The sequence below is a fragment of the Passer domesticus genome, unplaced genomic scaffold, assembly GCF_036417665.1.
Source record: "Passer domesticus isolate bPasDom1 unplaced genomic scaffold, bPasDom1.hap1 HAP1_SCAFFOLD_85, whole genome shotgun sequence".
NCBI classification, from domain to species: Eukaryota; Metazoa; Chordata; class Aves; order Passeriformes; family Passeridae; genus Passer; species Passer domesticus.
In genome coordinates this window covers 270581-325027 of record NW_026990182.1, presented here as the reverse complement: position 1 = coordinate 325027, position 54447 = coordinate 270581, and the positions used below count along the sequence as shown (strand labels likewise).

General features: G+C 49.0%; 2 protein-coding genes and 1 long non-coding RNA gene across 8 annotated transcripts; 2 read left to right on the top strand and 1 right to left on the bottom strand.

The window, feature by feature from the left end:
* The first annotated feature begins 1597 nt into the window (after positions 1 to 1597).
* LOC135293192 (serine/threonine-protein kinase PAK 3-like) lies at positions 1598 to 12565 on the top strand. Of its 4 annotated transcripts, none has more exons than XM_064407177.1 (8): positions 1598 to 2208; positions 4309 to 4418; positions 5246 to 5363; positions 6198 to 6297; positions 6718 to 6914; positions 7241 to 7375; positions 8899 to 9747; positions 12417 to 12565. In XM_064407177.1, exons 1-7 carry the CDS (start codon positions 1852 to 1854, stop codon positions 8941 to 8943), a joined length of 1062 nt encoding a protein of 353 aa, XP_064263247.1. In that variant the 5' UTR covers positions 1598 to 1851; the 3' UTR covers positions 8944 to 9747; positions 12417 to 12565. The 4 variants fall into 4 exon arrangements, with proteins under 4 accessions (XP_064263247.1, XP_064263250.1, XP_064263249.1 ...); XM_064407180.1 differs by having other exon boundaries at positions 1598 to 3071; XM_064407179.1 differs by lacking the exon at positions 7241 to 7375.
* A 6646-nt stretch (positions 12566 to 19211) lies between these two features.
* Positions 19212 to 41229, top strand: LOC135293190 (serine/threonine-protein kinase PAK 3-like). 3 transcript variants are annotated; one of them, XM_064407174.1, is made up of 19 exons: positions 19212 to 19448; positions 20392 to 20429; positions 21221 to 21352; positions 24149 to 24283; positions 24561 to 24896; positions 25182 to 25313; positions 26955 to 27086; positions 29896 to 30030; positions 30501 to 30644; positions 31088 to 31252; positions 31561 to 31738; positions 33346 to 33409; positions 33700 to 33748; positions 34513 to 34625; positions 35290 to 35407; positions 36222 to 36321; positions 37395 to 37591; positions 39289 to 39426; positions 40783 to 41229. In XM_064407174.1, the coding sequence occupies exons 1-19, from the start codon at positions 19370 to 19372 to the stop codon at positions 40882 to 40884; spliced, it is 2487 nt and encodes an 828-aa protein (XP_064263244.1). In that variant the 5' UTR covers positions 19212 to 19369; the 3' UTR covers positions 40885 to 41229. The 3 variants fall into 3 exon arrangements, with proteins under 3 accessions (XP_064263244.1, XP_064263246.1, XP_064263245.1); XM_064407176.1 differs by lacking the exon at positions 25182 to 25313; XM_064407175.1 differs by lacking the exon at positions 26955 to 27086.
* On the bottom strand, positions 36155 to 41665 carry LOC135293193 (uncharacterized). Its single transcript, XR_010355307.1, has 2 exons — positions 40593 to 41665; positions 36155 to 39617 (listed from the first exon to the last, which is right to left on the bottom strand). It is a non-coding gene; the product is annotated as an uncharacterized LOC135293193 (long non-coding RNA).
* Between the last annotated feature and the right edge of the window lie 12782 nt (positions 41666 to 54447).

The window sequence follows — 54447 nt, the reverse complement described above, 5'->3', positions numbered from 1 at the left end:
TTGTGTGACCGAGCAGTGTTTTATAGTGTGTGAGCCTCAGCATGGGCTGGAGCACATGTTCCTCCTGCCTTTGGTGTCAGAAAGATATTGTGGATCTCTACAGAAGACAGTGTTGTGCTTGGGGGCAGCCAGGCAGCACTTTGAGGCATTCCTTTTGCCTTTGAGGGCAGCTGGGAGTGGGGGGGCTTTGCCTGAGCTTCCCTGTGCAGTGAAGACAAGAGCAGGGATTGTTTTGCAAGCAGCAGAAGGCTGCAACCCAGCCAATGACTCCGTGAAGGTGTGTGTGCTAGTCTGGCCAAACTGATGAGAACACTTGGCTTCCTGGATTCCCTTTAGACTCCTGACCTGTCACCAGTCATTGGAGACAAAATACTTCCCAGAACTTGATTGTCTGTGGGGCTGGTTTAATGCTGGTGTTGTTTTTATGACTGTTAGTACTTCTACTGTTCCTTCTACAGTTTGGGTTTGATAAGAATTCTACATTTGGGTTAGCCTGACCTTCTGGATGAGAACATCAGTTGATAGCACAAAGAAGAGAGGAAGAGGTCTTTTCAATGTGCCCTAAAAGCTAAAATGTTACATTCTTAGAACAATCCTGAGAGAGGAAGAGTTGTTTTCAAAGTGCCCCAAAAGACGAAAACCACCACACTTTTTTTGACAATCCCTGTTGGATATTTTTGTTGTATGCCTAGGAAGATGCATCAAAGAGACACATCCATGTGGCATTTCCAGATAGAACTGCCCTGCAGGCAATTCTCAGGAGGAAGCCTGCAGCCCCTCTGCTGCGTGTTCCTCCAGTACCAGGCACTTTGTCACTGCTAATGCCCAGCTGGTAAACACTCTTGGAATACTAAGCATTGGCCTCAATCCCTGCACAGATTCCTGCACTCGAGGAAAGCACACCAAGGCCTTGGTGACTCTGCAGTACAGCTGAGTTGCTTCTTACAACTAGTAAGAGCTGCCAGTGCAGTGCTGTCAGAGACTAACGGGTCAGGCACAGAGCAGAGCCCAGTTTACTCAGTGTCTGCCATCAGCTGTTGGGACAAAAGGTGGATTGATTGACTCCTCCGTGGGTCTGAAGAGAAAGACAACCATGTTCTGCCTTGAGTGGGGTCAACAGCTTGTAACAGAGCTGGGTGTGCCTCTGGCTTCTTGACAGTGGCTGTCAGTGGCCGTTCGTGGGCTTTGCCAAGCTTTTTGTCATCCTGCCCTGCCACTGACAGCTGCTGTGCCTGCAGGGGCTGGAGCCTTCCTCAGCTGTGGGGTTGCAGCTGCCGCCCCGTTGCTGCAGCTTTGCCTGGGCTGGTGAGAGGATCAGCATCTCCTTTGTGCAGGTGTCTGTGTCACGGCAGCGCCTGAGGAGCGGCGCTGTCCTTGTGACCCGTCTGGGCTGTGCTCTTTGGGAAGATGGTGCACGTGGGTGCTGTTCAAGGGGCCAAGTCCAGTGCCTGTGGCTGCTGCAGCCCAGGATGAAGACCAGCACTTGTAGTTCTTCACTAAATGAGGAATGGGCAAAGTGGTCTTCAGAACTTAGCCTGCCCCTAAATAAAAGGGTTCTAATTCTTAGAGGCATTGTTCTTGGATGTAGCATGAGCTGCTGTTCTCTGAAAATGTCAAGGCATTCTTTAGGCAAACTGCTGAGAGGAAGGGAACATCCCCTCCTCTCCTGGAATTCACTTTGCAAGATTCTTTCTGCTCTGCAAAAAGCAGATGTTGATAAAAATTCATCCCAGATCCCAGGGTGCATTGAATCTTTGGAAGTATGTAATCTTGTGCTGAATCTCCCAAGAGAGTGTTTCTTCCCAAGAAAATGAAGGCTCCTGATTTTTCAGCCCTCCTTCCCATTTGTAGATGACAGCCGCTGGCCTTGGTGCCTGTTCTCTTCTGTTCTCTGTCTGCTCTGATGGCTTTTCCATGGACTTAGTTTCCCCTCAAGGCAACCCTGCAAAGGAGTGTGGGAGAATCAGACTCTGTGCAGAGCTGCCTGTTTTGCTGGGGCTGCTGTTGTTGTTCTTGTTGATGTTATCATTAGCTAAAAGACCACAAATTGCTCAGAGCCCCAGAGAGTGGAGCTGGGTTTCAGATCTCCTGCAAGCTCAATCTCTCTGTTTTGAACTTTGCTTCTTGCATTTTGTTTCTTTCAGGGTGTGTGGTGAGTGTGGAAGATCCAGAAAAGAAGTACACTGGATGGGAACATCTTGGCAGTGGGTGAGTGCAGCCACACTTATTTCTACAGAACCACAGGCCAGGAGTTTTGGTGGTGCAATAGCATGTGGGGAGTCAGGCAAGCTGCAAGCATCTTCAGAGCCTGGCTCCAGATTGTCCCTGTCTCACTACTGAGGCAGTACAAGGCATCATCAAAGATAACTGGATGCTGACAATGTCTTGGCTGCCTCAAGGAGCAGGACCTGGAAGCCCTCCTGTCCCTCCAAGATGGGGCAGCAGTTTGCCTATTTTCCCAGGAGACATGGTTTTGTATGATTCAAAGTAATATGGCCACACTCATGAAGGAAGGAAAACCTGAGAGAGCAGGTTTTGTCTGTTGTTTCCCACCAGACAGCTGTCAGATAACAGCTCTCAGTTGCATTTCTTAGTATTTTTCTGGAAACAATATTCAGTGGTCAGGAAAATAAGAAAGGCTGTGTGGCATTGCCTGAGTTTGGCAGGTAGGATGAAAAGAGAGCAGTGAGAAGGCCCAGCAGCACTGTGTGTTTCATTGCCTGGAAAGGCACGTCACAGGCACAGACACAAGAAGAAAAAGGCAGAGAAAACCCCTCCACATGCATAAGCTAGTGTGTACATTGGAGATTTCTAGCAGCCCTTTTTCTTCCTGTGGGAGCCAGCTTTTCTCTTGGACACTCTGCATGGCAGAGGGCTGCTGGGCTGCTGTGCCCTTGGCTGAAGAGTAGACAAAGCCCAGTGTTTTAGAGCCACTGCAGGCAGTACAGAGCTCCTGCCTGGGCTGCCTTTTGCTCCTCAGCACTGAACAACTTCTCTGCTCTTGCCACTGTTCTGATTCTAGGGGCTTTGGAGCTGTTTATAAGGCCTTCAACACTGCCACAGGACAAGCGGTGAGTGCCCGTGCAGATCTTGGAGCTCTTGAGTGCTTTCCCTGTGATGTGATCTGTGGCCAGAGCTTTGGCCTGCCTGTCTTTGCTGCAGAGGCTGTTCTGCAGAAGCAGTCTGTCTAGAGGCAGGCTGCAAAATGCATTTGAGACAGACTTTGTCCTTCCTACCTACCTCAATGAATGCAAGGATGGCCGTGGTGTCTTCCAGAGGACACGCTAGCTTGGACTTACTGGATAAATGTGCATAGATTAGCTGATGGCAAGAGCCATCATTCCAGCCCAATTCCTCTTAAGCCCAGGATCAGACACAGATATTTTGTTTTCTATCACGTGATTCAGTTGGAAAATACAATGCAAGCCCTTCAAAAAGAGAGATCTTGTCTGGAGCACAGTTTTGCCTTTGAGTCCTAGGGAACCTAGTTCACATACACACACACCTACACACACAGAGACAGAGACACGTGCACAGATGAATGAGAAGAAGTTGATGAAGAGCCTTAAATAATACAACCTTGTGTTGATCCTGTGTTCCACTAGAGAGATGCTCTCTGTTCTGACCGGGCATGGTGGTGTCTTGGAGAGTCTTGCTGCTCTTTGGGGCTAGAAGTTCCAAGTCCTGAATTCTCCTTTTTGACTCTCAGGAAATACATTCCATCTTCCTTGATAGTAAGGAATTAGAGAAGGTAGTTCCTTATCCAGCTGCAGAGCTGTGCTCAGGAACTGCACTTGGAGGGAGGTCTTGGAGGCGTCCGAAAGCCCTGAGCCCTGTACTTAGAACTTGGGGCACATCCATAGTGTACCACAGAAAGGGGTATTCATTTTTAAACCCATTCAATAATTTCAAGTCTAAAGATTGTTCTTCAAAGTTGCAAAAGCCAAACTGAAGAAGTGTGGATGTGCTGGGATTGTAACTTTACTTTGAGTCGCTTTGCAGTTCTTTTTTGGCAGCATTTTCCCCATCGTGTTTGTATGTGTTTACTCTGGCACACAATTGAATTGGCAGCCATCTCTTCACAGGAGAAAAATTACTTTTGGCTTCCAAAGTGTGTGTAAATGATAATAGTAGTGCTAAACAAAGTCTGTTTGAGAAGTCTGTGGGTGCAGAGGGTGGTGTTAGCGCTTTGTGGTTGATGGTTTAGAGTCCCTTTTTTCCGAGGTGACAAGGCATCCGGGCCCGTGAGTGCCCGGAGAAAAAGGCTCTGGTCATGTCTGTCCCTAAGAGCTTTTGATGTCATTGTAGGTGGCTGTAAAGGAACTTTATCTCCAGCACCAGGGCTGTGAGGGAATATTAAAAGAAATCCTGCTCATGAGAGAAAATAAGAACGCCAATATTGTCAGCTACTTAGAAAGGTAAGTAGTTCTGGTGATTTTCTGGGAATGTTCATTTCCATACTTGCAAGGCAAAGATTTAAAAGCTCTTTAGCCACTGGCAGAAAATGGATCTTTCAATGAACATCAATCCACTCCTGCACCAGGCATGGGAGGAGTTTGCATTCTGTCCCCATGAATGCTTCCTGACATAAACAGCTTGAAGATTGATCTCAGAAACCTGGCTCTCTTACTAAGCCAGCAGCCTGTATGTTCACTTGCTGCATGTGGTTTTGCTGGTTTGGGGCGTGATTTTTTCCAAGTGTTGGAGGAGAAAGCATGCCAGAGATTATGTACCTTGTGCTGTTCCCACTATTTTCCATAGCCTTGCATGCCAAAAGACTAGGCTAGGAGACACATAATTTGCCAGGTCTGAAATTATTTTCCTGTTTGTGACTGTCCTTTCTGCAAGGTTTTCCAAAGGGTGTTGGCAGTGCTGCACACCCACTTGCCTTTAGTAAAAGCTGTGAAAACTGTGTCTCCTTGCTGCTGGAGGGAATGGTGCAATTTGTGTCTGAAGATGATGAAGCAGCTGCTGGGATGTGTCCACTTCCAGATTTCTCTTTTTCCTCACTAAACCTCCTTTTTCCCCTGCTTGCCACCTAAGCCGTCTCCTTTTCCATGGATGTGCCTTCCTCCTTTAGGTGGCACAGATGGCAGGCACTGGCTAGCCTAGGTGGAGTGTGTCTTCATTTGATTCCATCTTCATTTACCAGTGACCTGGAAACAAAACTCAGCTGTAGTCTTTTCTTCCCCACGGCAATTCAGCTGTGCACGTTCAGCTCCACGCTGTTGCTTTCCTCTTGCAGCTACCTTGTGGATGAGGCTGTCCTGCTGGTGTTGGAATATATGGATGGAGGCTCCTTAGCTGATGTGGTCACCGTGAGAAGGATGGCTGTAGGACACATAGCAACAGTGTGTCGGGAGGTAAGGGATCCTGCTTGTGCTTGGCATGGCTTGGACAAGGCTAGTCCTTTGAAAGCACTGCAAAGTGAGTGATTCCATGTTCAGAGCTTTCTTTCTGTGTTGCTCTTCTGCTTCAGAGAAGAAAGAGCATCTGGACTGAACTGCCTGCCAGTGTCCCTGCCCTTACTGTACTCTGTTCTTCACTCTTATCCACCATCATTGAACTCTCTATCTCTTTTTCCTTTTTATTTCCTGTTCTGCACTTTGCCTCCCCAAGCCTTTGCCCAGAGCCTTTCTGCACTGCCTTCTTTGCCTGTAAGTGCAAAGGTGCTGCTGTGAGAGTTTTAAACCAGAGGCCAAGCCAAAGAGAGACTCATCTGTCACAGGTCTCCACTCCAAAGGATGGCATGGCACCCAGCATGGTGCTTGCTGCTGCAAACTGACAAAAGAGCTACTTCCAAGTCTGCTGTTGAGGCAGCCATAGAACCCTTGTCCTCCAGTCTCCCGCCCGACAGTGATCCCCTTGGTATCCAAGGCAGGGACGTTTTCCTCTTTTGGCAAACCATTGTTTGTCATCCGGACGGGGAGAGCGCATCCGCTGCAGCAGCACTCATTCTGACTGGCTTTGCAGGGGACAGTCTGGAGCAACGACTGACTGATGCTTCCCCCTCCAAAGCTATTATGCCTTCCCTTGGAAAGATCCTGCTCTCCTAGTGCTGCAGCAGCAAGCTCTTCCTCCTGCCAGCACTCACTGCTCCTTGGAGATCTGTGAATCTTCAGGAGCAGCCTCCTTTTGCATGTGATGAAATCAGATCAGGCTAACTTTTGGCCTCCTGTTTCTTTTTCCCCTGGCAGTGCCTGCAAGGCCTGGCTTTCCTTCATGCCAAGCAGGTGATCCACAGAGACATCAAAAGCGACAACATCCTTCTGGGCCGGGACGGCTCCGTCAAGCTGGGTGGGTATTCCTGCTGAGGCGCAGCGCTGCGGGGAGGCGGTGTGGGGCTGCTTTGGAGAGGCTGCCGGGTGCCAGCAGTGGCTGCTGAGAGTGCAGGGAGCGCTGCGCAAGCCCAGACCACAGCTGGAAGGTGCTGAGTGGTCTAGAGAGCAACCAGGTATCCAGAGTAACTTTGGTTTGTGGGTGTTCCTTCCAAAGGGAGACAGTGTAAACGTTCAGGGCAATGAGGAAAAGCCAAGGTTTTGTGGGAATCCTGGGCGGGTTGTTACCTGTACAATTGCCCATGTCCTTGGCTGCAGCCCTGAGGAAGGAGAGCCCAGCTGCTTTTCCAGCTGGATTCAGCACTGCGTTCTGGGACTGAGAGTGAGAAGCCCTTTTCCTTGGTTTCCTACTTGAAGCAGTGTTTGTTTTCCTCCTCAGCTGATTTTGGCCTCTGTGCTGTGCTCAGCCCTGAGCACAGGAAACGGAGGTCGATGGTCGGGACCACTTACTGGATGGCACCCGAGGTGGTGAGAAGAGAGCCTTACGGCCCCAAAGTGGACACCTGGTCCCTTGGGATTGTGGGAATAGAAATGGCCACAGGAGAGGCTCCTTATATGCAGGAGACCAGTGTCAAGGTAAGGTGCAAATGTGCTCAGATAGCCGTGTCCTTCTGCTCCATGTCCATTAGAGAAAATCCCATTCCCACAGCTTGAAGTGCTTCCAGCAAGGGCCACTTCAAAAAAGGTCTCTGGGGCTCACATCAGCTGTCAAGGCAAGACCTGGTGCTGGAATAGCTGGGGCTGCACTGGGGCCTTTTTTCCTTTGGGAGAGAAGGCTCATCTCTAAGCATCTGCTGGGCAAGAAATTGCCACTGCAGACTGGAGTTTTAAAGATGGGGTCAGGGTGAGCCCTGAAGGATATGGAAGAATCACATAGAGTCTCATGTTTCCTTTTGCTTCAGGCCAGCTACCTGATAGGCAAGCAAGGGGTTCCAAATCTGCACCAGCTCAGGCTACCCCCTGGCTTGTGTGAATTTCTGGGCTGCTGCCTGCAGATGGATGTGGACAGGCGAGGCTCTGCCAAGGAACTTCTGCAGGTACAAGGCAAAGCGGCTGCAGGCCAAACAGCTGTTCCCTGCCAGGGTTTGCTCCTTGGCCAAACTCCAGGGAATCAGATGGGCCCCCCACAGAGTAATCTCTGCTCTGGGTGCTTTTCAAATGAAAACCAAGTAGGATCTTGACTGCTTGAGGTTAGAAGGGCCCAGTGAAGGTCATCTAGCCCAGAACTCCAGCCACTGGCAAGGGCATCTTCAAGTAGATCAGGTTGTTCAGAGGGCCATCCAAGCAGAGCTTGAATGTTGCTGGGCTTGGGGCTCCTCCCAGCTCTCTGGGCAGCCTGTGCCAGTGTTCCAGCACTCTCCTCACAAACAGTTTCTTCCTCAGAGCCAATCTGAATTGAGTGTCTTTTAGCTTAAAGCCGTTCCCCCTTGTCCTCTTGCAATTGGCCCTGCTAAAAGATATGTCCCCAACTTTCCTAGAAGCCCCTGAAAATATTGAAAAGTCTCCTTGGGGCTTGCTCTTCTCCAGGATAAACAGGCACAAGGCTCCCAGCCCTTCCTCAGAGGAGAGCTCCCACCTTCTGGTCATTTCTGTGTCCCTCTTTTGCTCTCAGGTGCTGTATTCAGTTTTGCCTGGTAGCAAAGGAACTGAAGTATTGCAATGCTGGGGATGGGGGCTTGAGGAACACAATGAAAGCAGTCCCTGCCAAGCGGTTTTCGATTGGTCTGTGGGAATGGGGGAGCTGGGGTGGAGCTCACTGTGAGCATCTGAGAGCACCCAGCTTGTCCCTCCTGGCCCACCCTTGGAAGTTTCTGCCAGCCAAACAGGCACAGCTGTGCAGGATTTGTGCCAGCCCCATGTGCTGCCTGGCCCAGGCAAGTAGATGAGAATGGCTGTGGCTTTGCTGCCAGGTTTGGTGGCAGACAAGGAGCTGGTGACCGGGCCACTTCCTTGGCTGTGCCTGCTGTGAAGGAAGATGCTAGCCAGCACAGGAAGGAGTGGGGTGTGCTGAGGCAGACACTGCTCTTCCTGCAAGCAGAACTGAGCACATCTGCACCCTGCTGCTTGTGTCCTTGCTCCTGGCTTGCTGCTGAAAACCTGAATGTCCAGCTTTCCTGAGATCAACACGTGGAATCAACATTTTTCAGAGCTCTTGGGAGTCTCTTGAGAAATGCCTTATACCCCACATCTCTCTTGGACACTCAAAGAGCCCATGTCTGTAGAAAAGAGGAGCTTGAATAAGTCTGTTGACTTTCCTGAAAGGAAAAAATCCTTAGGACAGCAAGCAGCAATCCCACAGTGATAGCAGGACAAAAATCCCAGCAAGTGACGACACCATGAGGAATGGACTAGTGCAGTTCTGGGCCGTGTTTGTCTGTGACAGCAGCATGCTGGACATGAAGGCAGACGTGCTGCTGGTGCCCTCAGTCCCATGTCTGTGTATTTCTGGGTGCTGGAGGAATCCAGCTCAACCCTGTTAGGAACTCAGTTTGGAAAAATGGTTCCTTTTTCCTTTGTCACTTTAATTTGGTTTGATTTGTTTCTTTTTCCCTTTGGGCAGCATCCATTTCTGCAATCAGCGGAGCCTCTCTTAAGCCTCTTCTGACAGCCTGATTGCTGCCATCCCTGCAGCAAGGGAATGCAAGAAGCAAAGGAGATGACAAGGTGTGAGAGTCTGTCCAAAACTTCCCTCATTTTTTGCCTCTCGATCGTCATGAAAGCCAAGACCACCGGGGAAAGGGAAAGATCCTGTTCTGAAAATCCAGGTCTGTCTGGTCCACCAAGCCAGATTATTGCCTACGTGTGTGTTTGCTCAACTCATGGAACAACACTGCACCCAAGAAGGGGCAGTGTGCTCTCCTTCGCCTGCATCACCTAGCAACGCTAGTGCTGGAATTTCTCCACCCTTCTGACTTGGCTGGACTTTCTCTCTGGAATGACCTTTCTGGAGGTCACCACAAAAGGACCCTCCATTCACCGTACATCAACCACCGTGACAGATGGACTGAGATGGGAGAAGGTTCTCCCCTCAAGGACTGAGACGTGCGACCCCTACATGGAAAAGCTCCCCTCTTTTCCCAAAAGGACTAAGACTGAAATCCCCACCGTAGGGTGAGGGAAGGTATGCGTGGGGCCCGGAGCAAGTTTTGCAAGCGACCACTGGACCGAGAAGACAATGGTTCCTGCCTACGACATCTGCTGCTGACGACGCCTGTTCCTGATGGACTACTGATGGACTCCTTGTACCCTTTATCAATAGACTATTTTGAAATGGGTCCCCTTCCCCCATTTCAAAAGGACTATAAAAAAGGTTAGACCTGACTGATACCTTTCGAGATCTCCCCTGACGTGAAGACGACAGGCCTCTTCGTCGATCGGACTTCGAGGGACTTTGTCATCTGCACGTCTGGTAGCTATATACCTCCTTGCCCTCCCTCTCTTCTTTTTCTTTTCCTTATTCTTTTCCCTTTCTTCATTCCCCTCTCTCTAACGCATCTTCTCTATGGCTATTTAATAAAAGTACATGTATTTTGATTTTACTGCAAATCCCCTTGTCATGTCAGTTTTTGCACCCTGAGATCAGTGAAAAAGAACCTCCATGAATCACGTCCTTAGGATGGATTGTGTCACCTCCTGAACCCCCATTCTAAAACCCCCAAACTTCTACCCTTTCACCCTGAGACAAATTATTATTCTGCTTAAACTGTCGTGACTTGTAGCTCTTCACGTAACATTGGTAATTTTCTCCATGGGTCAAAATCAAAGACACCTCAAAGGCACAGGTGTCTTTGCCTTCGTGCCAGGGTCTGTGAGCCCCCTGCCAGGGGCTCGAGCCACCCAGAGCTGCCAGAGGGATGTCCTGGGCTCTGACAAGGGGGGACTTTCCATCTTTAAGAACGAATGGCCAATTCAGAAGAGAACGTAGAGCCTTATTCCCTGACTGGCAAGGAAGGGAATTATCGCCCGCCAGGGGCTGTGTACAAATCAGGAACAGGACAGGACTGCTGAGGAACGCTCCATCCTTTTAATGACCTAATTTTCGGCAAAAGATCTTCCCATATATATCAATTTAAAAACTTTGGTTTTGATTTTAATTAAAATTTCACCTTTGAAAGTCCAATAGAGGGGATCTGTAAAATAAGAAAACAAAACCCATGATTTTTCAAAAAAGCTCTACGAAACCAACAACTGGCACATTTATAAATAGCATAAAATCAGAGTTTGCAGGTTCCACTGATGAACAAGGAACGTCAGGTGTGACCTGTGATCCTTCAGTTTGGCTCACGTCTGCGTACTTGAATGAATTGTCATAATTGCTTTTAATAAGGGAGAGTACATTGGCTATTTTAGGCTTGGAAATTTTCCTTTGGTTTGAAGAGGAAAGTAATAAAGCCTCTTTGGCCACCATTGATTTCACTGCCACTAGCACAGAGTTATTATTATCGTGGTGGGCGTTTTTATCAAGACTCCAAGGCCTCTTGCCATTATGATTGTGGTCTATTTTAGATGGATTCTGCAAGCTGAGGTTTGAGTAGTTCCAAATCTGTGTCTCATGTTTCTAACTGACATCTTTCAAAAGCAGAATGAGCTCTCTCCCTCTGGCTTGTCAGCGTTAGAGCTTGGTTCCGCATCAACCACATTGGATAATGTTCATCTGCTGTCTGGCCAAATTCCACTGTAATTCCTTGGCCTGAGGAATATCAGGAAGACCTGCTGAGCTCCATGAACACTGTCAGCTGCATGGAAGTGAACGTCCTTGGCTTTACTGAAGAAACTGGAGCTCAGCTTAGGTTAGATGCTCTTGAGCAGGAGAAAGGCTGGAATCGTTTTCTCGAGGCCTGTGTGCCCAGAGGGACTGAGTTCTGGGGAGCAGCTGGCTGTTTCTGCACATGGATGTCAGGGGATTGCCAGGCAGCTCAAGCCTTAACACAGGCAAACACTCCCCAACTTTTCTCAGGCAACACTTTGCTTTGGGTTTCAAATTGTTCCCACTTGTCTGTCTGTGAAGATGCCCCTAAAACCACAAGGCAAGCCTCTCAGAACTGGTGTTACATTTCCAGCAATGAAGAAAAGAAACCCAAAGCCAACAAAGTTTCTAAAACAATGATTTTTAGAGAGGAACTTAATTCCCTGTGCAGTGTCTTCTCACTGGGAAACATGCTGGAAGCCTGGGCATGAGGGTGTAAATGGCTCAGAGGCTCTTCTGCTTCTTTTCCAGTGCTGCTGAAACACCTAGTGACCGTGTTTTTTCTCTTAGCCCAAGCCACGTTCTCCACGCCACCAAGCCAGAGCCTGGTGATGTGGAGAGCCTGCCAAAACCCCCTGTTTGTTTCCTGGCACTTTCTGGGATGGGCCTACCATTAATGCATTGACTTGAGTAGCCAAATGAGCAGAGTGTGACCATAGGGATGGCACCTCTCCTTCTTCTGACAATGGAAAGTTTTTCTTTTGCTGCATAAGGGAAGCTGAAATTTTCCGACTGCTGAGAGACAGAGCTGCAGGTGTTTCCTGTGTGCCCAAGCAGGCATTTTCATCCCAACACATTTCTGCAGGCATCTTAATGTGTCTGTGTGGAATTTGAGATTTAAATGTTTGTTTCCTTACCTGAGGAATACCTGGTGGATTTCCTTTCTTTCCTTCCAATTACCATTGTTTTCAAGAACAAAGGAGAGAACTTGATGGGTTTTGTTTTATGGCAGCTGTGCTTAAGGGACCAAGAAGCATGGCAGAGATGCCTTTCTTGTACTAATCCTTGGAAATAGCAGAGTTAGTATAGCAAAGTCCCTCTTCCAAAAAGCCTATCAAGCTGGTGTGAGTTCTCAGAGAATCAAACATGCTTTGCTGATGTAGTTCCCACTTGTTAGGTCAGTCAATGAAATCAGCTGCCAAGGCAAGATCTGCAGGATGTTGGAAAAGCTATGGGGTTTGGGTTTTTTGTAGGTGAAGGAAAGTCATCTCTGGGTCTCTGCCAGGGCAGAAACTGCCACTGCAGAGTGGAGCTTAAACAATGGGCTCAGGGAGAGCAGTTACAGATGGGGAAAGCAGCAGGTGGAACCTCCCTGTTTCCTTTTTCCCCAGCCTCGACTCCTGATAGGCACAGGAGGGAAAGAAAAGCTGCAGGAGCCCAACCTGTTTTCACCTTGCCTGTGTGACTTCCTGAGCTGCTGCCTGCAGATGGACGAGGCGCGGCGCCGGTCTGCCAAGGAGCTCCTGCAGGTAAAATGCAAAGGGGCTGCAGGTGAAACAGGGTACAAGGGATGGGCTCCTCCTCCATGGAAGTCCAAGGCATCAGATGAGCCCCCTTCCTCCTCACCTCCACTCTTGGTGCTCTTCAAATGAAAACGGTGAGGAGTCCTAGACTGGGCTGGGCTGGCAGGGCCCTGTAAAGGTCATCTGGTGCAAGTGTCCTGCAATGTGCAGGGACATCTTTAAAGAGATCAGATTGCTCAGAGCCATTTTCCACCTGACCTGGAATGGTTCCAGGGATGAGGCACCTACAAGCTCTTGGGGACCCGTGTGCCGGTGTTGCAGAATGCTCTAAGTAAACAAGTTCTACCTAAGATCTACTCTGATTGCATCCCCTTTGTGTTTAGAAATATTTTCCCACATTCTGTTGTAACTGGCACTGTTCAAAAAAGGTGTCCCCCACTTTCTTCAAAGCCACACTGAATTTTGGAAAATGGCTGTAAAATCTCCTTGGGCCTATTCTTCACACAACTAAATAACTCCACCTCTCTCTTCTCTGTTTTTCCTGAGAGGAGAGGTGCTCTGTCCTCTGACTGTTTTCTGTTGCCCTGTTTTGTAATTTGGTGGTATGCCCCATTTTATCCAATGGCAAAAGAATTGAAGTAGAGCAATGCAGAGTACAGAGACATGAAAAGGTGGTGCAGGAACCCAAGGAAGCCAGGCTGGCTGAGTGGTCAGAGATTTGGCTGTGGGCAGGAGGGGCTGTGGGGGGTTCACTGTCAGCCTCTGAGGGGCCCTGGTTTGTGCCCCCACCCCACCCTTGGAGGTTTCTGGCACGCAAACAGGGAGAGCTGAGAGGGAATTGTCCCAGCCCCATCTGCTGCCTGGCACGCTCAAGCAGACAGGAACTGCCCCAGGGTTACTGCCAGGTTGTGTGGCAGAGAGGGAAGTGCAGCAGCCAGTGCCACTGGGCTGTCCCTGCTGGGAAGGAAGGTGCCATCCAGCACAGGAGGGGCAGGGCATGGAAAGGTAGACACTGCTCTGTCTCCCTGTGGGAATCAGCACAGTGCCTGTCTTTCAAAGACAGGGACCTATGTGATTCATTGGAGTTTCCTGAAAGGAAGAAGCCTCAGGGCAGAAACACCATTTCTAGAGCACTGGCAGGGCAAAAATCCCAGCAAGATGAAGACATCACAATAAACAGATGAGTGGGATTCTGGGCCAGGTTTGCCTGTGGTGGCAAGGTCCTGCACATAAAGATGGAGGTGCAGATGGTCCCATTGTTCTACTTTGTGGGACTTTGTAGGAACTAGAGGAATCCTCATGGAGCCAGTGAAGCACTGAGCTTGGAAAGTCATGCTTCACCACTCTTCTTTGTTGTTTTTTCTTTTTTCTTTTTCCTGTGTACAGCATCCATTTGTAACATCCTCCAAATCAGCCTCCATCCTGGCACCACTCATCATTTCATCAAAGAAGAACAAAAAGAAGTATTAGGAGACGAGAATTTAGCAATAATTTCAAGATGTTATCTTCATAAGAAATTTAGAGTACAATTGTAGAGTAGGATTGTAGAGTAGGATTGTTGAAGAGTTTTGTAGAATAGGATTATAGATTAGGATTGGATTTAAATAAAGTTTCTGGAACATCAACTCATTTAGAAGACTGAGATTTAGGCTTAGGCTTAGGCTTAGGTTTAGGCTTAGGTTTAGGCTTAGTCTTAGGCTTAGGCTTAGTACTAGGTTTAGGAGTAGGTTTAGGAGTAGGGTTACAGTTAGAGTTAGTGTTATGACTAGGTTTGGGTTTGGGTTAGGGTTACAACTAGTCTTAGGGGGTTAGCGTTAGGGTATGATTGCCTAATAGGTCTGCTGAGTAGGATTTGAAATTAGTAAAATTTTTAAAACCATAACTCTCCTTGTAATTTCCTTCCTTTGTACTCTGTGAATAAGCTCATGATTTCCTTGTAAATTGTCTGTTGTTTCTTAAAGGTGGAAGTCACCCCTACAGTGTCTTTGGCATATTGTGAAATTGGGGAATGCTCATCTTCATTTATCCTCTCCAGACCACTCTGCTTTTGGAATATGACCCACTTGTCTGGTTTTGGTCAGCTGTAGTACCTCTATTTGAGGTAGAAAGGGCAATGGCATTTGCATGAAAAAGCAGTGGAGGAATGGGGCAGCCCAAATACTCTATGCGGATACAGGCTCTCTGCTGTGACTCAGGAGCATTCGAGTTCCTGCCACTTGGATTTGTATCCCCAAGTGCAATCTCTTTGGCGGAAGGAGAGCCTTCCTCAAGTGAGAAAGCAGAAGGATCAGAGAGGGGGCTCTGAAAGGTCTCCTCTGGTGCAGAGCTGGCAGCGCCTGTGAGGTGAGAGCGGGCCCGGCCTTGGCCGGGGTGCAGCCCCAGCAGAGGCCTGGCAGAGCCCGGAGCAGCCTGAGCCTGGGCAGAGGCAGGCTGGAAGGAGGCCCTTTTGGAGCTGCAGGAGGCAGCAGCCGGGCCCTGGGTGCCTCTTCCTGGCAGCGGGCGAATCCTCCGCTCTCAGAGCCCAGGTGGCAGCTGGCAGCTCCCGAGGGGAAGCGTAGCCGTGCTGGGCACAGCCCAGACTGGAGGCATTGGCCGTCTGGAGTCTGCCCAGGAGCAGAGAAAGGCCAGGGGCAGCCCAGGGCCGCTGGCCTGGCTGAGGATTCCTACTCTTGTGCCGGCTGCCCTGTGACTCCTGGCAAAGGGCAGCAGTGTGTGCAGCACTCTGGGCAGCGGCGCAGGGAGCCGGGCTGCTGGGCAGGCTGGAGCACAGGGCAGCGTCCTTCCGGCACGGCACTTCTGCCAGGGCAACCCAGGCCAGCCTGAGGCACTGACAGCTTGGCAGCTCACATCTGCAGGGGCCAGTGCCTCCCACAGCTCTGCCAGGAAGCGCCTGCAGGCCTGCAGTTCTGCCCTGAGCCACAGCAAAGGTGTGAAATGCAGAGTGTTTTGCAGAAATATTCAGGCCCACCAAGCCAGCCTGCTTTGTGCTCTCTGGAGCACAGCAAGCACTGTGCAATGCTGCTCTGAGCTGCTGGGAGAGAGGGAACTGGGGATGTGCCTGAGGTTGCTCTTGAGTAGTGAACTGATTTGGAAAAGAGCAGAATAATTTCAGCAGGCAATCTGTGTTTTCCTGATTAATTTCTGAAAGAAAGTCACCATGTGTTGCACACAGGTAGGGGTATTAGAAAAGAAAGGCCTTATAAAATCAGGCCTTGCTCTGCTCAATTACCAGCTGGCCTGTTATGTCTTCTATGTGCAGCTAGCTAACTTCCCATGTGAAAAATCATAAGAATGAGTGCAGTTAACACAGCAAGCTGTTGTGGTTAGAAAACAGTTTGCATCTGTAATAAACAAGAAATATGTCTCATGAGAGTCCACAGAGGAAAAATGTAAACACCTGAGTAACAGAGAAAGTCTTAGCATGTACACACAAAAACACCTTCTAAGCAATGAATGGTGTAGCAAGGAAACTACCAGACAGTTGGAATTGAACATGAGGGCTGTGAAAACCGCATAAAAATGTGTTATATTAATAAAGAATTGGCTTTCCCTGCATGAAGAAACTGAGTCCCAGCTGCTTTATTGACACAGCAATGTGGCAATGTGGCTCTTCACTCAGCAAGAGCATTTATAGGGTGTATTGATGAAACGCTTGTGTTTGATTCCCAGAAAAGGAAGGAGAGGCATTAATTTTAACAAATAGGGCTTAGTCTTGTGAATTCCTTTAGTTTTAACAGGCAATGCTGAACCCTGTATTCCCCCATTGCAGTGATCAATGTGTGCAAGTGACTATCTTAGCCTTGAGAATAAAGAGAGAGGTCCTGCTAAGAAGGCAGCTGGAATGCATTGAAAGGGAAGAGTGTTTTAGGAGTCTCTTGACTAGCAGAGGCAAATTTGAAGATTGAAATATTTCCTAAATGACTGTGTCAGGAGCAGGAGTCGTGTTGGAGTGTCAGAACCCAGAACATCCCTCTGGGTGCTCTGGATGGCTTAAGCCTTGGCAGGGGACTCGGAGATCCTGTCAGGAAGCCAAAGACACTTGGGATTTTGATCTTAAGCCATGGAGCAAATTAACAACCTTGTATGAAGAATCCCAAGTCACAGAAGTTGAAGTAGCATAATAGTAGTTGTCACAGGGTGAAAAGTAGAATTTTGGGATTTTTAGAAGAGGGGTTTGGATTCCCAAGATGGAGGAATTTGGGCGTTCCCTGTCCTTCCTCTTTCTCCTTCCTAACGTCCATGTTCTGGGTGATGCTGGTCCTTTTGGATTGGTTTAGAGTAGAAGTAGACAGTCTAATATAGGTGATAGGTATTGGAAAATAACTGTGAATAAAATACATGTAGATTTTAGTATCAAGAGATAGCACTGCCTCAGGGCAGGGCAGCATGCCCTTGACAGACATGCAGATCAGACCTCTGTGAATCTGAGAAGAAATATTTTAGACATTAGATAATGAACAATCTTGTGAATCAGAGCCAAAGAATTCCAACTCTTTCTTCAACCATCAGGCTGGGAAAAAGGGACACTCGGGTCATCCTGACAGCAGGAAACCCGAGATCTGAGGCCCTGCCATATTTGATCCATGTTTGAGCAGGTTGACAAGACAATAAAGAAAAGTGTATTGTTTAAAGGGGAGAACTTGGCCCTTGAAAGAGAAAGAATGTATTGGTGAGTGGGTGGGCAGTTCAGCCTTGAAAGGGGAACAATGCATCATGGAGCCCTTGTTGGCAGGGAGTCATGGAGTATGGTGAGCCATGGTGGCCTCATCTCACACGCCGGCCGTGTGTGAGCTGATGCTGTAACTGGGAAAATCCCACTCCTGAGCAGGAGATAGAAGGCCTGGGTCTGGGGTGGAGAGGTGAGAAGGATGAGATGCACACCGTTTTGATCCAGGGGATGTCCTGGAAGTGCACTGCCTACCTGCCCCTGCCACTGAGCACCACGCTCCAGCTCCTTCTCCTGCTCAGCGGATGTTTGGGAATCCAGGGGTTGGTATGTATTATTTGCTACTGCAGCTAATGGAATGAATTTGCTTTGCAAGCCCAGTTGTCTTTTAGTTATTTTCTGCATGGGTCTCCTCCTGAACCTGTGGCAATGACCACCAGGGACCTACAGGACACTCCTACTCTGATGTCAATAAATTCTGAGAAGAGGTTTAAATATGTCAAATAAAGTGGAGTAATGTTTAGCCTGTGAGTTTCAGCAAAGTATTGACTATTTCTTAGTTCCATGGATACAAACTAGTAAGTCAGATTGCTGGGTGTGCATGTGTTAGGGAAGTGATTCCCTACACACCCAGCACTGAAATACAGTATTGCTTTCTTTCTAACCCTGAGCGGGGAGCAGGGATCAGGCCCTGCTTGGTAACCTTTCATTTGGGCAACTTCTGTTAGCAGGTAAGAAAGGTCCCAATGAAACCTTTTCCAGCTCTTTCCCTCTGGTTTCTCTTTTTAGGCTCCAGAGCTCTTTGCTGCAGGTGTCCTGGGTGTGTGCAGAGCAGAGGAGCCCCACAGAGCCCTTGGTTCCCCACAAGTTGTCCTGCCTTGTTCCCAGGTGTGCCCAGCTGTGGCAGGAGGAAGAGCCCGCAGCGCAGAGGGCACCGTGCCCTGCCCAGCCGGGGCTCCCTGGCACAGAGCAGCAGCAGCGCCAGTGCCGTTCAACCCGCTCCTGCCTTGCCTTCCCCTGGCACACAGAAGCCTCTGGAAATCAGCACCTCCAGTCACGTTCCCAGCTTGGAGCAGCTGCTGCTGCTGGGCAGATGCTGCCAGTGTGACTGCTTCCAAAGGGGACTAAAGGCAGAGATGTACATGCACAGGAGCACTGGGCATGTCCGATAAACGTGCAAATATATGGGGAGATTTGTTAGCAATTATTTCAGCTGTTCTGCCAACAGTGGCTTCTCTCCTGGCTCTGTGTGTTACAGATGAGTAATGTAATGGTTGGCTCTCACAATTAAGAGATAGATATTATATGGATATAAAAATATAAAGTGATGTTAACGTAATATATCCTCCCATTGTCCTCTTTCCCCTCCCCTTGTAATAACCTTTGTATTCAAGGCATTTGGGGAGGGCTGGCTTGTGACCAGGAGGTGGGGTCTAAAACATCTGACCTCCAATCAAGATGTAAGAAAGTAATCTCCAGCAATGGATAGCAGAGAAAGAGTTGACTGACCAAACTTTTGGAGGGGCTAAAGCTATCAAAGGCAGAGTATCTCTTTTGTAGATGAGGATGTGGCTGCAAGTCACAGAGACTGTCAGTGCTGAACATTTTTCCTTGTTCAGTCCTTTGTTAAGGTTTAATAAACCTTTAAAATGTTCAAAGTGAGAGTCGTTTCTCACATGTGCAATGCTGTGGGCCATTTTCTCGATCTGGTTTCCTTTGCTTGGGTCCCATCTCAGTGCTCACTTGGGCTACAGGCTGTAGGTGCTTGGGACACTCTTGGAGTTGCTCTTGGATCCCTTGAACAACGGGGTTTGGCCCAAGAGGGCAATTTGTGCTGCTGTGTGACAGAGGAGAACTTCCCAGGCTATTTTGTGTTTGCTGTGGGGAAGGTTGGTTATTGCTTTGCATAAAGTCACAGACCAGCATGGAGCGTTTGCTTTGTGATGTCAGGGCATGGTTGCCACGTCCCAGTGGTGACATGAGAAGGTTGCCTTGGTGCACGGAAGGCCTCAGTGTCAGAGCAGCCCTAGGGCTTGCTCAGAGCAGGAGCACCCTGCGCCTTGAGGCATTTGTCAGTGGGCAGCTGCACACTGACGGGAGCCTTGTTTGTTCTAGTGTTGGAGCACAGCGTGCAAACTTGCACAGCAGTGCTACAATGATTCAGCAGCTTGCTGCTGCAGTGGTTACTGTTTATGGCGTTACTTATTCCGGCTATTTTCTGACTCACCTGGCACGTAAGTAGAGATTTCCCCTCTACTTAGGTTAGGGTGTAACATAACCTAGCTTTTGTATGTCTTCCTGCTCCTTCTTAGTGACTGAGCTGATTTAGAAACAGAAAGAGCATTAGGATGCCACTGGTTTAATAAAGCTCCTGTCAAGAGGTTCAGCTAAAAAGGGGGTGTCTGTAGCCACAGGGGCAGCATTGCCAGGGAACCTGCAGGGGTTCCCTTCCGTCCACGGGAGAGTCTGTGGCAACAGGGTCTGTCATTTCCTCAGTTTGCTGGGACAAGCAAGACAGCTTTGAAAATGTAGACTGGGAGAACTTCTCAGAAGGCCTTCTAAAAATTCAGTTCTTCCCAGTTGCAGTTGTTCCCAGAATTCAGGGAAAGCTTCTTTCTCTCTAAATTTGGTCATGAAAGAATTTGATTGTCTAACTTGACCCTTTACCTAGTGCTAAAAGAGTGATTCCCTTTGCAAAGAAGTGCAAACTCCAAACCAGTGAGTGTCTCCTCCTGAACCCTGCAGCTGCTGCTGTGCTGTTTCACAATAGAACTGCCAAAGCTGAGAAGAATTTTGGGGAAGCTTTACTGGGCAACTGTTTAGAGCAAGTTAATGAGAATTAGTGGATGCAACTGATTTTTTTTAAAAAAAGCACCTGAAGGAGAGGATTTTAGAAGCTATTTTAAGTGTTTACTAGAACAGGAATATTGAGTGTTAAAGAAGAATTTGTATTTTCTTGATCGTGTTTGTATTTTTTTGCTGACTAAAGAGGTTGAAGTGTAGCAACAAGCATGAACATTGTCCTGATCTCTTGGTGGCTGCGTGAATGAAATGTGTCTCCTGGAGAGATGTTGTGAAAGGGAAAATAAGCTCTGTTTGGCTTGACCTCTTGTGTGGGATTCACCAGGCCAGGAACTTTTCTCACAGCATCTGATTCATTTTCCCTGCCCACTACAGGTCACATAAAACATGTATTCAGCGGAGCAGATCGTGAGGTGAGTGAGAAAGGAAGATTTCATGTTCTTCCTATTCAAAAATTTGGGAGCGAGCTGTCACCTTGGCTAGTCACAGAAGAGTATAGAGGGCCAGAAAGGATGGCCAAAAGAAAATCCAGAGAGAAAAGCCCAAAGAAAATAAAAAATAATTCCCATGACTTAAAAAAAAAAAAAAAAAGTGGATATTTCCTAATTTCAACCTCAGAAATCTGAAGAAGGGGAACTGAAGAATTTCCATAGATGCCCATATGACAGTGCTCAGCACAAGGGCTGTTGCCCTGCCAAACCTGCCCTCAGTGCATCCAAGTGCTTTAGACACTGGAGTGGCTCACTTGCATCCTGGGGCTTGTAGGTGTTTTTGGTATGCCAGGAGGAGAAGCCCTGTTCTTTTTGTCTTTCTCCAGCCAACAAGGGGGCTTCTTTACAACATCTCCTCTCCTTTTCCAGCACTGGATGGGGACTGTGATCCAGTTGTAGTTTTCCCTGTCTGCAGCAGCAATAGCAATGGCGTTGCTGGCTCTTTCCTACTTGTCCATTTCTGAGCTTGCAAGAAATATAAGCTCTGTTTTGCAGAGACAACATTGCTTGCTGATAGCAGCCAGGAAGGAATATCAAATTCATAGCCATATAGTGTTGAATTGGCCCATTTTAATGGGGTTGGAGACACTGAGAATGCCATTGCTAACACAGTTGACGAGTTCTCCTTAGAAGCTGTGGTTGTAAATGCCAGGAGAAATGAGGTTAGAAATGGTAGGTAACTGGCTGTCCCTCATGCTTCTCTCTTGCCACAGGTGACAAATGCAACAGCCATCTCCCCCCTGGCTCCCTCTGCTCCTGGAGAAGAAGCCAAAGAGGAGCAAAGGGAGCAAGATGACCACGAGACTCCAGCCGTGGTCACAGCCCAGCCTGATCATCCCAAGAGAGTAAGTGCCAGTTGTGGTTGCTGCTGTCCTTAGTGCAAGGCAGAGGTGCAAGCTGCTGAGCAGCCAGCACTTGCTGTTGCTGGCTGAGGAGGCAGAGTGCTGGAGTCCTGCAGGACGTAGCCAATTCCTGCAGGCAGTGCCAGCTGGAAATTGGCCTTTGCCCTGTCATGTTGAGGCACCGAAGAGCTGGGGGCTCTGGGTGGGCTTTTGGCTGCCTGGCTGAGTGCAGCTCTATGTCTGGGCTTCTGCAGTGCATTGGCCAAGGGCACAGGTGGTTGAGCCGCTGGTCATAGGGTTTTATTTGTTTGTTTGTTTTTCCTGAGTGGAAAGGTGTATTTGGCTTGTGGAAGAGTTCTGCATTTTTCTTGAGGAGTTCTTTACTCGTACAAATTATTTTGGCCCAGCTGCCTTTTGCCTTCTGATAAGCTGCAAGGAGATGATTGTGCTGCCCGTGAAGCTGTGGGGGGCCATTCTTGTCCCCTGTGGCCAAGGAAAAGAAGCACTTAGTTGCGAAGCCTTCTGGTGAGGCAAAAGGCAGAATGGGCGAGTTTCTGTGGGTCCTTTTAGTGGTGAAGTCTGCAGCTTTGGAAAGTGCCTTGGAGCCTGGAGTGGGGGTGAAGCTGCAAGTCCTTGAGTGCTGTCTTGTGTCGCTCAGAACAGGAAGGACATGTTGAAATGTTGGATGCAGTATTTGCAGTCAGATGGGCAGCTTTGTGTCTAGGGAGCTGCATGGGCCAAAAGGAGCCAGGGCTGCTGCCGGTGCAGAGCAGCTGAGCAAGAGCCAGCCTGTGGCCAGGTGGCCAAGAAGGCCAAGGGCATGGTGGGCTGTGTGAGCAGCAGAGGGGCAGCAGGAGCAGGGCAGTGAGCGCCGGCCTGTGCTGGGCAGCGCTGCGGCCGCAGCTGCAGTGAGTGCTGTGTGCAGTTGTGGGCCCTGTGAAGCAGCAAGTCCTTGAGGGGCCAGAGTGTGTGCACAGAAGGAGACGGGAGGTGGGCAAGGGTGTGGAGCATAAGGCCAGGGAGGAGGTGCTGAGGGAGCTTTAGTCTGCACAAAGGGAGGCTGGTGAGGGACATTCAGATTTTGCTCACTCAATCAAAATATTTTAGCCACTTTTGGAATTTACTTTTTTTCCCTTTATTTAAATTGTTAATTTTTCTTTTCTTGGAGGATGAGGCTTGTTCATTTTCTTTTTTTTTCCCTACCACGCTACTTTTCCTCATTATTTTCTGCCCTTTTACAGTACTTGTAGTGGGTCAGCTAGAATTTTAATTTCCAATGTGTCACTTCTGGAGAATTAAGTCGTTTTTCATGAGCTTGGTGCCAATGGATCTGTTGTGGTTCCAGGCCAGCCAGTATGGCATTAGAGATCACTTTCATGTTATCAATGTCTGTTCCTTTTTGCAGCTCAGGGAATCAGAGTGTGTTTTGTTTGGGAATTGAGCAGGATATCAATGGCCTTTCATTCCAACTGGTCCTCAGAGATCAGAGGAGCAGGGAGGGGCTGTGCTTAATTTCTGATTACAGCCAATTTAGCAGTGTCATTGTGGTAGACACCAAGAGAAGAACTTGCTCCAGCACAGATGCACACAGTGCAGTTCCCAGTGCAATCTCTGGGTCAGACAAATTTCCATAAGGACCTACACAGTCCAGGTTCCCCAGGAATGTGGTTTCTTGAAGCAATAGAACACCATTATCAGGATTGTTGCTGACTGGAGGCACTGGCTACCAAGTGTTGATGTGTGTAACAACAGAGAGGACAGTAATAACAGATTATAGTAGTGAGATATCTCTCTTTCTCTCTCTCTCTCTATCTCTATCTCTGTCTATGTAACATTAAATAACTGAATCTTCCCATCTCTAGTCCAAGGATGTCGGAGGTGCAAAGCTCACCTAAAGCATCCCTTTCAGGAGAGGATTAGTGACATATTCTGTTGACCGATTCTGAGCAGGCAGAGAGGTTTCCCCCTCCAAACATGGTGGTTTTTCCCCTCAGATCTGTTTTCCTCCTCTGGTCTTTTCTGCCCTGAAGTCCCCACTTAATTCTTCAAATTTCTGTCTGTCCTAGAGAGGTGGAACAATTCCATGGTTCAGTGGTGTTTGGTGACTCTGCTCATACATGCATTACATGACACACAGTTTCCTTCACTGGCATCCCCAGGGGTGTGTAAGTGCATTTGTTAATGGGGCCTTATGAGAGTCTCTGTTACTGCTGGTCAGAATTCTCAGCTGACAAAAGAGGGAGAAGAAACACCTTGGTCCTCTTCCATATACTGAGGTGGCCATAGAGGCTCTTTGACATCCATCAGAGGATCTTTGCAGGCATCCTTATCTCCTGAATGACAGGATTTCTAACAAGAGTGTAGATGTCAGAAAGGCAGGAATGCTGGTGCAGGCCTGAGGAGAACGTGAACTGCAGAAGTGTCTCTCCCAAGGGCTGAGCTCAGCCAGGAAGCCACCTGCAGAGCCAGGATGGAGCTGTGGGACAGGGCTGGGTGTCAGTCACTACTGAAAGACAAAGAGGACATGGCAGGAGCAGAGGGAGGCCCTCACCAGAGCCTTGAGGAATGCCACACCTTCCCTGTCAGCTGCCTGACAGGCTGTTGGAGCTTCAGTGCCAGATGGCCCCTGATTGTAGTGCCAGGCTCACTTTGGAATCTGTGCCTCCCCTCGGGCAGGGAATGACCCAGGAGAGCAGCAGCACAGAGCTTTGGGAATGTGTGAGCCCATCAGCCTTTGAGTCTTGTCTCACAAATATCATATGGCAAGTCAAAACCCATCTTCTCTTGCTTTCTGTGCAGGTCCTTGTAGAGAAAAAGCAGGAGCAGATTGCTTTATCAGAGATGCCATGCCAGGCTCAGGGAGAGCTGTTCCCAGCCCGAGAGCAGGAAGAGCAGCTCAGGCAGCAGGTGGAAGAGCCACAGCAGAATGGCCAGGTAAGCCTGACTGGCCAGGTCACAGAGGGAAGGGCAGGAAGAGGAACATAAAACAGAGCTCTTGGGCCTAAGGAGGCCAGGAGTCCCACAGGCACTGAAAGCACAGTGCCTTGGAATCTGCAGAGATCAGCACTGGGACAGGAGGGTTGCATTGGAAGCAGAGGTGGGTAGGGAAGCAGAAAGAAGTGGCTGAATAGATGTGCTTTTGAGGCTGCAAGAGGAAAAAGCTGATCCTGATGGCAGCTCCCAGTCACTTGCTGTGCATTTGTGTGTATAGAACATCAAGTCAGAGCCCCAAGCAGAGCTGCCCGAAGCTCAGAGTTCCATCATAGCAGTGAAGAGGAGGAAGAAGGAAGACATGAGAAGAATTCGAGAGGAGATTCATCTCCACCAGCACAGGAGCGATCAACAAAACCAGGTACGTGGAAGAGTGGCAGCCACTCCACTCATTAAACAGCGTGTTTATTCTTGTTTACAGACCATCAAGGAAGATGTGCAGGCAGAGCTGCAGGAATCTGAGGAGAGGGACAAGGCAAGGGAGAAGAGGCTGGAGGAAGAAATGAAAATCATCAGAGAGAAACTTAACCGGCTCCCTCGGGCTCTGAAAAAGCAAGTGAGTAAAGGAGGGACAGCCACTGCAGACACCTCGCAAGAAATAAAAACTCCATTTTGCAGAGACAATGTTGCTTGCTGATAGCAGCCAAGGAGGCAAATCAAATGTGTAGCTATATAGTGTTCTGTTGAATTGGACGACTTTAATGGGGTTGGAGTGACTGAGAATCCCACTGCTAACACAGTTGATGAGTTCTTCTTACAAGATGTGGTTGTAAATGCCAGGAGAAATGAGTTTAGGAATGCAGGGTAATGGCCTGTCCCTCATGCTTCTCTCTTGCCACAGGAGACAAAAACAAAAGCCATCTCTCCCCTGGCTCCCTCTGCTCCTGGAGAAGAAGCCAAAAAGGAGCAAAGGGAGCAAGATGACCACGAGACTCCAGCCGTGGTCACAGCCCAGCCTGATCATCCCAAGAGAGTAAGTGCCAGTTGTGGGTGGCGCTGTCTTTAGTGCAAGGCAGAGGTGCAAGCTGCTGAGCAGCCAGCACTTGCTGTTGCTGGCCGAGGAGGCGGAGTGCTGGAGTCTTGCAGGACGTAGCCATTTTGTGCAGGCAGTGCCAGCTGGAAATTGGCCTTTGCCCTGTCATGTTGAGGCACCGAAGAGCTGGGGGCTCTGGGTGGGCTTTTGGCTGCCTGGCTGAGTGCAGCTCTACGTCTGGGCTTCTGCAGTGCATTGGCCAAGGGCACAGCTGGTGGTGCTGGCAGTCCCAGGGTTTTGTTCCTTTGATTTTCCCTCGTGGAAAGGTGTGTTTGGCTTGTGGAAGTGTTCTGCAGTTTTCTTGAGCAGTTCTTCACTTATACAGCCTCTTTTGGCCCACATCTCTGTTGGCTTTTGCTAAGCTGCAAGGAGATGAGTGTGCTGTGCGTGAAGCTGTGGGGGGCCATTCTTGTGCCGTGTGGCCAAGGAAAGGAAGCGCGTAGTTGCGAAGGCTTCTTGTGAGGCAAAAGGCAGAAGCGGGGAGTTTCTGTGGCTCCCTTTTGCGGTGAAGTCTGCAGCTTTGGCAAGTGCACTGGAGCCTGGAGTGGGGGTGAAGCTGCAAGTCCTTGAGTGCTGTCTTGCGTTGTAGAGAAGAGGAAGGAGATGTTGAAATGGAGGATGCAGTATTTGAAGTCAGATGGGCAAGAGTGTGTCTGGCGAGCTGCATGGGCCAAAAGGAGGCAGGGCTGCTGGTGGTGAAGAGCAGCTGCACGTGAGGCAGCGTGTGGGCAGGCGGCCAAGAAGGCCAAGGGCATGGTGGGCTGTGTCAGCAGCAGAGGGGCAGCAGGAGCAGGGCAGTGAGCGCCGGCCTGTGCTGGGCAGCGCTGCGGCCGCAGCTGCAGTGAGTGCTGTGTGCAGTTGTGGGCCCTGTGAAGCAGCAAGTCCTTGAGGGGCTGGAGCGTGTGCACAGAAGGAGACGGGAGGTGGGCAAGGGTGTGGAGCATAAGGCCAGGGAGGAGGTGCTGAGGGAGCTTTAGCCTGGAAAAGGGGAGTCTGCTGAGGGACCTTCAGGCAGACTTCCATAGATGGCCACGTGACAGCGCTCAGCACAAAGGCTGTTGCCCTGTCAAACATGGCCTCAGTGCATGCCAGGGCTTCGGAGGCTGGAGTAGCTGCCGCTTGCACCCTGTGGCTTGTGCGTTTTTTGGTATGCTAGGAGGAGAAGCCCTGTTTGTTTTCTCTTTCTGCAGCCAGCAACGGGGCTTCCGCACAACATTTCCTGCCCTTTTCCAGCACAAGATGGGATTGTGATCCAGTTGTAGTTTTCTCTGTCTGCAGCAGCAAGAGCAAAGGCCTTGCCGGCTCTTTGCTACTTGTCCATTGCAGAGCTTGCAAGAAATAAAAGCTGCCTTTTGCAGAGACAAGGTTGCTTGCTGATAGCAGGCAAGGAGGAATGTGGAATTCCTAGCCATATAGTGTTGTGTTGAATTGGCCCATTTTAATCTGGTTGGAGTGACTTGGAATGCCATTGCTAACAGAGCTGATGAGTTCTCCTTAGAAGATGTGGTTGTAGATGCCAGGAGAAATGAGTTTAGAAATGCTAGGTAACGGCGTGTCCCTCATGTTTCTCTCTTGCCACAGGTGATGAAAGGAACAGCCGTCTCTCCCGTGGCTCCCTCTGCTCCCGGACAAGAAGGCAAAGAGAAGCAAAGGGAGCGAGAGAAGCAGAAGCAGCCCTCTGTTTTGACAGCCCAGGCTGATCCTTGCAAGAGAGTAAGTGCCAGTTGTGGGTGGCGCTGTCTTTAGGGCAAGGCAGAGGTGCAAGCTGCTGAGCAGCCAGCACTTGCTGTTGCTGGCCGAGGAGGCGGAGTGCTGGAGTCCTGCAGGACGTAGTCATTTCGTGCAGGCAGTGCCAGCTGGCAATTGGCCTTTGCCCTGTCATGTTGAGGCACTGAAGAGATGGGGGCTCTGGGTGAGCTTTTGGCTGCCTGGCTGAGTGCAGCTCTATGTCTGGGCTTCTGCAGTGCATTGGCCAAGGGCACAGCTGGTAGTGCTGGCAGTCCCAGGGCTTTGTTCCTTTGATTTTCCCTCGTGGAAAGGTGTGTTTGGCTTGTGGAAGTGTTCTGCAGTTTTCTTGAGCAGTTCTTCACTTATACAGCCTCTTTTGGCCCAGATCTCTGTTGGCTTTTGCTAAGCCGCAAGGAGATGAGTGTGCTGTGCGTGAAGCTGTGGGGGGCCATTCTTGTGCCGCGTGGCCAAGGAAAGGAAGCGCGTAGTTGCGAAGGCTTCTTGTGAGGCAAAAGGCAGAAGCGGGGAGTTTCTGTGGCTTCCTTCCAAAGTCTGCAGCTTTGGCAAGTGCACTGGAGCCTGGAGTGGGGGTGAAGCTGCAAGTCCTTGAGTGCTGTCTTGCGTTGTAGAGAAGAGGAAGGAGATGTTGAAATGGAGGATGCAGTATTTGAAGTCAGATGGGCAAGAGTGTGTCTGGCGAGCTGCGTGGGCCAAAAGGAAGCAGGGCTGATGGTGGTAAAGAGCAGCTGCACGTGAAGCAGCGTGTGGGCAGGCGCCAAGGGCATGGTGGGCTGTGTGAGCAGCAGAGGGGCAGCAGGAGCAGGGCAGTGAGCGTCGGGCTGTGCTGGGCAGCGCTGCGGCCGCAGCTGCAGTGAGTGCTGTGTGCAGTTGTGGGCCCCTGTGAAACAGCAAGTCCTTGAGGGGCTGGAGCGTGTGCACAGAAGGAGATGGGAGGTAGGCAAGGGTGTGGAGCATAAGGCCAGGGAGGAGGTGCTGAGGGAGCTTTAGCCTGGAAAAGTGGAGTCTCGTGAGGAACCTTCAGCTTTTCCTCAATGCTTCCAAATATTTTAGTAACTTTCAGGTGTGACTTTTTGCCTTTTTTTTATTTTAATTTCTTTTTTTTTTTAATTGCTTGTAGTACGAGTCTTGTCCCATTTTCTTTTTCTCCCATCTAAGGCACTTTTCCTCATTATTTCTTGCTCTTTCATTGTACTGGGACTGTGTCTGCTAGAATTCTGATTTCCTCGGTGTCACTTTTGGAGAATGAAATGTTTTTGCTTGTCACGTCATCCTTCGGTGCAGGCACCTTGGTGCAGAAGAAGCTTTTGTTCTTCCAGGGTAGACAGTATGGCATTACAGACCAGTTTGAGCTTATCAGTGCCTGTTCCTTTTTTCAGCCCAGTGAATCAGTGTGTGTTGTTTTTGGGAATTTAGCATGACATCAATGCCTTTGCATTCCAGTTGGTCCTCAGAAATCAGAGGAGCTGGGAGTGGCTGGGCTTTATGTCTTATTACAGCCACATTAGAATTGTCAGTGTGGTCGTGTCCAAGAGAAGAACTTGCTCCAGCACAGATGCACAGGGAATGCAGCTCCCAGTGCAATGCTGTGGATCAGATCACTTTCCATAAGGACTTACACACTCCAGATTCCCCAAGAATGTGGTTTATTGAAGCAACACAACAGCAATCTCAGGATTGCTGCTGACCAGGGCACTGGCTACCAAGTGTTGATGTGTGCAGCAACAGAGAGGACAGTAAAGAGAGATTATATCAGTGAGATCTATATGTCTATGTTTCTGTCTGTCTATCTCTATCTATGTAACATTTACATAACTGAATTTTCCCAGCTCTGGCACAAAGGATTTGGAGGTGCAAAGCTCACCTAAAGCATCCCTTTCAGGAGAGGGCTAGAGACATGTTCTCTTGACCAATTCCGAGCAGGCAGAGATGTTTCGCCCTCCGAATACGGTGGTTTTTTTCCCCTCAGAGCTGTTTTCCTCCTCTGGCCTATTCTGCCCTGAAGTCCCCACTTAATTCTTTAAATTTCTGCTTGTCCGAGAGAGGTGGAACAATTCCATGGTTCAATGGTGTTTGGTGACTCTGCTCATACATGCATTACATGACACACAGTTTCCTTCACTGGCATCCCCAGGGGTGTGTAAGTGCATTTGTTAATGGGGCCTTATGAGAGTCTCTGTTACTGCTGGTCAGAATTCTCAGCTGACAAAAGAGGGAGAAGAAACACCTTGGTCCTCTTCCATATAACTGAGGTGACCATAGAGGCTCTGTGACATCCATCAGAGGATCTTTGCACGTGTCCTTATCTCCTGAATGACCAGGATTTCTAACAAGAGTGTAGATGTCAGAAAGGCAGGAATGCTGGTGCAGGCCTGAGGAGAACGTGAACTGCAGAAGTGTCTCTCCCAAGGGCTGAGCTCAGCCAGGAAGCCACCTGCAGAGCCAGGATGGAGCTGTGGGACAGGGCTGGGTGTCAGTCACGACTGAAAGACAAAGAGGACATGGCAGGAGCAGAGGGAGGCCCTCACCAGAGCCTTGAGGAATGCCACACCTTCCCTGTCAGCTGCCTGACAGGCTGTTGGAGCTTCAGTGCCAGATGGCCCCTGATTGTAGTGCCAGGCTCACTTTGGAATCTGTGCCTCCCCTTGGGCAGGGAATGACCCAGGAGAGCAGCAGCACAGAGCTTTGGGAATGTGTGAGCCCATCAGCCTTTGAGTCTTGTCTCACAAATATCATATGGCAAGTCAAAACCCATCTTCTCTTGCTTTCTGTGCAGGTCCTTGTAGAGAAAAAGCAGGAGCAGATTGCTTTATCAGAGATGCCATGCCAGGCTCAGGGAGAGCTGTTCCCAGCCCGAGAGCAGGAAGAGCAGCTCAGGCAGCAGGTGGAAGAGCCACAGCAGAATGGCCAGGTAAGCCTGACTGGCCAGGTCACAGAGGGAAGGGCAGGAAGCGGGGTATAAAACAGAGCTCTTGGGCCTGAGGAGGCCAGGAGTCCCACAGGCACTGAAAGCACAGAGCCTTGGAATCTGCAGAGATCAGCACTGGGACACGAGGTTTGCAATGGAAGCAGAGGTGGGTAGGGAAGCAGAAAGAAGTGGCTGCATAGATGTGCTTTTGAGGCTGCAAGAGGAAAAAGCTGATCCTGATGGCAGCTCCCAGTCACTTGCTGTGCATTTGTATGTACAGAACATCAAGGCAGACCACAAGCAGAGCTGCCCGAAGCTCAGAGTGCCATCATGGCAGTGAAGAGGAGGAACAAAGATGAGATGAGAAGAATTCAAGAGGAGATGAATCTCCATCAGCACACGAATGATCAACAAAACCAGAAATAGTGGCAGCCACTCCACTCATGGGACATCCTCTCTCTTGTTCTCTACAGAACATTTACAAACAGATGCCGGCAGAGCTGCAGGAAACTGAGGCTAGGAACAAGGCAAGGAAGAAGAGGCCAGAAGAAATTCTTGAAATCATCATAAAGAAATTTAAACCCGTCCTTCAGGACAAAATGGCTCTAGATGCGAAAGTGAGTGAAATAGCAATAGCCCCTGCAGTCACCAAACTGGTGCTTCCTGCCATTCTTGCCTTTCCTCTGCCCAGCAGGGGAGGGATGGGGTGATGCCTCTTAAATGCCACCCTGCTGAGGCCTCTATCACAGCTGCTCTGAAGGACACTTCCTGGTCTGCTGAATCTCAGATGTTGACTTGGACAGTGGGATTAGTCCTTTTTACATCTTGCTCAGGAGTCATCCTAAAAAAGTCCTGGTGACTTCTTCCAGGTCCCCTTGTTTCTTGAGGTTTTTGCAGGTGTACATGATCACTCAGATAGATTTGGAATACAAGCCACAGGCTATCTGTATCCCTTGTGAATCTGCTCCTGTCCTGTTCTTTCCCTTTCCTCACAGTGGATGACTCCTGGCTGACAGGGACAAGCTGTAGTCTCTGACTGCTTTGTTCTGTTTGACTTGAGGTGCATGTGTTGACATCCTACCTGGAAGCCTTTGAAGAGTTCCAGCAAATGACAGGAGACCAAGAGACCCAAGACTGGAGTGAGGCCCAGGAACCAAACCAACCAGAGATGCTGCAGGATAAGCACATCCCCAGGATGGTGCAGGAAAAGACAAATCAAGAGCAGGTGGTAAAAACATTAGAATGAGGAGCTGCAATGTGTCTGCACCCTAAGAGGGGGAAAGGAGTCCTTGGGAGGATGTAGAGCGGTCATTGTTTCAGTCATCCTTCAGAACATGAAACTGGCCATGAACTCGAGTTAAACCAGCCTTTGGTTTTGACCATTTGGTTTCACAAGCGGACAGCCAAACCAATCCAGTTGAAGAGCTCTGCATGTGGCTGACAGCAGCTCTCCTAAGGGCTTGCATTTGAAATGGGATCTCAGGGCAATCTCTGCCAGCCACTTTCCTGACACAAACTCATTTCTTGTCTCAGATCTGCAGTGACCTTCTCACTGAAGCAGCTGCTGCAGCAGCAGCAGCAGCAGCACCATCCCAAGGAGCCTTTGCTCTCCAGCCGGAGAAGTGGAGCTGGGGCACTTGGTTCACCTCCTGTGCTGACCCAGCTGCCGCTCAGCAACAGCGGATCGAGGATGACTCCCTGCAGCAATGGAGTACGTCTGCTGTCTTTCTTGTCTGAGCAACAGTGTATTGTGTGCACGTGTCAGCATAGCTGTACCAAAGGGTCCTCCTCAGTTTGGTGTCACAAGGACATTTAGAACTGCCCTCAGGAAGTGCTGGCAGTGCTCTGAGGCAGCGAGAGAGCGCCTGGCTGTTCCTGCTGCCTCTGAGGGCACCTTAGACTGGGCTTCCCTCTGGGCTGAAGGCAGAAGCAGGGATTGTTCCTGCATCAGCAGAAGGCTGTGACTGCTTGAGTGACTAGCCATGGGCAGAAGCCCAGCTCACATCAGTCTCTAGGAAAACACATCAAGTCCTTTGTGATTCTGCAGCACAAGGCATTTAACCTGCTCCTTGCCCACAACAGCTGCCAGTGCTGTGCTCTCAGATAAGACCTGGTGGGGCTGAGAGCAGAGCCCAGTGGATTCTGGGTCTGCCATCACCTGTTGGGACAAGAAGGGCATTGATCTGCACCTCGCTGTGTCTGATCTCAAAGCCCATCCTGTTGTGTCCTGAATGGGGGCAACAGCTTGTACGGGGCTCAGGCTGCCTGTGGCTTCTTCCCACTGCTTGTCAGTGCTCCTGCTTGGGCTTTGCCAGCCTTGTTGTGGTAGCTGCCCTGTCCCTGAGGGCTGGTGGGACTGCAGAGGCTGGAGCCTTCCTTAGCTGGGAGAGTCCTGCTGCTGCCCAGCACTGCAGGACAGAGCTGCCCTGGGGCAGCAGCCCCTCATCTGGGCCGGCTTCTGCATCGCACGGCCTGGCCTCAGGAGAGGGTCAGCATCTCCTCTGGCAGCTGTCTGTGTCACGCTGGCGCCTCAGGAGCACTGCTGTCCTCTCTGCCCGTGCCCGCCGTGCCGAGTTGGGAAGATGGGGATGTGTGCAGTGCCCAGAGGGCGAGTGCAGTGGGAGCGACTGATCCGCGCTGTCAGGGTGAAAAGAAGCAGTGTGGTTCTTCACAGGGGCACAGGCCAGGGCGTTTTTGAGCTCAGCCTGCTCATAAAGGGTGAGGGTGCTGATGCTGAAAGTCCCATCGGGATTGGTTATAGCACGAGCTGCTCTGGTTTACAAACACAGAGGCATTCTTCTGGTAAACTGCTGCAAGGTGGAAAAGATGAGAACACTTGGCAATATTCCTGCTGTTCTGAAATTGGCATCTGTTCAGAGGAATTGATTCTAGATGTTAAGGTGCATTTAATCTTAGCAAGTAGGAAATCTTTTGTTGAACCTCAAAGTGCTTTTTCTCAAGCAAACAAAGGCACTATTAGTTCAAGGTCTCCTTAATGTTTGTAGATGACAAACTTTCTTGCCTTGGTATGTGTTTTCTTCTGGTCTCTGTCTCCTCTGAATCTGTCTCCCTGTGCTTCCCTGTGTGTCCACTGTCAAGAGGTCTCTCTCTTCAAAGGATGCTAGAAAATCAGTCTCTGTGCCAGCCACTTGTGCTGCAGAACATCTGCTTTCTTGTTGTTGTTCCTGTTCCTGTTCTTGTTAGCCATCTGTCCACAAAGGGAGGGCTCAGAGCCCCAGGCAGTGGGACTGCCTTTTGTATCCCCTAGAAAGCGGGATCTCTCTTTCAAGTGAGCATTTTGCATTTTGTTTCCCCCAGGGAGAATGGGGAAGATGGAAAATCTCATGATGAAATACACTAATCTGGAATATATTGGCAGAGGGTGAGTCCAAGCAATGTTAATTTTACAAAACTATGCACCAGGTTTTTTGCTGGTGGAATAGCTATCATGTGTGAATTCAGACAAGCTACCAACGTGTTCAGACACTGGGCTTAGATTGTCAGTGTTGATCAGAATTTGTAAATGTGGTCAGAAGGCATTGTCAAAGACATCTCCATGTTTCCAGCGTCCCGCAGGTCTTAGGCATTTACAGCTGAGATCTCCTGTGTGGGTTGGCTTTCACTGCAAGATCTAAATGACTTCTCCTTTCTTTGCTGCTATTTTGTTTCTAGGACTTTTGGAGATGTTTGTAAAGCACTCGACACTGCCACAGGAGGAGAGGTAAATGTCAACAGCTGCCGCAGACTCTGCTGCACTCGAGGGCTTTGCCCTCTGCTGTGAGCTGTAGCTGGAGCTTTGGGTAGAGCTGTGCTGAAAAGGCACAAGAAGCACAGACTGGTGCCAGCCTGCAAAATACATTTGGGGCTTTGTCCTTCTCAGCTGCCAGAAGGAAGGCACGGAGGGCAGCAGTTCCTTTCAGAGAAGGACGCGCTCACTCGCTCTCCATGGCTAAAACAAAGGTGGTGCCTTAGAGCACCTCACTGCCCTTTGGGGCTACAGCTTCAGAGTCCTGAATTCTCATTTCTGGCTGCCAGCCAATCCATCTGAAAGTTCCTGGTAGTTCCTTAGCCACCTGCAGTGCTGCACTTGGGAGCTGCACGTAGGGAGAGATCTGCAAGGCGTCCCTAAAAGCCCTAAGCCCTGCCCATAGCCCAGGATGTATCCACAGAATATTAGCGCCTGGATTACTTCTTCTGAATCCCATCCAAAGCAGCAGAGAGTGTGGTCAGAGCTTTGTGGGTGATGGTTGAGACATAATTGTTACCAAATGGTCAAGGAAAAATGTCAGTGGCCCCACGTGTCCTGTAACTGGCCCCCAAGGCAGCAGAGACATGGGCTGTTGGGATGTCTGCTCCCATTAAAAAGTCTAATCACAAGGCAGTTTGGTGCAGTTTGGCTGAGTCATCCAAAATCACTTACTCCATGTGAGAAGTTGTTCTCATAAAACCAATTTTTACTGTTACTGATTTTCAACATCATTTTAGGTGGCCATAAAGAAAATAAATCTTCAAGAACTGATCAGAAGGAAAGTAACCTTTAAGGAACTCATGGTCATGAAAATTAATAAGCACCTAAACATTGTGAATTATTTAAAGAGGTGAGTGGTTGTTGTTTTATCCCTGCAGCGTTTGTTTACAGACTACATTTGTTTACAGTTAAAAACCCACTTTGGTCACCGGCAGAAAATAGAGCTGTTAATTATTGGTTAATTATTATTGCTCTATTATCTCCAGTGGATGGAAAGAGAGTGCATTTTGTCTGCATTAATTTACCCTGGCAAACACAGTTTGAAAATTTTTCAAAACATGGGTCAGCCCTACTTTACCAATTCAATACCCTGTACGTTCACTGACTCCACATTCTTTTGAGGCTCAATTTTTTCAAATTTTTCTCAGCACCTTTTAAGTTATGATAAACCATCTATAGAGGATTTCCCTTGGATTGTTGTCCCTTTTCCATTGCTGTGCATGCCAGGAAGACTAGGTGTTTATTTCCAGAAATAGCATGTGTGACAGGTTTTTTATCTGGGCTTTTACTAAACTGCACTTTTTGCTTGCTGGCCATCTAAGCCATCTCCTTTTTCACAGCTGTGCCTTTCTCCTTGAGACTGCGCAGACTGTAAACAATGCACAGCCAAGAGGGAATGTCTATTCCTTTTATTCTGTCCTCATCACAAAGGCACCTGGAAACAACCCTTGTTGTTTCCAAAGAGCAACGAAGCCATGCATGTTTATCTCCATGCCCTTGTTTCCTTCTTTCAGCTACCTTCTGGGTGATGAACTCTGGCTGGTTATGGAGTACATGGATGGAGGTGCCCTGAGCGATGTCATCAATGAGACTCACATGTCTGAAAGAGAGATTGCAGCCGTCAGTCGGGAGGTCAGCAATACCATCTGTGCTGCCGAGGGCTTGGGCAGGATTGTCTGGGAAACAGGGGCTTGGAACTGGGGTGATTTCATGCATAATGCTTTGTTTGTGTGTTGCTGCTATGCTAGGGGCAAGCAAAAGCATCTCAAGTGAAATGCCTGCCAGTGCCCCTGCACTCACTGTACTGTGTTTCCTCTACTCTTATCTCCTGCTGTTGTATTCTGGCTCTGTCTCATATTTGTATTTGCTGTTCCCCACCTTGCCTCTCTAAACCTTTACCTCGAGCCTGTCTGCACTGCATTTCTTGCCTGTAAAAGCAAAGGTGCTGGGGGCAGGATTTGGAACTAATGGCAAGGAGAAAGACACTAATTTCTCACAGTCCTCAACTGAAAAGTATAGTAGTCACACAAATTAGTATTTGTTTCAAGAAGGTGACTGATGTGATACTTCCAAGTGTGTGCTGAGGAGAGCAATAAAACCTTTGTCATGCAGCCTCCCACCCAAAAGTGATCCACGCTGCAGGGGCTTTTTATTTCTTGGCAAACCCTTGTCTGGAGAGAGCACATCCCCTGCAGCAGCAGTCATCCTGGCTGGTTTGCAGGGGACAGTCTACAACAGCAGGTGCTGTTGCTCTTTCTAAGCTTTCCTTAGAAAGGTCCTGCTCTGCAAGTGTTGCAGCAGCAAGCTCTTTCCTCTCAGTGGCACTGTCTTCTGCCATTACTCCCCATTCCCCTGGGGAAAGGGAATCTTTTAGAGCTGTTTCCTTTCTTTTGTGATGAAATCACATCACTTAGTTTTGCTCTCCTGTTTCTGTTTTCTCTCTCAGTGCCTGCGAGGACTGGATTTTCTTCACTCAAACCACATGATCCACCGAGGTCTGAAGAGCTGCAACATCCTTCTCAGAACCGACGGCTCTGTCAAGCTGGGTCAGTGTATTCTTGGTCAGGTGCAGCATTCCAGGGATGTGGGTGTGGGGCTGCTTGGAGTGACTCCCAGCTCCCCAGAAATGGTGCTGGTGACAGTGCAGGGACCCCTCTGTGAGCTGGTGACATGGTTGCAATGTGCACAGAGGTATGACAAGGAACCACAAGCAGTCAACAGTGGCATTGGTTTGTGTGTGTCCTTTCAAGAGGGAGGGAGCTACAAGTCTAAAGCTTCAGATAAAAAGGCCACTGATGGAGGTAGTGTAAAAAAATGATGAGGTTTTTTTGAAGTGGACAATTCCTTTTTTCCTTGTGTTATAAATGAAAAATGAAAAATAGCCAATTTTGATAAAAAAATTAAAAATAAAATTTATTTCGCGACCGTAATACATTCCCGACAGCCACCAATGAATCGGACAGCGTACCACCCCCGGGAGGTGAGCCGGGTGGACGTGAGATTGGTCTCGCTAGCACCAAATTCTCCTCGTCCACACTGGCTGCTCCGAGTTAGCAGTTCTTATACGATTTATTTTGCCCGCGGCAGAGTCTCTTTGTCTCCTTCTAAGTTCTGCATATTCAAGCTGGTTTCATTCTTCGGTTCGGGCTGCACAAAATCTTCGTCTGGGAATAGAATAATACGTTTCCCCGATTCCCGGAATCTGGCATTCAGATGGAAAGGTGTTGATGGCTTTGGCCATCTCAGATAGGTACCTCGTCCAGGCCATCCACGCTTGGGCGTCACTGGGTGCATGCTTCTGTGAATGCCCATCTCCTGTGCAGCCCAGGTTGTATTTCGCATGTAAATGTGGTGACGCCACTCTGCCCATCTGCCGTGGTTTCGCCATCCTGGGGAAGATGTGTACCGGCCGTTTATTTTACACATATATATTTCATACATCTTTTATTTCTACAAATTACTAACCATATTTCTAACACTTGGCTAAAGCCCTGAGGAAATAGAGCAGGGACAGATTTCCAGCAGATGACACAGTGCATTCTTAGACTGAGAGTGGGGAATTTTTTTGCTTAGTTTCCTAAATGGAGCTGGCTTTGATGGTTTGTTGTTTTCTCCACAGCTGACTTTGGCCTCTTTGCTCAGCTCACTCCTGAGCAGAGTAGACAGAGCTCCGTGGCCAGCACTTCTGGGTGGATGGCGCCTGAAGTGGTGACAGGTCAACCATATGGCCCCAAAGTGGACATATGGTCTTTTGGAATTGTGGGCATTGAAATGGTAGAACGAGAAGCTCCTTACTGGAAAGAAACTTCTGGCATGGTAAGGAGCAAATGCTCACTGATCCCTCTGTCTTTCTCACCTGTCCCATGCCCTGCGTGCCATTGGACAAAATCCCGTTGCCAAAATCTGCTGGAACTACTTCCACCATCCCCTTGTAAAAATGTCCCTGCAGCACATCAGAATCTGCTGTAGCTTTGGTTGCATCAGAAGGGAAGTGGCAGTTCAGAAACCTAAGCAGTTCAGACACCTAACCAGTTCAGGAACCTGCCATTTAGGCCTCTAGCCATGCCTGGCATTTCTCATTTGCTTTTTGAACAGTGTTGGAGCTCTGTCTCTGAAGGAAAAAAATTTTTCAGTGGAATGGTTGGATGTGTGATAAATATCCTTCAAAATGGAGGTTCAATCATCCTAGTTTCAATTATATAGAAAAAGAAAAAAGGAGATTGAAAAGGAAGAGAAAATGGATAAGAAAAAAAGGAAAAGGAAGAGAAAAAAAGAAAAGAAAAAGAAAAAGAAAAAGAAAAAGAAAAAGAAAAAGAAAAAGAAAAAGAAAAAGAAAAAGAAAAAGAAAAAGAAAAAGAAAAAGAAAAAGAAAAAGAAAAAGAAAAAGAAAAAGAAAAAGAAAAAGAAAAAGAAAAAGAAAAAGAAAAAGAAAAAGAAAAAGAAAGAAATGAGAAAAAAACACCAAAGCAATGCCCAAGCAGTTCTGCTTGCTTTTCTCTTTATTAACCAAAGCACATCAATTTTCCTCCATTCTGTCGTGTCTTTTCCAAGTCCTGCAGGTCTTCAAAACTTTCAGGCTTTCAAATAGTCTGTACATTGTGGGTGGCCTGGAGATGTTTAGGATGTGTTTTGCTCTGACTGCAGTTGGAATTGTATGCCAACCCTTGGCTGTTTCTTGGTGCTTTAACAAGTTGGTGAGCTTGCAGCCAGGTGCCTGGGCTGGGATCCACCATGGGCAGTCGGCGCCGGTGCTGTGTTTCTGCAGCACAGGAGCAGGGCCATCCCTGGGCTGCACAGTTCTAATGGCAGTGAGGACTCCAGCTCCCCACCGTGTCCAGTGGCTGAGCTCAGCTGCAGAGGGACAGGATAAAACCCTCTTTGTGACCTCTGGTGGTGTGGGAAAAGTGAAGGAAATTTTCCTCTGGGTTGAACAAGAAAGTCACAAAGTCTCTTTGGTCACCATCTGTTTCAGTGCCACCAGCACAGAGCTCTTACTATGGTGGCAGGCACTTTCATGGAGACTCCAAGGCCTCTTCCCATTGTTATTGCTGTCTATTTTAGATGGATTCTGCTTCTGCATTTTTTAAAAGAGGAGAAAAAAAACCTTGATGATTTTTGTTTTATGGCAGCTGTGCTTAAGGGACCAACAAGCACTGCAGAGATTATTTTCATGTAATAATCCTTGGAAATAGTATAGATAGAGCAAACTTCCCCTTCCAAATTGCCTGTCAGGTGTGTGTGAATCCTCAGAGAAACAAAACATGCTTTTGGTGATGTAGTTCCCACTGAGTAGGTCAGTCAATGAAATCAGCTGCCAAGGCAAGATCTGCTGAATGTTGGAAAAGCTGTGGCTGCATCGGGGTTTGGGTGTTTGGTTGGTGAAGGAAAGTCATCTCTGGGTCTCTGCCAGGGCAGTGACTGCCACTGAAGAACAGGGGTTAAACAGTGGGATCTGGGAGAGCAGTTACAGATGTGAAAGCAGCAGGTGGAGACTCGTGTTTCCTTTTCCCCAGCCTCGACTCGTGATAGCCAGACGAGGGATACCAAAGCTGCTGCAGCCCAACCTGTTTTCACCTTGGCTGTGTGACTTCCTGAGCATCTGCCTGCAGACAGACAAGGAGCAGCGCTGGTCTGCCAAGGAGCTCCTGCAGGTAAAATGCAAAGGGGCCGCAGGTGAAACAGGGTGCGAGGGATGGGCTCCTCCTCCACGGAAGTCCAAGGCATCAGATGAGCCCCCTTCCTCCTCACCTACACTCTTGGTGTTCTTCAAATGAAAATGGTGAGGAGTCCTAGACTGGGCTGGGCTGGCAGGGCCCTGTAAAGGTCATCGGGTGCAAGTGTCCTGCAATGAGCAGGGACATCTTTAAAGAGATCAGGTTGCTCAGAGCGCTTCCCACATACCCTGGAATGTTTGTCCCATCCCTGCCCAGGGATGGGGCACGTGCCATCTCTAAGGGCAATCTGTGTCAGGGTTGCATCATGCTCCAAGTAAACAAGATCTTCCTTAGACCTAATCTGACTCAATCCCCATTATATATTATAAATATTATCTCATGTCCTATTGCAACTGTTAAAAAAGGTGTCCCCTACTTCCTGAGAATCCCCTTTGAAATACTGGAACATAGCAATGAAGTCTCCCTGGGGCCTGTTCTCCTCTAGGCTGAATAACTCCAGGTGTCTCAGGCTGTCCTCAGAAGAAACGTGCTCTGTCCTCTGACTGCTTCTGTTGCCCTGTTTTGTAATTTGGTGGTGTGCTCCATTTTATCTAATGGCAAAAGAATTGAAGTAGAGCAATGCAGGGCACAGAGAAATGCAAAGGTGGTGCAGGAACCCAAGGAAGCCAGGCCTGGCTGAGTGGTTAGAGATTTGGATATGGGCAGGAGGGGCTGTGGGGGGCTCACTGTCAGCCTCTGAGGGGCCCTGGTTTGTGCCCCCAGCTCACCCTTTGAGTTTTCTGGCCGGCAAACAGGGAGAGCTGAGAGTAACTTGTCCCAGCCCCATCTGCTGCCTGCACGCTCAAGCAGACAGGAACTGCCCCAGGATTACTGCCAGGTTGTGTGGCAGAGAGGGAAGTGCAGCAGCCAGTGCCACTGGGCTGTCCCTGCTGGGAAGGAAGGTGCCATCCAGCACAGGAGGGGCAGGGCATGGAAAGGTAGACACTGCTCTGTCTCCCTGTGGAAATCAACACAGTGCCTGTTGTTCAAAGACAGGGACCAATGTGAGGCTTTGGAGTTTCCTGAAAGGAAGAAACTCCAAGGACAGAAAGCACCATTTCTAGAGCACTGGCAGGGCAAAAATCCCAGCAAGATGAAGATACCTAGATAAATGGATGAGTGGGAGTCTGGGCCAGGTTTGCCTGTGATGGCAAGGTCCTGCACATAAAGATGAAGGTGCAGATGGTCCATCTTTCTGGATCTTTCTAGGAGACCTGTGAATCCTGTGAAGCACTGAGTTTGGAAATTCATGGTTCATTGACTTCTGTTGATTTTCTTTTTTCCTTGGTGCAGCATCCATTTGTAAGATTTGCTGAGCCTGCATCCAGCCTGGTGCCCCTGATTGTTGCAGTGAAGAAGAGGAAGGAGACATTACAAGACATCAGCACCACTTAGTTCTCAATCAGCTTAGACAGGATTGTAGGTTAGGATAAGGGTAAGGTTTAGGGTTAGGCTTAGGTTTAGGCTTAGGCTTAGGCTTAGGCTTAGATTTAGGCGTAAGTTTAGGCTTAGTTTTAGGCTTAGGCTTAGGTTTAGGTTTAGGCTTAGGCTGAGGCTTAGGCTTAGGTTTAGGACTAGGTTTAGGACTACGGTTATGGTTAGAGTTAGTGTTATGACTAGGTTTAGGTTTAGGTTTAGTGTTAGGGTTACAACTAGTCCTAGGGGGTTAGCGTTAGGGTATGATTGCCTAATAGGTCTGCCAAGTAGGATTTGAAATTAATAAAATATTTCAAACCACAACTCTCCTTGTAATTTCCTTCCTTCTCACTCTGTGAACAAGCTCATGATTTCCTTGTAAATTGTCTGTTGTTTCTTAAAGGTGGAAGTCACCCCTACAGTGTCTTTGGCATGTTGTGAAATTGGGGTATGCTCATCTTCATTCATGCACTCCATGCTGCTTTTGGAATATGACCCACTTGTCTGGTTTTGGTCAGCTGTGGTACCTCTATTTGAGGTAGAAATGGCAATGGCGTTTGCATGAAAAAACAAAGGAGGAATGGAGCTGCCCAAATACTCTATGTGGATACAGGCTCTCTGCTGTGACTCAAGAGCATTCGAGATCCTGCCACTTGGATTTGTATCCCCAAGTGCAATCTCTTTGGCAGAAGGAGAGCCTTGCTCAAGTGAGCAAGCAGAAGGATCAGAGAGGGGGCTCTGAAAGGTCTCCTCTGGTGCAGAGCTGGCAGCGCCTGTGAGGTGAGAGCGGGCCCGGCCTTGGCCGGGGTGCAGCCCCAGCAGAGGCCTGGCAGAGCCCGGAGCAGCCTGAGCCTGGGCAGAGGCAGGCTGGAAGGAGGCCCTTTTGGAGCTGCAGGAGGCAGCAGCCGGGCCCTGGGTGCCTCTTCCTGGCAGCGGGCGAATCCTCCGCTCTCAGAGCCCAGGTGGCAGCTGGCTGCTCCCGAGGGGAAGCGTAGCCGTGCTGGGCACAGCCCAGACTGGAGGCATTGGCCGTCTGGAGCCTGCCCAGGAGCAGAGAAAGGCCAGGGGCAGCCCAGGGCCGGTGGCCTGGCTGAGGATTCCTACTCTGCTGCCGGCTGCCCTGTGACTCCTGGCAAAGGGCAGCAGTGTGTGCAGCACTCTGGGCAGCGGCGCAGGGAGCCGGGCTGCTGGGCAGGCTGGAGCACAGGGCAGCGTCCTTCCGGCATGGCACTTCTGCCAGGGCAAGCCAGGCCAGCCTGAGGCACTGACAGCTTGGCAGCTCACATCTGCAGGAGCCAGTGCCTCCCACAGCTCTGCCAGGAAACGCCTGCAGGCCTGCAATTCTGCCCTGAGCCACAGCAAAGGTGTGAAATGCAGAGTGTTCTGCAGAAATATTCAGGGCCACCAGGCCAGCCTGCTTTGTGCTCTCTGGAGCAGAGCAAGCACTGTGCAATGCCTCTCTGAGCTGCTCGGAGAGAGGTGTTAGGAATAAACAAACTCTTACCATTTAGTAAGTTACCATTAAGTGGAGACAAAGTCATTAAAGCAAACGAGAACCTTCTTCTTAGTAAGGATTCAACTGAGCCCGCTGTGTATCTCTGTCTCCTGAGAGCTGAACATGCACACACACCAACACAATGCTGCTTTTGATTGCTTTTCACAGCCTTGGGTGATCCCTGTCCCCTTCCCCTTTGGCTGGGTGCTAGGCAACATAGATTCTCTCCTGACAGCCTACTTTTCTGTCCCCTCTCCTCTTCTCCTACTTCTCTTTTATTCTGGTGTTCAACCCTGCCCCTTTTCCAGCTCACAGCAACACCCAAGAAATTAACTGGAACAAATGCAAACCAGAACTAACACCACCTAGCACCAACAGCTTTCATTCTTTTTTCTAATAACCTTTTGGCTGCAGCAAAACATTATCTCCTAGCTCCCTGAGGGAATCACGAGCCTAATTTCAACATGTTTTTGGGATGATGATGCATCTTCAGTGAATAGGTTTTCTTTTGGGAAGGGTATAAGGACATGAGTTCAAGGCTGCAGGACAAACCAGTTTTTGTTAGTTAGAAATTTTTGTCATGACCTTCCCATGCATAGTTTTTTAACCTTTCTGTAATATCAAATGACCTCAGTTCTGTGATTATTACATCTGCAAAGGCCAAGAGTGTTGAAACACACAGACCCTGGGGGAGGCATCAGGGTATATTTATTGTAGCAGCTTCTCCCTGTAAATAACCCCCTGCCAGGCTCAACTTGAGAGAAATTCTCAAATAATAGCCAACCATCAGCTTCTTTTTGGGTGGGACGAGGAACACCCATTAGCCCACTCCAGCACTGGAAATATTTCAATGCAATGAAGAAGCAGTGCCTACAGGAGAGAGACTCTTTGGCTCTGGGCTCTCTCTGGCACTTTCTGCTGCAAGGACATTCCCCTCTGGAGCATTCCCACCCACAGCAGCCCACAGGGGCTGGGGGGCAGAGGCACAGGCTGGGGGTGCTCCCCTCTGGCCAGCCCTGCGGGAAGTAGGCATGGGAAAGGCCCAAACCCAGCCAAGTGCTGCTTCTGGAGGTGCTGGGAGCAGCCAGGGAGGCGGCACCAAATGGACACATCTGAAGGTCTCTTCTGCCCCAGATGAATCCGGGACTCAGGAATTGCTCTGGGCCAGGTGCAGCACCTGGCACTTGGCCTTGTGGGACCTCATGAAGCTGTCAGATGAGGTTGTCTCCCACTTCTCAAGCTTGTCCAGGTTCCTGTGCATGGCCATATCCTGCCATGGTGCCCCTGCCCGTCTCAGCTCCCCCATCCCCTGCCAACGTGCTGAGGGGGAGATTGATCCACTGCCTGTGCCATTGGGGAAGCCACAAAAGAGCCCCAGGGCCAAGGCAGAGCCCTGAGGGACACCCCCCATCCCCAGCCTGCAGCTGCACATGGAGCCACTGCCCACAAGTCCCTGGCTGTGTCCATCTGGCCAATGGCTGGTGCCCAGAGTAGCCCACTCTCCAAAGCCAGGGCTCTGCAGGGGGGCACATCAGGCTGTCAAGTGGGACCATGGCACAGTGGGCACACTGTGGGACTGCGGGAGGGGCCTGGGCACACCAAGGACTACAAGTGCCCAAGTCCAGGGGCTCCTCCATTCAGTTTCCAGGGGGCTCCGCTGTGGATGGGGTGCTGGGTGTGGCCCTTTGTGACACAGGGCCCTTGATGATGCGGGACATGACGGTGCCCACAGACCATTGTGATATCAGAGGGCCCCACCATAGCTGGGGGTATATAAGGGGTGCAGAGCTCTGGGGTGCCCAGTCCCGTGAGAGCCACTCTTGCAGAAGGAAGCGGCTCCCGGGATCTGTGCGTGCTACAGGACTGCAGAGATGGAAGTGAACAAGATAAACCTCAACTGCTTCCCCTCACCCAGCCCCCTGCCCAGCTGGGGGCAAGACCAGGCCCTCAGCGGGCACCTGGTGGGGGCAGTGGGTGCCTCAGCCTGGCCACAGTCAGGCACTGAGGAGGAGGAGAGGCCCTTTGTCATCATGGAAGAAGAGAACAAACCTGACACAGATGACAAGTGGGGAGACACTGGGGCTCGAGAGTATCGCCTTTGGGAAGGAGCGACAGGCTGTGAATTGTACCCGTTGGTACAAGTAATGGCAGCGAAGGCAGCATCGTCACGCAGAGCTGGGAGTCCCCAAGAGTTGCACCAGTGGGAGGGGGCTGTGAGGGCGGCCTGGGGAGACAGGGCACAGCAAGAGCTGTACCAGCTGGCTCAGAGAGAGAGTGAGGACTGGACCTCAGCTGGGGATGATGAAGACTGGGAATACTACCCCCAGACTGAGCTTTCCCAAGAATATCAAGGTGAGGCAGAGCCAGAGCTGTCCCAAGGAGAGGTCAGCAGCTCTTCCGAGTGGGAAGACTGTAGCGAGCCAGAGCTCAAAGCCCTCCAAGACGTTTCCACGGAGGAAGACAACAGCAGCGGCGCAGACCTCACCCAGGACAGCCATGAAAGCATGAGCAACTTTAGCTACAGGCCCACTCCCTTCCTGAGGGAGGACTACAAGGACGACTGGGACGAAGTCAGCGTCCTCGAGCCGTATGAAGCAGAAGGCAGCGCCCAAAGGCTGTCAGCTTCTGAGGCAGACGAGCTGCCAGTGCCCCTCCCTCTGGAGGCCTGGGTTGAGAGCCAGGCACCGGAGTCTCTGTGCACCTCGCTTCCCTCCCTGTACAGCGAAGCCTCCGAGGGCCAGCAGGGCTCCGAGGCAGGGCCGCAGAGCCCGGAGCCTGCCCCGCTCAGCCCTCTCGAGGCCTCAGCTCCCCAGCCGGGAGCGCAGGCCCCCAGGCAGCAGCCGGCTGCCCTCAGCAAGCGGTCCGGCCGCCTCAGGCGGGCGCTGCAGGCGCTGTGGGCGCTGTTCCGCTGCCGCTGCCTGGCGCCGCTGCCGCAGGAGTAGCGCCCGCGCCTGCCCAGCCCGGGGCTGCAGATGGCGGCCGGCCTGGGGCCCAGGGAGCCCTGGACATGGCCCCGCAGCCTCAGCTGCCCCGGCAGCCCTGGAGCGGCCCGGGGGCATCTCCCCAACACCCACAGTCACCACAGTGGCCAGCCCCACACAGCACGCGTGGGACACGACTGGAGCCAGGGCGCTCAGCAGTGAATCCCACAGAGTCATCAAGGTGGGAAGAGACCCTGACGGTCATCCAGGGCCACTGGCACCCTGGCAGCACCACCATCGCCGCAAAACCACGTCCCCAAGGGCCACATCTGCACAACTCTTCAACGCCTCAGAGACAGTGGCTCCTCCACCTCCCTGGGCAGCTTCTTCCAATGCCCCTCTGTCAGAGAAAAATTGCTTCAGATAATGAATCGGAACCTCCCCTGGAAATCAATGGCCATTTCCTCTCACCCCGAAAGGACTCCATGCTGGTCTTTTGGGATTGTATCCCTGAAGAATGGCACAGATGAGAGGTGTTGCTCCATGGATGTGACTGCAGGACTTGGACTGATACCATTATTCCCATTTAAGAAATAGTTTAAGAGTTTAATAAATAGTAGTAGTAAAAAAAAAAAAAAGGGGGATAAGAAGATGAAGAAGAAGTAGTAGTAGTAGATAAGAGGAAGACAAAGGAGCAGGATAAAAATAATAAGTTTAATAAGAAGAATGGGAATAGGAATAAGAAGATGAAGATGAAAAAATAGTAATTAATATAAGAATATTAAAACATAAGAATTATAGTAAGCATAAGAAGTGAATAAGATTAATTAGAATGAGAATAAGAAGAATATTATAAAGAAGATGAAGAAGAAGAAAGAAGAGTAGCATTTAAGAAGAAGGGGAAGAAGAAAGAAGGGAAAGAAGAAGGAATAGTAATAAGAATATGAAATAAAAATATACATCCGCACATCTTCTAGAATCTCAGAAGGCAGGAGAGGACTTCAAAAAGTATCTACTTCCAACTGATCATCTTCTCAGCTCTCGCTCTCCAAGACCTCTTTCTGATTTCTAGCTCCCTAACTCCCATTTCTTGTTCAATAAAATCCATGTCAAATAAAATCTGGTTTTGTTCTCCTATGGTCTCATTTGTGCCTTCACTGGGGGACAGACACCTCTCCCTCATGGCATCTTAACCCTGGATGGAACCACGGGCAGGGTCCCTTCCAGCCACAAGCCTTCCAGAATTCAGGGACTCCCTTCCCTTCTTCCTTCTGCTTCCAGCTGGAGAATGTGCAGCAAAGCCACCTTTCCTTTGCTGTCTGCTCGGGGAGCCCCCTGCTGCTGGAGCTTGACTCTGCCAAAATGCACAGACCCACCTGGGGATGCTGCTGTCAGCCCCTATGCTCTGCAGAACCTCTTCTACCCATTTCAGTCTTCAATATTAAACACTAAGCAAAAGCAAATGTGCCAGATACTGCAAAGGCCATCTCTTGCAATTTCTCCTTGGCTGACGTTTGTGCAGGTGCTTCATCCTGGTGGAGGGGAGGCTGTTGCTGACTATTCTTCCTCCTGAGCCCCTCAAGTGACAGGAATTTCAGTCGGGTTCACAGCTGTTCACAGCTACCAAATCGGCTGTCACAGACCTGACAAAGTATTGGGGCAGGACACAGCAAGTTTCACACAAAAGACATTACAATCTCACAACATAAGAAGCCACATATGGACAAAAAAAAAAAAAATCAAATTTAAACACTGTAATGAGCTTTAAAATAACAAGGTTGCAACAGCTGCTCATTTAATGAAATAGCAGCAAACTTGCACATTTTCAAGTGTCTATTTAATCATAACACAGGTTCATCCTCACCACCATCCACTAGATTTCCACAGACATATTGCAGCTTCCTGCAAACGTCATCTAATCACTTCCTCCTCAATCCCAATTAATTTGCCATAGCAAAGCACGAGGAAGCTGTGGCTGCTGCTTTGTTTGCTGAAGTTCAAATGTATCCAACTCTGCCCATGGTTACAGGTGTTGTTTGTCACTGAATTACAGAACCAGGGACTGGGTTAGGGGGACCTTAAAGCCCATCCCGTGCCACCCCTGTCATGGAAGGGACACCTTCCACTGTCCCAGGTTGCTCCAAGCTCCATCCAAACTGGCCTTGGACACTGCCAGGGATCCAGGGGTAGCCACAGCTTCTCTGGACAAAGCATAAGGAAAGTGGTTGTGCTTCTCCACAGATGTAAGTCAACCACAGTGGCAATAAAACCCTGGGCATAAGGATATACTTAAAAACATCAGAGATGGTCCTTGTGCTTTTATAGGTAAAAGAAATCAAATGTTATATGAAAACAGTTGAAGGAGTGTAGGGGGATGCCCCCAGTGAGAGAGGGACAAACTAGCCTTTGTCCCCCAAAAAAGGAAGGAAGCCCAGAAGTTTCTCCCAACGATCAGGTGAAAAGACACCTTATAGGACCCCAGAGACTTCACTAAAACCTTGGGGTCACCTAATTGGATGGAAGCCAAAAGGTCCTGCCTGGGCCATAAGGTAGAAAAGGAGAGGACAAAGAAACCACGAGGCTTTTGTGAAGGTGTTTTTACCAGGGGCAAACCACTGTACCTGGATCGGGTTTTCTGTTTATTGTTTTTCCTTTTATTAAACCTTTTTGTTTCTAACACTGCAGCAGAAGCCATCCTGCTCATTATTTGCCTCCAAAGGTAATAGCTAAGCTATCCTTGGGTGTATTAAGTTCCCTTTTAAGGGCTCATAAAACCCTGGCCCGATAAAACAGAACTTAATAAACAGTCAGGACTTTAATGCGTTCAGAAAGGCCTTTCATGAATGTTAGGCAAGAGGAAACCATTGGCTTTTTGTTGCCTCTGTGCTCTTACAATACTGTCCAGAATGACCATGTTCAGAGAAAGTGAACACAGAGGCGGGGGGGGGGGGGGGGGGGGGAAGAATTATTGACAGCAGTTCTACAACCCTCCTTTTACTTTGATGCTCTATTTAAATATTCTGGCTGTTTCAAGGGCTTGGTAAAACTGGCTTTTGTAGACTGAACACAAAAAACAAACAGGAGAAAAATGCAGCATTTTCCCTCCTCAGCCAGAATACAGTCAAAGCACAGTGGTTAAGCAAAAGCATAGTAAGTTAATTACCAAGTATACAGCTGCTGCTACCTGGCAGAAAGCAAAGGAAAAAAAACATCCTATCAGTCATCAAATGCAGTTCCTAAATCTGGAAAAGCCTTACAAAAATAAACTTCCATGAAGAAGGGACCAGCTTCAGAGAAAAAAAGAATGATGCAGATAATAAAGATCATTATTTCAGAACAAAAAACTATTTCCAGTTTGAAAGGAAAAACAATTGTTGGCAAGGCAACTACTAAATATGTCATCTAGTTAAAAACAGCTTCTCTTCTTGTGGTTTGTTGGGGCAGAATGAGCAAAGAGATCTTCTACCAGATTCTTTTTTGATACCAAACACTGAAAGGGGGTGGGAAGGAGTAATTTCTAACCCCAATTTAGAACAACTTTATTCCTCTGCATGATCATCAGCACTTCTTATATCCACTGTCAACACATACAGAGGTCCAGATATTGACTAAGAACTCAGGGTAAGTTTTATGTCCTGCTTGAAACAGGCATGATAATCCTGACTCCCCAGTTTTGCAGACACACAGGGATATAAATACACAACTGTTGATGCTTTGGCAGAACTTCCATTTTGCAAAGCCCTTACTTGTGTAGTTTCTCATATATTTTAGAAAACAGCAAATGAGTCTCTAAATTACTAGTAGCAAAACAAGAGAATTTGTAGTAAGCATTGCTTGAAATTTTTATTTTTCAGTTTTGTGGCTAACTTTAAAGTTTCCCTGAGTTCTTTTGGGAGTTCTTTCTTGCACTCATGCATGGCTACTGCTGAAATTTTATTACATTGGCCAATACATTTCAAGATATTTAATTTTAAAATTAAATTTAAAAAGAGAGGAGCTGTAAACTTCAAATCAGTGAGCTGTTGGGGGAGAAGGGTGTTGTGAGCTTTCTGTGTGTTGGGTGCCAGAGGAAGCAAGTTCTGACCCACCTGTACTCACATGCTAAATGAGCACTGATTGACACAAGAGACACTGCTGCCCACACATTCCCCCACCAAACTCAGGAAGCCAAAACTGCATTTCCTTCAGTTCTCCAAATAGATTTTTTGATTCAAAATTCAAACAGCTTAATTAAAATTATTTTTGAGAAATGCATCAGCTTCACAATCTGATCCCATGAGCTGTTCCATTAGAAGCTGCAAAATATCCTGATCTCAGAAGTCTTTTTCAGCCTAAATTGTTGAGATCGGAAGAAGAAATGCGGCACTCAATATGAGTGATCAGCAAATCTCAAAACTTTATTGATAGGCACACACATTTATATTGGTGTTAATGAGGCTAATACATATTGCAAAAGACAAGCTCAATATTGGTTAGTTACTTATCAGCTAACTACGCCTACCTTAGCATTCTTGTGGCTACTATGTTGCAGCTGTTCTCATCTTTTCTTCATATTTCTAGCTAACGATACTCTCCCCCATCCTGATGTTGCACCAAGGGCACAGTGCCCTTGCCTGATTTAGACACTGACTGCTGGCTCCTATACCTGTCTCCTTCTTGCTTAACTAACGCTATTATGTCAGTGTGACCTTTGTCAGCTAGCTAACTGTCCACAAAATCCTCCACACTTCCCCTGTTTTTCTGTTGCACAAGCATGGTCTGATTAGATGTAGCAAATATCATCCTGAACATGGATGCCAGGGAGAAGAAAGAAGAAGGACAGGGCATGCCCAAATCCTTCCATCTTGGAACCCCTGACCCCCACATACAGAAATCCAAACCCCCTGTACAAGAATCAAAACCCCCCTGTACAGTGCTCCAAAATTTTTCCCTTCACCCTGTGATTGCTACTTAAATTTTGTGACCTGTAATTCTTCATATAAGGTTGGCAATTTGCTCCATGAATTAAGACTGAAGTTCCAGGGGTCTTTGCCTTCCTGCCAGGGTCTCTGAGCTCCTGTAAGGGCTTTGAGACATCCAGGGCATCCAGAGAGATGTCCTGGGTTCCGACAGCACGGGAGGCTGGCTCTGTCCAAGGGCCCATTCCACATTTCCGGCACTGCAGAACCACAAGGAATCCTGCCGCTGCCACTCCTCTGGCTCTGAGAGGAGCTAGAGCTTGCAAATTGTTCCGTGCAGAACCAAGTGCAAAGCTTTCTCTCCAAGTGGCGGCATTCATCCTGCCCCCTTTCTCAATTGTCTGGTGCCCAATAATGTCACATGATGTTTCCCCTCCTTTGGCCTGCTGAGCTGGTCTCTCACCTCAACACTCCTTCCCTGAAACTTGGAGAAACGGGATGTTTCTCAGGGCAGCTGATGGGGACACACACACTGGGGCAGCGCACCAGCATTGCTGTAGTCAACAGGTCATGCAGAATTTCTAGGTCTCTCTTCCAGCTCCCTTGAAGAAGGGAGAATGTTCATCTCTACTACTCTGGCATTCCTCTAAGGAAGGAACACCAAGAGAATTTCTTTTCCACACTAATGGCCTTCAGCTTGGTTTCAATACTTAGGTGCCAGATATGGCAAAACCCAGCCACTTGTACTGCTTCCCTGCCTAAGGTTTAAGCAAAAGCAAATCTTGCTTCCTTCCCAGCCTGCATGTTACACCCACACCAGCCACCTGCTGGGAAAACATCTGGAACGAGGCCCACTGCAAGGCAGATACTTTGTAGGCTCCAGATCCCACCTGCACTGGCTCCAGCAGGCAAGGGCAAGCTTTGGTCACTTCCCAGAAGTAGCCTGGCCATTTCCCCCTGCCTCGCCCCCTCGCCATCCTCCACAGCCCCTGCTGACAAAGCCTTGCTAGGCAGAGCCATTTGCTGGGCTCAGTAAAAGAGTGACTTGGATTCTTCTTTGGCGCAAATACCAAAGCTGTGAGAAGTGAGAGGATCAGGTTCACAGCTGCTCTGCTTTAGCTAAGGACATTACTGGAGGCTCAGAGCCTGGTCCTTTAAAGCAAAACTGAATCTGAACTCCTGGTGTCTTTGTGGTGCATGTGGATATTTCTTTTCTAGAATCAGAGAGGTTAGAAAAGTCCTCCAGGGTGCTCAAGTCCATCTGTCCCCCAAAATGAAACAAAGTTATGTTGCTGGGCAACCAAAAGGCCTCAACCCACTACTTTTATCCCAGCAAGTACAGTGAGACAAGAGCACTCCTTTAGATCCAATGCATTGAATTCAGCAAAGCCTCCCCAGCCACTCCCAGCTGAGATGTTCAGGAGTCAAAGGAGGAAGCTCCACCATGATTTCATTGGCAGTAATGGGGACACGCCTCTGGAAGTGCTGCCAGCTGAGCCAGGGGCTGGGCCTGGGGGGGACTCCTGTGCCCCCATTGCTCCCTCAGGGCAAATGCCGTGCATGCAACACCAAGGAAATGTAACGAACACTGCCTCAGGGATTTCATACAGACAAAAAGGCAAAATGGAAGAAACTTTGGTTTAATGATAAACACAGATGATATCTCAACAAAGGCAAAATGTGAAAAGTTGAAGCATAGCAAACACCAAACCTCTTACATTTACCGCTAAATCTAATACTACTAATACATCTTTATTAATACTAATGTATCTTAACTAATAAACTGGGAGATTCCTATCAGGTAAACTAATAGAAGAATAAGCAATCCTAAATCTAACAAAGCAATCTTATTTCTATGTAGTCCTCCAGACACCTAACTCTTGCTAGTCCTGGACAATTGCTGGGCTAATTTGGTCATTTCTTTTTGGGGAGAGGCTGTGCATCCTTGCGTGGGCGATGTCTTCTCCTGTGCGTGTTCCTCTCCTTGATGGTTGCAAACTCCCTGGAAGACAGGAAACAAACCATCCATTGTTAACTTCATACACACCGAGATCAAGTGTGTATGAAGTGCATACAAGTGTTGAGATCTCCATTTTTTGATGAATTTCTGTCTTTTCAGGCTGACACATTTATTAAGTGATCAGCACCATGAGTCTGATCTTGCTGGTTTCAACTCTTTGAAATGTCTTCCTCCTTTTGCTTGATCCTAGGTTTAATTGGATCAGCAGCATCAAAGCAAGCTTTGATGCATGTGTTCCTGCTTGTATGAACTGTGTCTTGTTGGGGCATGGCAAGGTTTCACTGGGAATGCTGGGTTTGAATGAAGCTGTTTGGGTTCCAAGTGGGCTGTAAGCTTGAGCAGGGCTGCCAGGGGTGATCCTGCAAGTGGCCTCAGCTTGCCCTGTGGTGCCTTTGGAAAGGGTCAGCGTGCTTTAGGCCAAAGGGGCAGCTGGGAGCAGAAGGAGGAGGAGCTTGCGCACTGTTGGCACTGCCCGCACGGAAAGGGGCCTCCCGCCGGCTGGGGCGGCTGGCGCGGTTGGCAGCAGGGACACTCCGCGCTGCCAGCCCGCTTGCGGCTTCTCTTCCCTGTCTCCCCAGTCTCCTTCCTGGGAGGGCTTTTCCTCCTCTTCCGTTTGCCTGCAGTCTGGAAATCAAAGAATCCTTAGCAGTGCTTCCTTCCTCTCAGAAAGTTGGAATTCACAGCGTCCACCCCAAAATTCTATTGGCCTAAGCAAATTCTTCCAAACCCCAAAGAGCTGAGAAAAGGGCTGGATATGGCAGTGGGCTGCGGCAGGCTGCCAACCATGGAGGTTGGAGGAAAATACTCCCCTTTACCACAGCTCTAAGGGGGTGGGATAAATACGTGGCTATCCATAGTTCTACATGTCTGATTTCTACCTCTCTGCCTAACATCTGTTTATCTCTGGTTTTCCTCCCCACATGTCTAGGGCATGGCTTTTACATTCAGTCACACTAGTGAAGACACATGATTACCCATTTTCTGCTACCCAAAATAATCTCTCTCTCTCCCTCTCTCTGTCTCTCTCTGTGAAACAAATTGCTCTCTGCCGGTAAGGAAAGTATTAAAGGTGCCATAGATGCGGCAGCTCCTTCTTGGGGATATGCTGGGGTGCTACAAAAGATCCCTGAAAATCTGCAGCATCTCCATGAAGGCAGCTCAGATGGCTGATGTTAGCAAACAGTGGGGAATGAAGGGTCTGATTGGAACCTGAGGGTGCCAGACCTTGAGAAAATGATTTGTAGAGAGTCAAAGCCCATTTTGGTGGTGGTGCTGCTTTGTTGGGTCAAAGTTGTGCTCCAGAATTCCGTATTTTAGGGTAGCAGCACAACAAAAGTCAGGGCAGCACCTGCTGCGCCTCTCCCAGTGCGTGGGACCAAGGGACCCTGGCAAAGCGGCGTCTGGCGTGGCTTGCCAGCAGGGTTTGTGCCCTTCTGCCAGTTTCTTGACCCTGCTGGCATGTCTGGATTTTCTTCCCACTCACCTGAGCAAGAGTGCTGCTGGTAAGTTTCTGCTCTTTTTTCCAGCAGTAGTAATACTCCACACACTGTGCCACGGTCTTACTCGGGATCTGTTGTGAAGAGAAAAAGAAGGAATCTGAAACAGCCATCCTATAGGGTGCATTGGAGAACAATGATAATACAGAGTAAAGTAGGAATTAAAATGATGGCGAAAATTGAGGAGGGTGTAAAATGAAATCAATATGGAGGAGTCAGAGAGGCATTATGCAATGTAATAAACCGAGTATTGTGCTACGTGGCACCACGTGTAATGCACAGATCAACACCAAGTCCCTCTAGCAGAGTTCTTCTTTGCCCCGTTCACTGCAGTTATCCCAGCACAAGGTGTTGTGGAAGCAGCAGCACACCTGGGAGACAAGTCTGACAGAACAGAGCTTTGTCTTCCAAAACAGCCTGGAGAGAAGGGTTGCAGAGGCAGGATCATCATTTTCACACAGGCCTTCCATGTCCTATTTTGTGACTACTTTAACAGTTTTGAGAAAAGAGGGACATAGGTGCAGTATTTGGTGCCAGCAATAATCAACATGTCCCTTCTGATGATCTGCCAAGGTGAGGAATGTCCTGTGGCTTTACCTGCTTCTGGATGAGATGGAAATCCTTGCCATAGGTGTGGAAAGCCTTTTGGAAGGCCTCCTTCTCCTCAGCTGTCCATCTATCAGAGCCTGGCAAGAAAAAGCAGCAGCTGAAT

Excerpts from the sequence above, each read along its gene's own strand:
- LOC135293192 (XM_064407177.1), top strand. The coding sequence starts at position 1,852 with ATGACAGCCGCTGGCCTTGGTGCCTGTTCTCTTCTGTTCTCTGTCTGC. Across the intron at positions 5,364-6,197 it reads TAGCAACAGTGTGTCGGGAG|TGCCTGCAAGGCCTGGCTTT; the intron begins GTAAGGGATCCT and ends TTCCCCTGGCAG. Across the intron at positions 6,298-6,717 it reads GGACGGCTCCGTCAAGCTGG|CTGATTTTGGCCTCTGTGCT; the intron begins GTGGGTATTCCT and ends TTTCCTCCTCAG.
- LOC135293190 (XM_064407174.1), top strand. The coding sequence starts at position 19,370 with ATGATTCAGCAGCTTGCTGCTGCAGTGGTTACTGTTTATGGCGTTACT. Across the intron at positions 20,430-21,220 it reads TCAGCGGAGCAGATCGTGAG|GTGACAAATGCAACAGCCAT; the intron begins GTGAGTGAGAAA and ends CTCTTGCCACAG. Across the intron at positions 37,592-39,288 it reads GGAAAGAAACTTCTGGCATG|CCTCGACTCGTGATAGCCAG; the intron begins GTAAGGAGCAAA and ends CCTTTTCCCCAG.